We start from the raw sequence: 72,089 nt of genomic DNA, 5'->3' as shown, positions 1-72,089 counted from the left end.
GGGGCCATTTTACACTGGATATTTAACAACAACAGCAATAAAAATGGAAAGAATTTGGGAAGATATCAGCCAGGGTCTATTTAGTAGGTACCATCCCGGTATTTGCCTGGTAGGACTGAGGAAAACCCTAGTTAGGATGGTCGGCAGAGGGAATTGAACCCTAGGCCTCCCGAATGCGAAGCCAACGCTCTCTCACTTGAGCTACTTCGCATCTTTTGTGACTAGTAGGAGTATAAATTTCGAAATAGGGAAAATAATGGACTGGAATTGCAAACATTGATATATCTGCTATTATCAATGTTTGTTTGATTTGATCTGATTTATTATTCATTTTATACACCATATTACATGTATATCTGACTATTGAGTCTTCTTTATTTCGATGTTGCAACATATGGCCTAATCCTCGTTTCGCCTGACCAATTGTCTAACACTTTTATGATAGATAAAAGAAAGATTTATGTCCGCCATTTTAGGTGAAATAAAAATACTCGTTTGGCCTGATCCTCATTTTGCCTAAAATGACGGACTATAAAAAAACGTGAAGATGAAACTGGAGGGAAATTTTTCGAAAAAAAAAATATTCCCTACTATGTGAAGAACTGAGAAATACAAATTAGTTTTCCCATAACTAATTTGTAATAGGAATATTTGCTTTCGGAAAATTGTTTCGACAATTATACAGTTATTTTTCCGTTCTATTTTGAGAATATTAATGCCGTCACAGAGTGTAGGTATCAGGACATTTGCGGTACAATAAGAAAACCAGTGTTTTGGAGACATTTACGGTAGTGTTCAAAATTTTTCCTTAGACAGTGGGACATTTGCGTTACACACCGTGGGACGTATGTATATTCTAAAGATACATGATGAGACAAACTTCTTGCTTGGAGATGCCACCACGGAAGAAGGAAGAATGTTGATACTTTGCACTGCGAACGGAAGACAGTATGCAACTGAGCACACTATTTTTTTTATGGACGGAAGATTTAAGTGTTGTAGTCGGCAGTTTGCCCAATTATAAACAACACACGCAGACATTGGAAGTAACTTGGATTTAATATTCGACCTCTTACAAGCAGACGTGTCAGAGGTTTTTCAGTTTGGTAAACGCTGATATTAATGATTGGAATCCGAAATTAATCAAACTGGATTTCGAGCAAGCTGCAGCAACATTTCTAAGAACACTGATCCCGGAAAGACACATTAGTGGGTTAATTTCCATTTCAATCAGCGCTTCTGCAGGGATATTCAGAAATTAGGCCCCACAAATGATTATAAATCAGTTTCAGAAATGAGGCTCGACTGACAATGTGAGAATGTGATAATGTGTTCTGCTCTAGCATTTCTTCCTGCAGGTGATATCGATGTTGGTTGGCTTTCCATTATGGAAGATGCACCATATCACGAAAGAATTTAGAGGTTTCTAAATTATTTTGTAGAACAGTGCTTAAACAATCCCGGTATTGACATCTCCATGTGGAACTGCTCGAATCAACAGTGCAAAAAGAATAATGCTGTTAAAGAGTGAATCACAGACTCAAATCATTAATGTGTACTGATTGGACTCTTAATATGTACTGTTTGGTGAAGTATCTAAAAAAAAAAAAAAAAAAAAAAAAAAAAAAAAAAAAAGTCACTTAACCAGAGTCAACTCTTAATGTGTACTGTTTGGTGAAGTATCTAAAAAAAAAAGTGAGGCTGTGTACAACGACTACTATATGAAAGAAGAACTTTAAACATTGAAACGGACGACGTCAGCATATAAGATTGAACCAAAGAATATAAAATGTATTAGCTGAATACATAGCCTCAAAAGATGTCAAGAAATCCTTGAGGAAAATGGCATACATTCAAAAATTGGAGTAATTTCTTTTGTTTGTTCCAGAAGTATCTACTACTGTACTAACTGAACTTTATTATAAATGAGGGAAATGAACTAATAATTCATTGAAAGTTAATTTTGACTTTGTTTCTTGTACTAATTCCGAGCTAGATCTGACCAAAAGTTCCTATATATGCTCATAACAATTCACAACTGTGTCCCAAATGAGTGACTTGTGAGAAATCACTACACTGGCAAGTTGCTCTTTGGATAATCCTGTAATGCTTACGCATAATTACAAATATCTCAACATATTAAAAATGAAAAATAATATTTTATTTCAACTCTGAGTAACCATTGGCAAATAGTTATTGGAAAACTGTTAAGGAAAACTATAAAAGAAAACAAAAAAGATCAATATTTCTAGACGTTCCCTTTAAATATCATGGTCAGACGTTCGACTAATCAGAGATAAGAATTTATTTACATTATCCGGTTTTGGAAAATCACAAACAAGCATTTGTTTATATTTTTCAGATGTTTTTACCATGTATCCTAGTAACTGTTCTTTCACTTTTCTGTATAATTGATCATTATGTTTGAGTTTGCATGTTCTTGGGTGCCGCGAAAAAGGATTATATGTATGTATAGTGAGTTAATAACGATTTCATATTCTGAAAGAAGATTTTTGGTCTGCTTTTAGTATGTAAAAAGTCCGAATCCCCTAAAAACGTCATATTATTCCTCCCCCATCCCCCCAGAACAACTTTATGGCTACAACATTGCGATAAAACTTGGTCTTTGTGTGTAGCAGTTGATAATAAATATCTATCCTCTGACTGAACACCCGAAACATCCTCTCAGTTTGAAGAAGAAAAAGTTATTTTGAATAGTACCGCAAATGTCCCAGTATCACAAATGTCGATATTCGAAGTACTGCAAATGTCGATACCGCAAGTGTTGCGCTTTTCAGAGTGTATAGTGGCTATATTTGAGATGAGAGAAAAACAAGTTACACCTGTTATTAGTTTTATTTAAAGGTGAGAGCTGTTCAAAAGTAACTTTTAGTTTGCAGTTTGTTTCCAAATATCTGATATTGTCAAATGGTACTGCTAAGCGGCATGTTAAAGGAAATAATATAGTTTGAGTATTTCTTCTTATATGGATGCAAAAGTTATTTTATTGTAGGTTTGGCTGATCTTTCAGAGGTTTTCATTCCAGTTTCAATGTTTTTTTTTTGAAACTGTTAATGCATTATAATGGATCCTATTGTGATTCTATTGTAATTATAATTCGTATGAAATTTGAAAATATTTCGAGCTAGATCTGACAAAAGATCCCTAAATTTGCTCATAACTTAGGAATGGGCAACTGTGATCGAAATGAGTGATTTGTGACAAATCGCTCCGCTGGCAAATTGCTCTTTGTATAATTCCACAATCCAAACATCTGAATGTGTTACTAACGAAGAAAGAAGAAAAATATATTTCAATTCTTATTATTGCTTTTGAAATTACACTTTTGAGTTGAATTTCCACTCGTTTCACATACAATCGAGAATGTTCATAGCATAAGTCCCTGAGCTGTACAATGAGATTGAAATCCGGGCGTCTCGGTGGTTCTTTCAGCAGAAAGAAGTGGAATGCTCCTCCAAACAAATGGTGGCCAACCGGGATCTGTTACGAGGGTGGTTGGTGGTTGGTTGGTGATCTATCGGCGTGATGAGATTGAAATCGAGACTCATCGCACCATGCTACTCGTTTTTATGGTCCAGTCACGGCATTCGGTTGCCAGTGTAAGATATTAACCACAGCGACGTATAATGACAAGTGGTAACCTCGTGGGTTATCAGCTTCTGAAATCCATACAATCAAGCGAACGTTGTCTACTAACTATCCGGTTGAACCCCTTATTCAGTTGGGTTGCCGTCTGGGCTAAGGTTTACTGGTGTTCGGTGCAGTAAGCAAAGTTATCAAAACATTTATACCTTATTCTCTTACATGTGAGTTTCTTTTTACATTGTTAAATTACTGTAGATTTCCAAATTATGCAGATTCAATATTGAAACCGGAAATATATGTAAAACTTCCGGCAGCAGCAATAGAGTGATAATGTGAACATGCAACCTGTTTATCGGAAGCTGAACTCTCATCAAAAACGATTGTTCGTTATCTCTTACAATTTTTAATATTTAGTGATCAATATTGAAACCGGAAATTGTACTAGTTCTTACTACTCCTGACTTCAATAGAAGAATGAAGCTGAGATGAAACCTATTCTTAAGATTTGGAATCCATACCATAAATCGTTTGAATCGATGGAGAACGAGTTGATATATATACGATATATATACGATATATATATATATATATATATATATATTCGTATGTATACATGGTCATAGTAAATACAAAAAGGAGTTTTGGGAATCCTAACTCCTCGAAAATAGTTAAGAAAATATCAATCTATATATATTTTGCATTTCTTAATTCTTTATATACTAGGGAAATTTCCCTCTAGTTGAATTTCCACGATTTTTTTCTTATTTTTCGCCATTTTAGGCGTAACGAGGATTAGGCCAAACGAGGATCCTTTCTTCGCCTAAAATGGCGACACAAATCTTATCATTTATCTGTCATAAAAGTTTAAATAATTGGTTAGGCGAAACGAGGATTAGGCCAAATGTGGCGACACGCTTTATTTCGGTTCTTACTGATGGTTGTACTGATGTTTTAAATAGTAGCATTTTGTGAAAACATGTAAGGAGCCAATTAATCACAACAAGAATATGAACAAGTTTCTGAACATAGATTATTATTCTATCACTTTCGCAAATTATTTCCTAAGTTACTTGGGATCCCTCATTCGATCCTAATCAGATCAACTGGGCTTTGTGTTGCACAAACACCCTGTATGTCAATTTTCTCTGGGTTCCCTGTTTTTTTTCTCACTTTCTTCACCCCATCATTTCATTCATTATCAATCCTTTAGCCTACACGGTATAACTATGGGATGTAAATCTGACAGATTTATTTTATAAAAATTATTTATACAGCAATGAAAAATATTGATTAGAGATTAATTTCAAATTACTTAACTTAGTGGAATGGGAAGACATATTATAAATATTATAAATATTAAATCTATCAAAGTTTTTTGCATTGTTGGCATTAGACATACCTCCTGGTATTCCACCTTAGAATATCCTAATTTCATGGCTGAAAGCATGACTATACCAAAGAAATTATATATATAAAAAAAACTATTGCTTGAGAGAGAGAGAGACAGACACACAGACAGAAAGAGAGTCAATGCTGGACAGTTTTTGAGGCTGTGGACATTCTTAGAAACTGCACCAACGTGAGCACAAAATTAAAATACGATTTTTTTATATTTTTATAATTCATCTGTTTTAACCATAATGTATATTTAGGACCATGAATACCAGAAGGATTTTTCCCCGTCCGCAAGGGGAAAAGCAGTAGGACCGATAAACAAGCGAAATCGCTGATATACATACCGAGATGCAAACAATATTCTTCATGTAATACAATTATTATAGATATATTTCCCATAACTTTATTAACTACAGTAAATATATTATATACTGTAGTGAGTTAGTAAGGAAATCTAAAATGTTTGAACATCATTTCAAAAATCGAACCCCTATCGAAAACCCAGAGAGGGAATTGCTCTTACCCTTCGCTACTGGCGTCTATACTATACTATAAAACTACCGTAATGTATAATTTCGCGTCCCTCAATCAGGAAAGGACGGAATCTGTAGGTAAATAAACTATGACGAGCCCGCCTGCAGGTCAGAACTTGCTGGTTCTAAAGTTACATCGCTGCTCCATTTTATTTCTTTATTTATTTATTTGCACTACTACCCAAGATAAATATTAAAGGGATACATTATTTTTCTATCTTTTTCCGAGATAATGGTAGTATAGTGACAGAACATCGAAAATAGCTCCACTGTGAATGCAGATTTCAAAAGTGCTCAATTACAAATGAATTTTATGAGGCTGTATCCTATATGTGTAGTGGTAGTTCAGTTGCAAAGAGCGAAGGATCAGTGGTTTAATCTCAAGTTATGTGAATTTATAATGTACAGCATCTGATCTGTGAATTTCATGTGGTTTCTCTTTCCTTCCCTCATTACATATTACCAGTTCTTCCAACATTAACACTTACATTCATCATATATCTCCATTAGCCTGCAGGGCATTATCATGGAACTTTAAACTGAAGATTTTATTTTCGAGTTCTTATTTAAACACATATTCAGCAAAGTCATTATGACCAATGCTAAAAGCCACCGAAAAGTCTGATTGATTTTATAAACTCTAATATGATAATTTCTTGAAAAATTTCGAGTTATTGTAGAGATGACACGCGTTAAGGTTTTAGGGGTTAAGTAATTGTAGTTACGACGTAAGAGGTATTTGATATTCTAGAGTTAGCGCCTTTAACCTGTAGACAAATCATCTTTGTTACGCTAGCACAATTTGTGAAATATAGAGGAACATAGATTTTGTATAAATTCTGATGAGTCGAGTAAAAATATAATTTTTTCGCAATTTTGATACATCACGCCAAATTCATCAGAAGGTATTAAAATTATATATTCTGGTCATCGGAGATCAATACAGAATACATATCAAAATAGACAGAGAGAAATAACGTAAGTTTAAGAGAACAAAATAATCAGAGGTCATACGTGGATTATCATGCCGAATACCATCCTGTTGGCTCTAAATCTCAGTCCGTCTAAGTCATTTAAACTTATATTCATGAGAATTTCAATTTAACAAGATATTTTTTTTTTAAATATGTACACGTAGTGAGTGATCAGTTTGGAATCGTGGTAATATCAATCCTCAAAGTAAGACTATTATGAGTTCGTTCAAATTGTGCAATATTAGATCTTACTCGTGTGAATCGATTAAATTACTACTGAGATGTTTATGAACGTCAGGAATGAGAGTGAACTGGTTGAATGCAGATTGAGATATGAGCAGATCGAACGAACATAACGATAAATGCCATTTCTACTAAATTGAGTTACAAGATACAATGGGTTGGCATCGAAACACAAAACAGTATGAAGATAGTTTAATTTCGTAAATATAACTGCAACTGGCAGGGAGAGCTTCTTTGGTATGTGTCATTACCATTAGAATGTTGGATCTCCTTTTAAGTTGAAAATGAGACATACCGTTATGTTTTCCCGAGCGCTCACATGTCTAACTACGTATAAGCTCTATTTCTGAACTACTTCTCTGTAAATAATTTAATTTTAAATTTATTTTTAATCATTATACAATTATATGAATAATGATTATTAATTATATGATTATTAGTTGATTAAATTATCAATTAATTATTGATAATTTAATCATTATCAATTTATTACAATTATATGGAAGACTTATGCTACAACACGATATCAAGAAGCTATCCATACCCTGTCGAAATAAATTTTTACTCGTTCGTAGATAAAGTTAATTTAACTGATTATTGTAATAGATTTGTTCTACTTCACGTCATTAGTAGAAAACAACTGCAGTCATTTGAATACCAATAAAATGATTCAGTATGTACTTCAAAATATAATTATAGTTTTTTAAGTAACAATTACAATCTTTTCAGCGAATAAAGAATATGTCTTTTGACATTAATGGTTTCAAAAACTTTTCTTCCGTTCATGAATGAAGTGAATCAAAAACGAAATCTTTTTGATGATGAAAATATGCAGATTAATGTTGGTTAAATAGTTATTTTGTCCTTCTTTATGGAATTAACGCCATATTCTTTTGTTTCTCTTGTAACTTGGGAAAATACAAAGAGGAAAGAACGAAACAAAGCCAACAACTTCAGCATATTATTATATTTTTTTAACTCCAAAATATAACAACTCCTCCGAAAAAAAAAAGAATATTCCATTAACGAGAAGCTTTACCGCGGTCACATATATCACGCACGCCATATGGTAATTTTTGCATCCATACTCCAATTACGTTACATCCCTTGTTGTTGTTTCTTCCTTTTGTCTAGTAGCATGTGAATAAAAAAGGGCTCAAGGGCTCCCGAGTAGGAGAGGGAAAGGTTTCTGGAAACAAGAGAACTAATATTTCATTAATGCCTGTCTCCAATGCAAATGATGCTTGTGGTGTATGGATATAATAAGTATGTTTATATACACACACACACACACAATATATATATATATATATATATATATATATATATATATATATATATATATATATATGGGGTGCTTGTGTGTGCATTTTCTGATTACATTATCGAGTATTATACAGTTTATCAAAAAGCAAGCTACCTCACGCACTTTATCCGGATGAAATAGTGTAGCATAATCTTTTTACTCTCTATTCATATTTCTGACTTTTTCTTGGTATATCAACATTATTTCTAATTTTATATATATAACTTCTCATTTTTTAGGTTTGTTATCTGTAACGGCAATTTATTTTAGTTTATGTAAGTATTATGTTGATAATATATATTGAGTATTTTATTATACCCATTCTTCAAAGTACCCAACTCTTTAATTATTATTATTATTATTATTATTATTATTATTTTTTGGTAGATGAAATAATAGTGGAAAGAAATTATACATTTTGAAATTATAATCCTTTTGTACGAATGAAATAAAATGGACTAATAGTACACTATTAATGGGTTAATAGTATGCAATCTTGGCAAATCTGTGTCGTTCTCATGGTAATCACACTGCCGGTTTCTCCACGTGCCATGATGGAAATCTGGAAAATAATTCCATAACGGATGGCAGTTAAACAATTTAGGAATTGGAAATGAACCTAATCTGCCTCTAAAATTACTAAGAATGTCGCAGAATATATGTTATTTTAATTGCATATAACGCAGAATCAAATAATGTGTGTGTGTGTGTGTAAGACTACGATTGTGCCTTAAATTCTGTTTTCAATCAAAGTAATTTTTCATTAACCTTACAGTGCATGATTTTTTTTTTTTTGTTTGTTTTTAAGTGAAATAATGTACAGGCATTTGATAAGACATTCGTAATTAATATCCGAAAAGAAAAATGTCCTAAAGTAATTTTTCGTGCTAAAATATAAAAATACTTCGTATCATTTATGATACATTATGCATCAACATTTCATCAAATCTCTCTTGTACAAAATCAAATTATAGCATACGTAAAAACAATTAGGAAACTTCCTTCATGAACTTGAATTTTTTTGCAACTTCAAAACTATTCTTTGTCCTTCAGAGTAGACGACCCATAAACTGTAGTATTCTCACCTTCGCAAAGCACGCGCACAACTTCTTTCTTTCTGTGCTGAAGTAACATTTTATTGGCATCTACCGGATATATGGTGAAGTATGTGTTCAGGAGAAATATCAGATATCATACAATATGTATTTGTGATACAACTAACGACCTGAACACTGATACTAGTCATAATTTATTTTGTATCAAATATGATACAATATGCATTGTAGGGTTAATCTATGTCTCTTCTAATACGTAATACTCCATTAATTACAGAATAATTGAACCTAAACGTTTGATTTATATTAAACTACTAAAATAAATAAATTAGTTCTTTTGTTTGACAAATCAAATGTACACAATTTTACTGTACATTTTATGAGCACCATCTCATAGAACAGTCACAAGATTGTTCGTCAGGAAGATGGTTTGTTCCTGGTAGTTCTCAAATTTTCCCGTGCGAGTAATATAATATTGCTTCCAAGTATAGACACTATTTGTTCATAGTGAGTTTTCTTGTCGCTAAGCGGTTAGCGTATGCATCTTTTGCGTGGGAGATACGGGTTTGATTCTCTTCGGGAGCGCATGTTGTTCGGATTCCACGTGTCATAAACCCTCGCTGCTGAAAGAGATGCTAAACTAAATATCACATCAAATCAAACCCTTTCATAATGTTCTTTTATCTCAACTCCAAAGGATTAAAAGCGGTTATTGTTTTTTTTTAATGGCAGATCTCTCTCTCTCTGTATATATATATATATATATATATATATATATATATATATATATATATATATATATATATATTAAAGATCTTTAAGATTGGGGTATTCTTTTCTCTTTTTAAAACTTATTTCTTTGATCGTTTGCAAATATATTTTCAGTTTCTTTCTTAACTTCTCTAGTCTTTCTTAGAAATTTTAATGTCGAAAACAAAGTTAAGAAACAGAACAGTAGTAGGGCCTATATTACATGATGAGTATTGACGTTTGGTTATATTGGTCGTTTGATTTACTTGCAAGTTAGTGTAGATATAACACTTACTCTATATGTAGACACTGAAATAACTTAAAGTTTTTCCTAAATTTAAACAATTAATTTAAATTTCTGCTACGAAGAGAATAAAACAACGAAATACGAGTAGTAGAAGCAAGAACAAAGGAAACCTGTTTTATATTTCCTAAAGACAACATCTCTACTACTTGATTCATTAGAGAGTTAAAATCAAGAATAAATATTCTGTACGATATACGTTTTCAATGTTTGTTTTCACTTGCATGTTTCATAGAATGGCTCGTTTGATACTTTTGGTTGACTTTCTTTTAGATGTTTAGCTGCTATAAATGAATAAAATTGTATCTTGGTTATCTGTAGATAACTCTAAATAATGAATGCTCTGAAATTATGGTTCTCTTTTCTAATTAAATTAATAAGTCACATTTTTTATTGTTTCCATTTCATGAGTCAATGTCTAATCTGCTTATAAATTGAGATTTTTTTTCCAATATGATAGCTAGTAACATTGTCCGCATTTTCAGGCTACCAATAGAAAAATGATAAAATTGAATAAGATTGAATATATTGCTTAATAAAGTAAGTCAGTTTCCATATTAATATTATTTATTGTTTGTCATACGTACTTTATAACTATGCAAATAATGAACTTAAAGTAAATACCTTTAGGTCATTTACGTTGAGAAATTTTAACTGTGAATCTTAACTACTATATGAATGAATTGATAACTTCAATTAATATATATATTTGTTGTATATACAGATTTTGCTTTATTGATGAATCATAATTAATTTCATCAGCTCAATTGTTTTTGATCCTTTTTGATTATGTTGCTAGCATATGCTCCAGTGTGAGAGCGTGGGAGCTCCAATATTAACACATGTTGTTTTGATTCACAAGAAGAAGTCTACTACTAATATAGATGTTAAACTCTAAACTAACGAATCTACGCAGTTGTAGTAAGTGTGAAAGGCGCATGCTTCCGATTTATGAGCACAGGATACTGTGTCACATTATTAGATTTGATTTCGGAACTTCCGTAGTAGCAATGTTTGGATTGATTTTTACTAGTAATCTGTAACTGTTGATGAAGTATTTCCTTTGTTTTCTGAATTTTAAAATCTCCTTTTAAGACCAACTCACTATAAAACTTAGAACTCAAATTTGACAAAACATCTGAACTACATGTAATTCTACAGAGGATTGATCCTTTTTATTCTAAATCAATGGTGAACATGTTGACCATTATCATACAAAAGAGCTTAACACTACAATGGCCAACCTATTTTCCAAACATAAACAGCCAAGGTGAGTCCAATGGACTTACACTGATGATAACATATTATCAGACCTTACATTGTGTTGTAAAGTGTAGTTTCGTATAATATTTTTAAGTATTTCATACAGAACACGTAAGTATTACAACCACATATTTCTATGGTGTTTAAAAGTCGTCAGTGTTGCAATCTGGAGTAAAATTTTTCGCGGAAATTCAAATTATTATTTGCAAAGAGGAAGATAGTTTAATCCAAAATTTTAATAGGATACAACTTTTCAAACTACACGATTATTAAGAAACATCTTTCACAAAGTACTGTAAGATTTTAGAAACCATATAAGTAGCATAATTGCTGATTTGGAAAGTTCTCGTAATCTTCTTCATTTCACATGTTCGTTGATTTGCAATTTTTGCAGTAACATAGTTTCAGTAATCTCGAATTGATGAATGCATAATACACTTTGATACAGGACACGTTTCTTGGAGATTTCAGTCCCATCAACATCAAATTAAATAAATGAACCTAGAAGAGCAAAGAACACATTTACTGCTGCATTCTCCAGGTCTAATATTGTATACTGCCACATAAACGCTTGATTGGGCATGATGATGTAAGTTTAGGTGACAACACTATTTAAATACCGGAGATGATATAAGAGTGTGGTGTACAATGTCCAAATGGAAACTGATCGGTGATGATGTCTTACTATTGAATGTCGCCGATTATTTTGAATTCCACATTGTACTGTTCTGTGGTATCTAGGGTTAAGTGTCCTGGGTTATCCAGAGCGAATAGCATTAACACAATGCTACTTTGCTTTCGACATTAACCCTATTTTTCTTTGCCAGAAATTTCTCTGACAAACAAATTTGTGAGGTTAAATCCAACATTGATGTTCATTAACGAGGTCTATGAGCCATGTGTTCCGAACTGCATATTCTTATCACTTGAACCGGTATTGGAACGTGAAGCTCCCTTGGATTGGTACATTTCTTTGTTGTAAGGCTGCATGATTACATTTTTCTTTATTAGTGCATAAAACTTATTAATTCTGTACCTAGTTAGTTTAAAAGAAACTATTTGTTTAGAATAAAAACTCGTGCCTTCCAGTTCAGTCTTCTGGATTCACTCTAGAATATATAATTTAGATATGCCTAAAATATTAAAATAGGTGGAGATTGGCAGCTATACTAGTTAAGATAGTCTAAATTTATTGCTAATACCATTAATTACCTTCATTTTAAAACTAGAATAGAAAATCCAAGGCATTATTTGAATAATTTTCTGCAAAAAAGAAATAATACTATTCTACACATTTTAGCTGCACACCCATTTTTCTCCCCTTCACATGATGTATAAAAGGGGACAAATGCAAACGCAATTGCACCTAATGCAGTATTGCTATTCCGATTCGAATGGCTGTAATTTAGGTCAATAGCGGATTAGCTTCACATTAAAAATCAGTGGCACCCGTTAAGCATCGTCATATGCAGGGAGTCACAATCACGGATGATGATGAAAATAGTAATCCCTCCCTTCCACCAACCATCTGTCTCCCTCTTCCACACTTACATACACACGCACTCGGACGCTCTTGTATTTACATGTACGTATATACAGTATACCGTTCATATTTTTTGTTTCATTCCCACATACGTAGATAAATGAGCATACTTCATATTAGATGGTATAAAATTGTGGTATTGTTAATTACATTTTTAATATTCATGCTTGTTGAATACAATTAATTTATGAACCAAAGCGTAAGTATTAGAATAGGAATAAAAAAAGACAAGGGAAAGTGTAATCCGAAGGAAAGTTCTACGAGAGTTGAGTGTCACCAAAGGGATTCAATTTGTTTTATATTAGTGAAAGAGAGATCATATCATTAAGAACGGTGCTTAAGTGGAACATAAAATGTTAAGCATTGATTGATTGGAGTTTGACGTCTGCGTATGTGATTGATTGGAGTTTAACGTCTGTGTACGTGATTGATTGATTGAAGTTTAACTTCTCAAGACTGCCTTACTTGTTTAAAGTAGCATCTGAAACATTGTTTAGGTTTCGTATCCGCACTAAACGAACGAAATATCTTTGCGTTCGGAACCTGCCAGGTTACGAATTTTGGCGCAGGTACTCAAAACAGGCCTTTAAGCTACTTAGTTGTGAGGGGCACAGTTAATTGTATATGTTTTGCATTTGTATAATATTATTTTTCTTGCAGGTTTGAATCAGAAATTAGCATGTAAAGAAGTTTAGACAAAGGTACTTAAGAATGAACTAGTAAAACGTACGTGTAGTCGTGAAAAATGTGTTATTTAAAAAACGTTAAAAACCTGAAATTTTGTTTGGATTTTTGAATCTTAAGCTATATGTACTAGATCAAAGGTAAACCTAGTTACATACAAAAATGCTGATCTCGATCATTTAAAATAAAACAACGGATCTAAACATATAAATATATAAAGACAACAACGGAGTATTGTATTTTCACTTAAGTATGTCGTTTAGCAAATTTTCATCATTGCCTTACCTCGGGAAATTAGTTAAATTAAAGTTACAAGATTTGAAAACACGATTGAACAATTGAGTCGTCCAGTTCCGGAAGGACTCTTGTTCATAAAAACAAGTCCCACAAATCGTAGCAAAAATGTAGGATCTGCATGTTTTGTAGCACTGGGAATACTTCAGTGTGTTCATGCGAAAATCTTGAACATCCTAAAATATTTCCAGTTCTACAAAACACATCGATCCTACAGTTTTTCTCGGTTTTCTGGGGTCTTCTGTAAATGAACAAGAGCCATGTTGGAATTAGACGACTCAATTGTAAGTTAAAGAAAAGTATTAAGAATCATCCTTTGATTGATTATATTCTACGTAGAACTTAGGAACGAGATGTCTTCGTTATGCCATAAAAACAGGCTGAGACAACCATCATGTCAAGTTTGATCAAGATCGGATGAGTTTGACAACATATTGTGTCCCTATGATTATTTTCTCAGGGAAAATCAAATATAGATTAAAAATAACTTCCCAGAAAAGAAAGGTAATATTAGTTGGAACAAGATGAAACATGGCAATTAGAAAATTAGTCTTTTTTTTTTTTTAAATAAATAACAGTTTACTGGTTTCCTATATTTCACAGAGTCGTATTATATATAAAGATATGTAGTTCTAACAAGAAATAAGATCATATGTAAAACTGACAAATGAAGCAGTTAGAGAAAAAAATACTTTGTGGAACCTTAAGCGCAGAACTTTTTAAAAGGAAGTACGATAAAATATAGGAAGTACGTTTCATGATTATTCCCTTTATTAAACGCGTCTATACGTACAATAAACAGGACAGTGTACTATCATGTATTTACCATTTGTACTAAATTATTCACATTTTCCTTTCATATTTTCCCCACTCTTATTTAGTGCGCGTTATGCAACCACACATGGCACGTATAAAACTGTTCGCCATTTTGTGCTTGTGCGAGATATCGACTTAGTACAGACGCATTATTGCTAGCAGTTGGGACAGCTATTCATCCGTATCCTTTTCGACCCATCTTTCTTGACAGATTATCCGGGAATCCCTACGCTCCTTTGGGGAATCCCTTGTGCACGAATTGCACGATCTCGACCTAAGCATTTTTGAATACAGCAGCTTCGGTGTCGGTGCCCTGTATATTTGTACACATTCTTAACAAAATTACACTTGTTCAGTAAACGAATGATGTATCATAAAGATTGTATTTCACACGTCATCTGTGCTCTTTCCTTTCTTATAAAAACATCTATTGTAGTTCTATCACTTTCTATGATCATGCGAGATGGCAAACCTTGCACCCCGCCCAGCATAAATTTCTAGGTATGTGCCTAATCGTATATTATAAGAAAATACATCGATTATTCATACAATAGCAGAATTGAAGTATACGTAAATTTCTAAGTAATCAAGTTACGTTATATATAATTATTTATGAATAATTTAAATGAAATATAACTTTAGTTATTAGACAATTAAATATATTGTGCAAAAGCGACCATAGGTGCATTATAGCGGATTTTTTTGTCGGTATTATAACAGATTATATGTTTATTTAACTATTCGGTTAGGATTGAATTTACAGCAGTTACAGTAACCTTCACGGATAGATCAGGGTCCGAGCAATGAAATAAGTAGGGACTACTTCTGAAAGAAAAATAAAAATTGGATTGTCAAAACTAAGTACATAAAACGAAATTTACAATTAGCAAGGAAGTGAGGAGAGGATTGAGTTGCTTTCAGAAATCCTTTATTTATTTCGAGTTTCGCAAATGTCAGCAAAGTTTAGGAGGCTAAAGAATTTCGAGGGGGACCCTTTGTTTAGACAATTATTCCACAAAATTTATAGTGACCAAAGAAAACTTAAGGCAAGGGCTTCTCCCCTCAGCTAACCTTCGAGCTGCGTTCCACTGGTTTTCAAATGTGCCTGTGACAGTAGTTCAGAGCAAGAAGTAAGGATAGAAGTTGAAAACTTATATTCTCTTGGCCTTTCACGTGACACTCTGCAATGTAAACATGGATGGCATTACGAAAAAGCCTGCTCATTGAAACAAATGAAATTTAAGATGAAAATTCCAATTAGATAGCACAGAATTCCAATCCCTATAAGATACTTTTGTAAAGTTGTACCACAATTATAATCACATAAAGTATGTGGCATATAACGTAATAAACAAAGTTTCAAAATCTACAAAAAAATAAAATAAAATAAAAAATAAAAATAATAAATTTAAAAATGCAAAAATTGGTAATTCTCATGTTTTATGAGAGGTATGGATAGTGAATTCCATTTAGAATATGAATTGCAACAAAGGGTTTCCTGATGTTACCTCAGTAATACAAACATAAATAGAGCAACCCACATTATGCTTTATTTTTTGCTTAATTATGTTTTTTTTTTAAATCATGATTTATTATGCTTTATTGTTAATATCAATCATTGTTTTACATTAATCCTGTATAACGTATATTATTTACTATACATTAAATATTCTAAATATCTTGAATTATTTATTAATATTTTATGCAATCAGTGTCTTTCATATTTAACCCTGGAACGACACAATAGCATTGTAATGACACAAAGTACACCGTGGGGTAACATACGACCCATTACAAAATGTATACACCAGTCGAGTAAGAGTTGGTACCATGTGCTAATTTATTTTAGATTAGACTACAACATGTGTACTTCACCCTACACATGTGAAATTTCTCATAGTCGGATAACAGCATTGATTATTGAAAACAAATATTGGGTTAATAGTTTACTATTAAATTTTCGGTAATCTTCTAACTAGTGAGTTTCCGGCGTATATCTATAATCTAGCCTAACATGCATTTTTGCAACTGGTTTGGTTGGTTTAGGTTAGGTTAAGTTATTGTTATATGTAGCTAGGTAGGTCACCAGTTCGGAGAATACCAAATTTGCTGTTCATTAGTCATATTTCTTGAAAACTATATAAATGTTAATATTCTTTTCCCGTCCAAATTATTTGAAACAGCTACATAAGTTTTTAAAATTCTGATTTGCTCACAGCATTAGTGAATGTCACATCTTTACAGTAGCCACAAATTCCAAAGCGATGTTCAGCACATAAGCTGCGTAAGCAACACACACATATTGTTTGTCCCAGGGACAGAAAACACGCCGATCAGATCTTCCACTTGGCGATTCTTTCACAGTTTGGAGCTGATGTCTCCTCACTCAGTATTGCAGTTATTTTTCACAATGTGAGTCCCTTACTTATTGACGCTACGGTATGTTGCACTTCAGCCGTAAAGAGTTCGAAAGAAAAATAAAAAAAATATATAACAATGCTATTTTCGTAACACAAAGAACACCCTGGGGTCGTACCAGCTGCACAAAAGGAATACAAATAATGGGCAGAACTAACAATTAAATGTTCTAATTTTGACCACTAGTCAAGCACTGAAGGTAGACAAATCATTAACTATTTAGGTTATTTAGCGAAGACTTAGATACGTAAATCAACACGCGTGGGGTCGCCCTCAACCCCAGGGTGATTATCTAAGGTTAATGAACTTTCTACTTAGTGCGCTGTAAAGAGATATGCTTGACTCGAGTCAGTTTTTTATCACTTGTGTGAGCCTTAGAGGTGCACATACTATACAGAAAGGAAAAGTAAAAGATGCCACCAAAAGTACAGAAAGTGCTCAAGTTCAAGAGGTACACATAACAATATAGTGTAGAGTTCTTCTGTACTATTCATTATTGGCGAAGAGTTTTTTCTTCTTCTTTTTCTATCTTTATGTTCTGCACATCAAAGAATTACACCGAAAAGTTTACAGAAATAAAACTAAGCTTTTCATTGTTGCGTTGTTATGTTCTCAATGATTTTGCAATGTAAATACTGGTTTTAAAAATATTAATACAGTATGTTAAACTTGCAGTTGAACAGAATTTTCCAAGAATTGTGCTGTATATTTTAAATTATGCTTTATTGTTTTTAATTGTGCTTTATTATGCTTTTAAAAGTAGTTTTCTGAACCCTTAGACAATCGCATCCATGTTCAAGGTAGCAACCATACGTGTAAATTGCTGTTATGCTTTTTGTGCTTTTGGGTTGTTATATTTACAAATATTATTAGCTCCAATAGTTTCCGACTGGATTTCTCCTTTCATGTCACTGCATGCCACTCCACTAAGCTTTTCGTAATCATACACTTTCTCTTATATATTATGGGCTGCACTTTCTGACATTTTTCTAAACACTAATAAAAGTGTTAAATCAAGAAGCGAAAGTACTAGGGTCTTTCTGAAAGTACAATATTCCATCAATTTCTTTCATAGGATAGCTTCATTATAAATAGAAAAAATACAATGTCATAACAAAATACAATATTTTGGCTATTTTTCCACATAGTCGTCATCGGTGGTGATACATTTGTCATATTGTGAAACCAGCTTTAAAACACACTCCTGGTAGAAATCAGTGTTCATCGTTTTCAGGAAGTTCTTCACCCAACCTTTAGAACCTTTCCGTTGCTTCCAAAGTGATGCCCCGATTGTGTTACTTCAACTCAGAAAAAAATAGATTCCTAGTGAGATAAGATCAGGGCTGAGGTCAAGTTATTCAGTCTTTTCCATCCCAGCCGTCGAATGTTTTCTGCAGTGTCCGCTTTTGTGTGGGGTCTTGCAATATCGTCCAGAAGCAAAACCTCTCAAATCAAGAGCATTGAATTGCGAACATCAGTTTGATTGTTGTGTGGTAATAACGTGCCGTATTGAAGGTCCTCGAAGTGAGGGAATCAAGCAGTATGGTGTTCCAGAATAATATCAGCAAAATCTTCCCTGTGGACAGCGACTCTGAATATTTTTGTGACGGGTGAACTGAGGTGTTTCCTTGTCATTGATCCGACCTTGGCCTCGAGGGTATAATTATGTACGCAGATCTCATCGAGCATGATGATCCTGAACAGGAAGTCATTTCCCTTGTGTTTGTATCGCATAAGGTACTCGAACCTTATAGCTATTCGTACAGTCTTGTGATAAGGGATGATATCTCTCAACACCCAACTTGTCGATACCTTCCGATATCCCAATAAGTCGTGAATCATGTGGTAGACTTAAGCATGTCAACATCCAATCTGGATATGATATCAGACACAATTACGAGCCTGTTGGTTAACACCATTTCCTGTAATTTGTCGAAGTTTGTTGCAACTGTAGACATGAGGAGGGAGGACGCGAAATCGATCTTCATCTTCCATTCCGTTTTTCTCCATTGAACATTTGCACACTAATATTCAGATATTAACGGGATATGACGTCGTCTTTGTAGACTTTCTGTAAATGGCAACGAATATCTGAAACATTAGTTACCCACACAGATTCATATTGCACGACAGCATTTACTTTCATTTGTGACCACCACGTTTCCAGTACATATCCTTTTGCATTACTGATTTGTAGTCGACTCGGGTATGTCAGTCTTCTGCTTATCTCTATTCTTCAGCACTCGGAACGTGCGACATTTCTCCTCTGCTATCGTTCCTCCCGTCGTAACTTCAGGAAAGATTATCTTTTCTCATAGTAATGTGTTTTCTTTCACTTTGTAATACAGCATTTCTGTGAATAAAAGTTAACGAATATTATTTTCAGAATACCCTTCGTATTTATTTAACAAACTTTACCATTGCAAAAGTTAAAAGCAATGTAGATGAGACGTAATTAATTAGATAGATATTAAAGTGTCAGATGTGACATGTCGAAGTTTTTGAACTTGCATTCATGAACAGAAATAAAAACGTTCGATTATCACACATCTATTATAAAGAACATCTTAGTACAACTGTAGAACTCAAATTAATACATGTATCACAATTAGGGTATTCTATCCCTTTTGACATAGGAACGAAAGATTGATTAAATTTAATTAAACTTAGATCTTATGTAGAATTTATAACGAAGTATGCGGACATATATGTTAGGGATTGGCCACAAAGATAGGAAAACAATGACATATAAGAATTTATTGACACAAGTGAAATATAATGAAAATTAAGATACTGAAACGGCGGAGGGATGGAAGTACTTTAAAAAAGTGACGAATAATTAACAAAAGAAATTGCAACAGATAATCTAAGGACTTTCCGATCTTCCTCGTATCAAATGAACTGAAAACATCAAGAACTACTTGACAGTGACAAAAGAAAGAATCTCAAAATAGTCATTTCCATAGAATAAGGCGTAAAACGTTCATTTAGTAGAATTCTTGTTGATGCAAGTTCTTGTTGATAATCCTTACTGATTATAATCAGTAAGGGTGAAACTGTGAAACGAAGTACAATTATAAATTTGTATATAATAATTTAAAGGTTGTTCGAAAAATATGAATTAATGATAACGTGGTATATACGAGCCTCGTATCTATATCTATATCTATATCTATATCTATCTATCTATCTATCTATCTATCTATCTATCTATATATATATATATATATATATATATATATATATATATATAAAGCTATATTTATATATATAAAGCGTGTTAACATTCGCCATTTAATAATTCAGATTATAATGTCTTACATCAATCTATTTCAACCTTTTAGTGTTATGTACATAACCATAAAATAGTACAGAATTAGGAGTTGTTTTTACTGAACGCACATATGAGAAGGGTGATAATGTAGAAAATGTCTGGTATTGTGTTGTAAATGGAATGTACGTTACTGTCAGGTGATTATCTGTCCCTATTAGGAAAGTAAAAAATATAATTTACTACTTAACAGTATTGTTTTTACGTATACGGTACATAAACAAATAATATGATGCAGTAGATTAAAGACTGTCAGCCATTACTGGCAAGCAAAGACGAGCTTTTTTAGTGCCCACAAATCATATCATCATTCTCGATTTTTGAAAAATTCGCATGAATATTAAATCTCAAGTACGCATACCACTCTGTTGAGCACAAAGCCAATCTCTTTCGATTGATATATATAAAATCTTCGGAAAATAATATACTTAAATAAAAGCTAACATTTAAGAGTTAATTATAACTTTGAGGTATTTCTATTTAACCATACAGTAGAACAGTTATTTCCAACCTTTTTTAACTAACGGCACATTTTACTGTACGTCCAGGACATGGTGATACATTTTTTTGATATTTTTATTATAAATAATAGTAATATCTATTATAATAATGGTGAAACCAATTAGTTCTTATAATAACTATATAGCACGGAGCATTATTGCTACCGTTGGAGGTGTTGACTGCTACATTCTGGTTCGATTTTAACTAATTATTATTAAATTCTTCATGATTTTTAAATGCTCAAATTTCGCGACACACCTTGTGGAACTGCGTGACATACTAGTGTCGCGACATATCGGTTGAGAACCACTGCAGTAGACAATCGTCTTTTTAGTATTATAAAGAAAAGCATAATGAGTGTATATTTCATTTTATTAGATGGTGGGCTTATCTCAAAGTATTAATTATTTAGTCTTACAGAAAAAATAGTTCCTCTTCATTTTCTCCAAAACTAGTCATGATGCTTTATAATACCTCATGTTATTTTGTTCATCTCAATGAAATCTATGTTTTGGTGTGTTTCATCTTCAAATATTTCTCACGTAAACTTTAACAATATTGTAAAATTATTTTATTATTAATATTAATATTAAGTTTCAAGTGAATAATATTAGAAATAATTTGAAAGTTGTTTAAAACAAGATATTTTCAGTTCATCGTCTAAGCTATAGGTAAATGTGTTGGTATCCAATATTGATTCCACCTTGTCTATCTACCGTATTAACCTAGATAAATCTCCCATGGGAATAAAGTTAACTTTACCTAAGCATACAATAATTATAAATAATAATAAAAAATGTTGTACATGAAGCCAAAGTTATTTCCCTGCTCTCTACCCACACAATCTAGAATGTAAACCGCAGGGATTTTCTCCTTAAACAAGCACAAATGAGAGCTACCAAGCATGGTATGTTATTGATAAAACTTTCATAGTTGAAGTAATAGAATCACAAAGTTATGTAATCAGAAAGCGTGTATTAATATTTGTAAATTTTTTATTGTATTGCATAGTTAACGCATTTCTTTTGCATTTTTGGTGGACTCTACTAAGATAAACACTAAATATATTGTTCTTTCAATACTAATTATGTACCTGAGGTGTTAAATCTGAAATTTTAAAGTCAATATTTGTTCAATATTCAGTGATATTGCTACGCATACTAAAGAAATATGAGATTAACCACAAATCAAAGCTTGAATTATAAAAAATAAAAAAAAAACATGTTGTTTGTTTGGTTATAAGGAAACTATGTTTAAATGTCGTCTGAATTGCCTTTGGTATTATATAAGAAATTCTAATATCACTAACTGATTATTATAAAAATGGGGCCACATTCGCTCAGTGGAAGAGCTTTCGCTTCTGGTGGTTCGATCCGTAGTTCGATCCCAGTTCGCGCCAGGTGAAGTTTGTGCTGAACAAAGACCATATATGTGTGGGTTTTCTCCAGTTTCTCCCGTTTCCTCCCATTTTCTTCATGACACCAATTCATTCATTTCTCATCATCACAGTCTCCTTTAGCATAGCCGGCATAATCGTGGGGCGTAAAACTTGAAGATTATAGACGAATCGGTTGTGGTGGTTTGCATTACATTTAAAATTTCAGATAATCCATATCTTATATAATGATAGTGCTAAAATAGACTCTAACAAAGAAATAGAAACCAAACATGGACATAAAACACAACAACTACATGAACACACAAAATTACCTCCTCTAATTCATTAATAGCAACATAGTAACTTAAAATGTAGTGGTATTAAATCAATTTTTGGCTACGCACTGTACTGTTTAAGAGGCAGGCCTTGCCAATGATACAAAAACTTCTTCGAATGTCACCCGAAAAAAATAAAGGAAGCGTAATAATGTTCTTCTAAGATATTAAGGTTTGAAGAAAAAATTATATATTCGTGTGCAACCTGTACAAAGAAGAAATTTAAATATTGTGAAAATAATTTTGTAAATGATAAAGTCATGATAATTACAGTTCCCATTAAATTTTGATTTTTTATATATATATAGAGAAGACGGAAGTTCAATGGTAAGAGAAGACGGAGGAATCAATATATAAGCCGGAAAGTCACAGAGCGTCGAGTAGCGCATGACTTGCAAACAGCCTCTGCAGAACATTCACCATTGTAAAAGCTTTCACTATAACAACATGCTGTTCTGTCATGAAGTGCTCCATTCCTACCAGTCCAGAAAACAGATGACGATCATGCGCTATTCGGCGCTTCATCACTACTAACCAAAGACAACGGGGGAAAATCATGTAACGGTCAGTGGTTTCAACTAACTAGAACAGAAATGTCGAGCATTCCAAAAGGTGCGGTCTTTATGGTACACCCTTTAGATTATCACCAATCTTGTTTAGAAGTAGAGGTGTAAGTAAAGTTGGGATATATGCTTAGATAATGCTTACTCTTGGTGATCTGAATCAATGCCCAAAATACCTTTCTCGATAACTCTTAATATATATACATACATACATATATATATATATATATATATATATATATATATATATATATATATATATATATATATATATATATATATATATATATATATATTTGCTGTATGAAGATCAATATTGAAACCAGAAACTGTTGTAGATATTTATGACTTCCAGTTTTAGCAGAGAGAGAAAGTTGGAAATGGAACTTATTCTTGGTATCTGAATCCATTGTTAAATGAAGGCATCGTGATATCACCAATTTGTCTCTAGGATCATCTACGTTAACATCGAAGATTGTTCATTTCTTCCACTTCTGACCTGAATAGTCATATGGGAGGAGGTGGAAATTATATTGGCGGCACTGAAACCATATCAAGCATTTTTTTCTCCATTATCTGTCATTATTTTTTGCTCGGATACCTGTCGACACACAGACGAACGGACTTATCCCTTATATAAAAAAAATAATAAAAATGAAAAATGAAATGAAATCTTTCAGTTTAACGCCGTTTAGGCAAAGGGATACAACGATTAGAGAAGTAAATGATAATGGAAGAATTGGTGGAATGACAGTGTGGGAGAAAATGGGAGTACCCTGAGAAAACAGGCGGATAGGATGTTGTCCACCTCAAATTTAGTTGGCCACAATAGTTCCCTTCTATAAGAGTTTCCATTTGCATAGTATAGTTCAAAAGTATAATAATAATAATAATGATAATAATAATAATAATAATAATAATAATAATAATAATAATAATAATAATAATAATAATAATAATAATAATAATAATAATAATAATAATAATAATTCTCTCTAAGATTAGAACATCTATTGCGGGCTACATTACTTTCATCTCGATGAAGTCTTTATATTGATCTCCATTCGCCGCCATTTTATTGATTTTCTGAATGGGAGTTTGCTATCTTTTAGTTTGTGTAGTGTCCGAATTGCTTCATGGCACAACGTTAATTCTGTAGGCCTCGTATATTCAAATATACTATATGCGTAACAAAATCATGTGCTAAAAATTTGGCTTGACAGAAAGCTTAGAGTGTAATGCTACTTGAAAAGCTGTGCTCGTATTTCTGGTATAAGGAAGTAGCACTGCTAGGTGTACACCACATGAAGGAGTTTGGTATATTGTAATGTTTTTTTTTTTCGGAATTAATATTGAAACCGGAAGCGGAGCTTGCTTTCTATACTTCTGAAGTTAGTAGGAACATTCTTAGAACACATAATTGGCTGCAAAAAAATTGCTTCTCGCTAACTATTACAACTTTTACTATTTATTGAAAAATAACAATGGGAAGAAACAGTCAGTTTCACAAAGTTAGTTAATATTAATCTATAAATGCATAAAACAGCTATGTTAAAGCTAATATCTTTGAAAGCAGAAACGTAAAAGTTTAACGTAGACAACCCTTTGAGTAAATTTTTGAGTTTGACTTCTTTTTTCCCATTGCATACTTACACAACTTCGAGGTTATGGAGGACTGGATCTACTGTTAACGTCAAGTCCGAACCACTTTCCATCCATAAAATGTCTTATAAGGATTTTTTTAAGTCAAAGGAGAGACGTTAATAATAATAATAATAATAATAATAATAATAATAATAATAATAATAATAATAATAATAATAATAATAATAATAATAATAATAATAATAATAAACGATATAAAGGAAAGTGAATTTGAACACCATAAACGTTAAAACTTGCAACGAGCGACCAGCAGACACTTTTCGCTTGCATGCTTGGATGTCTGGAATTTCCGATATCGAAATTAGTGCCTGGAAGCGATCTTAAGAAGCAGTGGCGCCCGGAAATCTCGCTTCGCTATTTCTAGTATCAAAAATGTCTTAAAAGCTGAATGACTAATCTCCTTCTTGATTCTGAATACAAAGAAAATTATAATGTGAACAAGAGTTTCTTTTTTACTTTCCTTCTTTAACATTCAGTTCAGTAAGAGCCTACTTTCACAAAATTAGTTAATAAATTATAAGTTAATAAAATTATTACCAACTTAAGAAATAGGATATGAATTCCAAAAAGAAAAGGCAAAAATTTAACTCCAGATTCTTCCTTTGAGTGTGATCCTGATCAGCGGTATTAAATCCTTTAAAATACCTTTTGATGCTTCGTTCTTATTAGTTTTATCTATATGACCAGAGGCGTACTAAAAATAAGATCTGAGTTCAATTCCCTTCCTTTTGCTCTCAGAACTCATTTGCTTTAAAAAGTATATGGACTAAAATATTACGTGTACTGAAAATAATAGACATACAATTAACTAGTAGTATAGTAAACCCCATAAATTTCTTCAATTTTTATTTCATTCAAGCCATGTGAATTTTGGGAACAGCATCGTGTCTGTGGATTTACTGTAGGATCTCCCATACTCATTTTATATTTCATCAATTTATATTACCTTTTTCACTTTCGTTTTTAATTCCTCTTCTTTAGTCCACAGGGTATACTTGTGAAACGAAAAACTGAAAGATTTTATTTCATTTTCCTTCTCTTATATTTAAATTTCTGGTCATGTCTTACTTTGTTATATTTGTTTATCACGACACTTAGTGAAACAATGTAACACAGTACTCTACTTCTAGTTAAGTATACTACTCAATCTGACAGCCTAAAATGCCTGTTACAGTGTAAATATACACTATACTATAGAGGTTGATTCATTTCTATTGAACCGAAGTCAATGTGCAATTTTGCTACACATGTGCAACTTTCGATTTGAGACTGTCACAAGGCAAGCAACACTCTCGTTAATCACGTAGTAGAGCAGTGTGGTCGAGTGTAATCTGATGCCGCAGGATACATTGTGGTCACACAACACTAATTTTACGGCGTCGCGCATCGTAAAAATGTGACAAGTGCTTACTTTTCATGTAGGCCATGCCACTGTAAATTGTATTATACGGAGTTATACGGCACAGAGTCCTGGACTCACCACATCGACGTGAGTAGCTAGAAAAGAGCCTCCTTTGAAGAGGACTTCAGCGCTATTGCATGTGATACATCGTTTGGCGACCTCCAAAAATCCCACACACAGCGTGCGATGGTCAGCAAATTGTGCACATCGCAGGCTAAAATCACAGGTACTCGTGCTTTATGGTCATTCGTAATAGCAGTGTGCACGCCCGTGTCATGTAGCTGAGTGGAAAGGCACTGCACGACGCTAGATGAACGTCACCTCGTGTGAAATCGATAGAAGTTTGTTATTACGCTTGATGATTTTCCTCACAGATTGTGGTAAAGTACATGTCATTATATAAAGACCTATTGACGCCAAGGGACGAAGTACATTTTTCTACCAGTTCGCAGAGAGTTTCCGAAAAGTCTTCATGATTGTGGTTGGTTTCTCGTACAGGGTAAACTGCGTCTCCAAAAGGAGGAGCGAAAAGCCTAAAACCAATACTGCGTACTACCAGACTAATATCCTGACTGAAATTTAACCAGTTTGAAATTCCAGTAGTGTACGGACAAGTCGTGAACTAGGCTAAGCTGAACCAAGAAAAGCCTGGCGGCCACACACCGTTTGAATTCTATAGCTGTATTAAACAGGAAACTGGAATTTCAGCAATTCCTTTCTCTGGTATTCTTCTTCGGAGCAATTGTCAGCTCAATTGCTGTGTTGTTTTCGGACACTTCAAGTGACGCCTATTGTCGAGTCCGTACCGTCTTCGGTCTGCACAAAGCCTGTAAACAGAAGTGGGATTAATATCCATGATCCAGTTGCAATTCAGTCTCCTGCAATGGAAATTCTGATGCCGGCAATAATCAGTACAGGTGGTTTGCAGATCGAACATAACCAGTGGTAGAAATATGGCATTTTCTAGGTAATGTGACACATTAAATTTGGCTCCATATAAATGAATCAATGTCTGTATAGTATATTCAACATTTTTAGTTCAGTCTGTTTCAGATTATGTTCATTGATTTCGAAGTCCATTAAATTTTGGTCAGTGAAACTCAGAAATGAGTATAGTGTCATAAGAAAACAATTCAACGTCAGAAAGTACGTTTCAAGGATTCAAGGAATGAATATATATATATATATATATATATATATATATATATCAATCTTTCTCTTTTTTTTCTTCACTGCGTGGGCTAGCTTCAGATATGGTAATTACAAGTTATCGATCGCAGGACACGAGAGCACGCAAATTAGAGGCAAAGACGATAATCATTCCAGGGCCATAAAATATTTTATTTGTTTCATATCCTACTTTCTGCGCCATATATGTTAAAGAAAAAGGGAGAAATTAATTATTGTATTGTTTCAAGAATTGCTGCAGTTGGAACTCTTGAGAGGTTATTGCCAGCTTTTAGTTGGGTAATGCGTCTGGTCAACATATTTTCTTACAAGTAATATGGGCGTAAATATTATGGATATCACCGTTCGAAAAGAAATCAATCTGGTAGTTAACAATTTATTTTATTACATACATAGTTTATAAATAAATAACAATTTATTCCAGCAAAGCACATACTGTCAATTGCTATTGACAAATAACTACGTACTGTCTAGCGCCATGAAAGTTCGTTTTCCTCTCTCTCGAAAACTACACATGAGAATTCAATCTCAATCTTGTAATCTCGTTCTCCTCGATTTAGTCTATCGACTGAAAATATGTCTTATATTTGGATAATATTTTAGTTAAAAAGAAATTATAATTAGGGACAATTATAATTATAATTTAGGGACAATTTGAAGCTACATGTGTATCATATAAGCCCGTAAACGTACTGTATCTGCTATTGTGTTGCTAGTATCATAACGAAGAAATTAATGAGGTATATTTCAGTAATAGCTTTATCTGATTTTAGCGCGGCATCAATTATTAGATTTACAAGTTAATTCGTTTTCCTCCAATTTCTCAAACACTGCGCATGAACTTCTATTCGGTGCTTGAATTAATTCTTGCTATTGAGACACTAGACTTATATAGTGAAACTAGATTTATATAAAAGTACAACCAACAAGCTTCAATATAGACGTATGACGTTAGATTGGAGTGAAAAGAACACAATTACTTATTGGCTTGGAAATGTTAGGTTTTGTTCTCCTTCCACAAAAAAAGGAATTCGGGAAAAGTTGTACATTTTTCTCTGCTTTCTTTCAGCTTCTCAAGAAGTTATCGTTTGCTAATGGAGACGTATGAAGAACATGCTCAATCTTGCAGAGATTGGTTTGGTTCAAATACAACAAGTTTGACCTGAGTGACAAAGAGTGTCCTGGTGGTGTTGAAGATGGAGAATTAGAGGTATTGCTGGAAAAAAATTAATCTCAAATGCATACTGAGTTGTCTAAAATACTAAAGGTCGATTTGTCAACTGTTAGCAAATGTTGAAAAAGATAGAGAATGATCCAGGAATGAGGAAACTGGGTACCATATAAATTGACACAAAGGGACGTTGCGAAACTTTAACAACTTGTGAATTTCTGCTACAAAGACAAAAATGGAAGTCCTTTTGCATCAAATTGTCACTGGCGATGAAAGGTGGATTTGTTATGACAATCATAAGCGCAGAAAATCACGAGTGCATCCCGTCGAACCATCAAAATTAATGCAACAACAGGATACTTATGAAAAGGTCATTTCGTACATTTGGTGGGATCAAGTCTGTGTAGTCTATTATGAACTACTGCAACCGAGTCAGATAATTAACACTGAATATTACCAAACACATTTACTTAATTTGAATTGAGCTCATACAGGAAAATATCAACAATATGCCAAAAGACTTAACAAACTTACCGTTATCCATGTCGATGCCAGAACATATATTCAAAAGTTAGTGAAAAAGACTCTGGAGGCACTTCAATGGCATGTCTTACCCTACCTGCTCTATTTAGTAGACGACGCTCCTTCATATTGTTATTTGTTTCGGTCGAGGCAGCATGGCCTTTCTGAACAACACTTGGAATTCATATGTTGCACGAAAAGTTGTAAACAATTACAGCTTGTGAAGGACAATACTTTCAATAAAATATAGTGTACCGTTCTTTTGAAATAAGCATGAATTTTAGTTTCAATAATAATAATAATAATAATAATAATAATAATAATAATAATAATAATAATAATAATAATAATTCAAGGACCTAATACACCCGCACGAAACATTTTGGTCGCTCAATAAGATCTATTAGTTGTTACCTGCCTCATTTTTAAACAAAATTGTTTCTTCATTAAACGCTAATAACATTGCAATGTGTCTCCTAGGCCTGATTGTGCTACCTATTAACTTAGGTAACTCCTTAATTGCTTCATGCATAGCTCAGGGTTGATAAGAGAACACCAAAAAAATACTGTAGCCTCTGCCAAAAATTAAACCTGAAATCACAACCAGAAAACGCATATATGATCACCATACGATTGTAGAGTTAAATTTACGGTGATGAGATGATAAATACAATTTTATAATGCAGGCAGAAGATGAATCCGCAAATCTGATAATCAGCTTATGAATTTAGACCACTATGCTGTAGCAGTCAGCTAGAGAAAACTTGCTTACTATTTGGTTAGCTTTTAATGTATTATTGAGAACATTCAAAGACATCCTTGTTTATTACTTCCCTTCGAGGAAAAACAAACGATTTATTTGTGTGCAACTCATAATATGACAAACAAGTTAAATTTGAAGAAAATAATTTCTAAAATGATAAACTAACATTTATTCTGGTTTTCGCTACACACTGGTAATTTTATTGCTAGAACACGAGGTTTCAAAGGTAAGATATCCGTGAATATATATATATATATATATATATATATATATATATATATATATATATATATACGAGGATCATTCAATAAGTAAAGAGACAAAGTCTATATTTTTAACACTAATCATTTTTTTTTTTTGTTTCAGGGGTGTTAGCTGGCAACCTTGGGATATGCTCTGATCTGCTGTTTCGTAATTTTATGTCAACATAACTTCAAAAATATCAATTCATCATGGCAAGTCCTCTAGAAGATTGCACTTTAGAAGAACAGCGTTCAGTCATTAGGTTTTTAGTCGCAGAAGGTGTAAAACCAAGTGATTTTTTTTTCTCGAATGTTGAGACAGTACGGTAACAGTTGTATGAACCGTGAGAATGTGTACAAGTGGGTTGATCGGTTTAAAAGTGGCCGAACAAGTGTAGGTGATGAACCCCGATGTGGACGTCCAGTGGAAGTTTCTGGTTCTTCGTTGGAATCGACGATTGACGGACTTATTCGTGATAACAGAAGAATTACTGTTGAAATGATAGCTGAGGAAGTTCAAGTAAGTGTTGGAACTGTTCACAATGTCATTAGGAACATTTTAAAGTACAGAAGAACGTGTGCCAGATGGGTTCCCAGACAGCTTACTGACGCTCATAAAGAATCAAGGCTTTCCATTTGTCAAGCCTTAACGCAACGAAGTTTGATTGAAGGAGACGCTTTTTTTTTAAAGAATAGTGACTTGCGACGAGGCCTGGATCCATCACTACGACCCTGGGACCAAAACACAGAGTATGGAGTGGAAACACACTAGCTCTCCAGTTCGCAAAAAATTCAAGGTTCAACCATCCGCTGGTAAAGTGCTGCTGACCATCTTTTGGGACTCACAGGGTCCAATCTATTGCGATTTCCTGGAAGATCAGCGAACTATCAATAGCCTATACTATTCTGAGATGCTAGAATACAAAGTTAAACCAGCTATCAGGAGCAAACGCCGTGGACTCTTGTCAAAAGGAGTCATTCTTCAGCACGATAACGCCCGCCATCATACTGCCCAGCTGACCCGAGATAAGATTAAAGAATTGGGTTGGGAGGTCTTACCTCATCCTGCTTACAGCTCAGACCTCGCCCAATCTGATTTTTACCTGCTTGGACCACTCAAAGACGCCCTACGTGGAAAAAGATTTGCTAACAATCAGGAAGTTAAGGCAGCGGTGCAAAGGTGGCTTTGGGGTAAATCGAAAGATTTTTTCGCCAAGGGAATTAGGAAGCTGCAAGAAAGATGGGACAAATGCATAACTGTAAATGGTGATTATATTGAAAAATAGCCTTAGTTTTGAAAGATTGAAATAAATCTTTATTGAGCTATAGCAATTTGTCTCTTTACTTATTGAATGCCCCTCGTATATATATATATATATATATATATATATATATATATATATATATATATATATATATATATATATATATATATATATATATAGATAGATAGATAGATAGATAGATAGATAGATAGATAGATATGTCTGTATGTTTCGTTACTGTACGCAAGATTTTGGTAAGTTTGGTACGGATTGACCCCTATAGCATTTTGTTTTGTGTCTGTGTGGCTCATAGTAGTTCTTATTCTGAATCTAGAATAATGTAAGGTGAAAGTAGAAATAATGTATCCTTGGATAATCCATAACGATACTATGAAAATCTAGTGTTAATTTGATGCTTTAGGCTAAAGTAAAGTCTGCATTTTAAGTAAGTGCTGCTCTACAGTTGGAAATGTTATAGTTTAAATACGACTATTACACTTGAGCCTTGAATTTCATTCATTTTACTAGCTTTGCTTTAACCTGAAGGACAAGTCTAAACTACATTTGGAAGCCTTGAACTTCCGATACTTGGAATAGGTCAAATATAGATTTGAAGACCTCAAGTTTAAGACTTGTCACAAGTATGGTATTCTATCCTGTAAGCTTGGATCAAATGTATTTTCAAACTGCTGTGCTGTTTGGGAATAATGAAATAAATCGTTATTTCTACCTATGTTTCCCAAGCAAGATACTCGAAAGAAAAAGTATGAAAAGGGAAGGGAGTAAACGTACTGCACAAGAAAAAAATGTGAATTTTTCCTAGATGTATGACTTCTTTAGGTAGTAAATATACTATTTAGAACAAAATTCTAAGTTTTGGAACCTTGCATGTTTGTTGTTACGGAAATGATTAAATTAATCCACTTAGTAATCCATATTGACCAATCTATACCCGAAACAATAAAGATAATTAAAAAATCAGAAAGGAATATGTACCGTATTCTAAAATGAAATTGAATTCTTTTTAACGAAAGATAGAATTTATTGTCAACTTTCTATTACATTATGTAGACTCATGTATTTGTTACTAACTTTCAATATGTCAAAATTTACCTCCTTATGCTCCCTTGTTCTTGACTGATTTGCACCATCACAAGGCGAACGCCTATTAGAAAACCCTAAGAGAAAGTACATTTTAAGTTTAACTAAAATTGATAAATTTTAACAAGCTATCACCAAGCGGACAGACACATATACTAACATATGTCGTGTTAAATGGCAGAAGTTCGGTTACAATCACTTCAGAGAAACGAAATGATGGGAAATTTATGATTTGAGAGGATTTGGAAATGAATTATAGAAGAGAAATAAATCATGCCAATTGCAAGGAAGAAAGTACGTAAAACTTGTTTGCTGGAACAAGAATAAGATTGGAAGATAATGTTAAGAGTACCTTAAAGAGACGTTTTTTAATAATCATGTCTAGACTGTCAGGAAATTCGTGTTATTATTGAGTTCAAAAACTTTTGTCGTTGCAAATTTTATCAAGGAATTTAAATCTTAAAATGTATAAAACGATAATTATGCACGGTCGCTTATTCTAAGGGAAGAACGCAAACTGAAAGTATTCGAGAACAAAATCCTGAGGCAAATATTCGGACCCAAGAGGAAAGGGAATGGAGAATGGCGAATTCATAACTAAGAACTGCAAAATTTATACGGTTTACCAAACATTATTCAGGTCATCAAGTCTAGGGGCTCAAGTGTGCAGGTCATGTAGCGAGAATAGAAGAAAGTCGAAACGCTTTCGAAGTGTTAATCTAATCGGAAAACGACCATTAGGAAGACCTAGGCTCAGATGGGAAGTCAATATTAAGATGGACCTCGCATAAATAGGAACGCAAAGTAGAAATTGAATCCAATTGACTAAGGACAGAAGTCAATGAAAAAAAATTTGAACGCAGTATTGGACCTTCGGATTCCATAGATCATAGGATGAGAGAGAGAAAGAAAGTGACTGACACAAAAGAAGATACACTGTCTGGCTTTTCTGTATTATGACAATGAACATCCTGACTTTCAAAGTCTAAGAGTACAGATATAAATCAATTTCTTAGGTCAATAAATTCATTTTATTTCCTCTAGTCTAAATTAAATGAAATGTTTAGTGTTACTTGCCGCCGTTATGTACTACAAGCTAAACAGATCAATGATAAAATCAAGATAACCATTCCAAAACTAACCTGAATACTGGAATGTGACACACCAACTGAAGTAATGCCTGAGACCAGCTTGATAATTATTAAAGTTACTGAATATTTTGAGTTACTTTTGTTTTGATGGTTTTATTTGCTTAGTATATTGTTATCAAATTACTATACAAAAAGTAAAATACTTTTGCTCATTACTAGGGGCCGGATTTTAAGGTGGAAAAATGTGGTAGGAAAAAGGGAATAAAAGGGGCTGAAAAATCATTCAAAAAGGTGCAAAAGAGGTGATAATAGGATATCTTTACTAAGTGCTATAAAATACAGATAGATGGGCATTAATGATTCACTACACCTGCAAATTTTGTTAAAATCTTGGCTTTAAACATTTGACAAAAATTGCCAAATAGTTTTATTTAATCTCAAATTTGTATAACATTCAATATTCTTGTAATAAAATTGTGGTTAAAACTAGCTCGATATTTTTTTTAAAAATAGCAATATTTTGGCTTGAGGAACAGTTACATACTACTGAGTTTTCAAAAACTGGTTATACTTAATTATGCACAACATTTCTATGTTTTCGAATGTTAGTTTCTGTCGTTTGGAGCTCAGGAGATCCCTGTATGCGGAGAAACTTCTCTGGACATCAACGAAAGCCAGTGGTGCATACATACCTTGTAAGCACATGGAAAGGAAGTTCAGTTGACGTTGCAAAGGTTTCTACGTCCTGATTGTTCCGAAAATTCGATTAAAAGTTATCCCTATCAAATCCATCAAAATTGCGTCTAAATTTATGGAATATTATGTGTAAATCAGATTAAAAATAAAACATATTTTTCTGTCTAAATGAAAAAAAGAAAGATAAAAAGGAGCAATAAAGGTGCTGAAGACTAAAATAAGTAAAAATAAAGGGAAATTTTATTAACTTAGCAAAACGGTGCAACATTCACGAAAAAGGTTCAACAAAGTGCGTTCATTTCAGTTCGTTTTATGCCCGAAAATACATATTTTGAATTTTGGTTGTTATAACAACTTCATTTTTAGAAAAGGTGCTGCACCTTAAAATCCGCTCTCTGACCATTACAAATTTGTAAAAGAAAGTTTCAATAGTGACAGATAACATTTTTCTCTACTCTACGATGAAACAAATATGGAAAGCAAGAACTAGGAATGCATAGAGATAGTAAGCATTCTGCAGAAAGAAAGGATTATTTACAGGGAGGATGTTTTGACGGTGATAAGGAAAACATAATCAGAAATGTTGCTATTTTGAAATGAAGAACACAAAAATTGCAGGCTCTGGAAAGGACGCTGCGTATAATGCAATATCAACAGGAAGGAAAAGTAACGTGCTAAAGGAAGCAAATAAAAATAATTGTGGTTAGTAGGAAGGGAATAAGAAAAATGAAACTCGAATTTAGTTGCCTCTTAATATCCTATAAATATATATAATCAGTATTATTTTTTTCTCAGAAACACTATTTTCTGAGTTGGGTTAGCGCCGGGATAAAATACTACCAAAAATGTTACCAGTAGAAATTATAAATAGTCGTGCCATTAGAATTACAATTTTCAATTTCAACTACCCAATTGTATTGCCAAATCACCTTTCCAAATCTTCTTCAAATATGTATACCATCTCGGAAACGTTACAGATAAAATACATTATGCAACGCTAATAAGCTGAAAGCCTCACGCTCTTTGAAACAACCTATATACCGTAGATACGACACTTCACTGCTACACTATTATATTTATCTGTTTTTCAGATTATCCGCAATTTAATTAACCACTATTTAACCTCTTTATTCATATACCTAGCAAACCAACTTGTTACTAACAGACTCTTTCCAGGTACTCCATCACGTTTAGATTAAACCCATAAACCAAGTAATATTCTCATTTAACATAAACAATTGTTGTATTAACTAGAGATCATTTGTAATCACTTCGTCACCTGCAAATACGTCTTTCAGAATTCGCATTAATACAGGTGATTTCGGATTCGATTCCTGGTTGAGATGCTTCTTTCGAATAATGGTTTTAATTCCACTTTAAACAGAATGTCTTATTTCTATGAAGGAGTGTTAAACAATAGTCAATCAAGATTTCCTCCTTATAATTCTAATATACATAATAACTAACGGGTGCTAACTAACGACCAAAAATGCATGTATATATAGTGAAGTATTATTTAATATTTATGTTGTTAATGGCAGTATTCTAGGATAGTTTTAATTTTTATATTAAACAAATTCCATTGTATTAGAGTTCACGAAGTGATCTAGCCGGGCAGACACTTACTAAATGTACTTGTTGTTGGTTATCACGTATATACCTGAATCGGTATATACCTTATAGTTTTCTTAGTGAAAGTTCCCTACTTCCAAATCAAATTCTATATTCATATACTAAATGATTAGTTTTATTTCACTGTAATGAGTCTGTGCAACCCAAAATACAGGTATGAACAGGGGTCTTATAACCTGTAATCATCAACATAATTATTCTGCCATTATTGGCAGGTCACTTACGCAACCGATAAGTTTGTCTTATGCTTTACTGTCTTCAGCTAACTTCTTCGTCTCCACGTACGACTTTCTGTTTTGATATCATACTTCAACTGTAGCCTGTTTCGCCCCTTGGCTAAGAACATTGGCTAAGAAGGAAGTGTATCATGAGATATATGATAGCATATATCTCATATATCTCATGATACACTTCCCCTTTAGCATATCTCCCTTTAGCATATATCTCATGATACACTTCCTTCTTAGCCAATGTTCAGAAACAGTGTCTTTTCTTCTTTTCAATAATATCTAAAATTACGAGAATAATATGATATAATATCTAAAAAATAAAATTAATAATAATAGAATAAATAATAGAATGAAATAATATCTTTAAAAATCTCGTATTATTTTTCCCCCATCATTCCTAACAGTTTCTCACTCGTTTTCCTCTCGACCAGTTAATTCTTTTCATTCTTTTCCATGGGGCCGCGGTGGCTCAGTGGTAGAGCGTTCACCTCTGGTGCATCGGGTCCTTGGTTCGTTCTCAGCTCCCGCCAAGTGAGCTTTGTGGCTAATACACACCGTGTGGGTGGGTTTCCTCGGAGTTCTCCCGTTCCCTCCCAATTTCTTCATTCCACCATTCAATTCTTCTTCATTTCTCATCATTGCCGTCTCCTTTAGCTTAGCCGCCATAACCTTGGAACGTAAAACTTAAAGATTTCATTTCATTTTCTTTCATTCTTCTTCATTTCTAAAGTTTCCAGTAGTTTTTCATTACTTTTGCGTAAAGTCCATGTTTCTATTCTATACAGTACAACACTCCACCGAAACATTTTATGAGCCTTTCACTCAACTCTTTATTCAAGGTCCCAGAAAATATACCTTTCTTCCTCCTAAAAGTTTCTTTCGCCATTTCTATCCTTGCTTTTGCTTCAATATAACGTGTAAGGCATACTTAGATTACAGTGGACCATAAGGTTACGAATTTAATTCGTTCCGTAACCCTGTTTGTAAACCGAAACGTTCGTAAATCTCAATTAATTTTCCTATTGGAATTGATGTAAATTCAATTAACCTGTTCTGTTCAAACAAATATGGTTTTGCATGTATTTATTTGACATCTTAAGTGTTTTTGTGTGACGAAGAATATAAAATGAAAATAATATTATTCTTTTTAAAGATAAACAAGTAATACTAAATTAATCAAAACATGAGGATCAGAAAACCCAAAAAGTGGAAAAATGAACGCAAAATAGTTATTGACCACGGTATTCTGACAAATAATGTTTACGACGAACGCGCAAAATCACTCCTGTGTGTGTGGAATTGTCAGTAGACGCGTTAGAGGTCTCCACGGGCTCGGGCCCGGGCCGGGCTAGGGCCGTGAATTTTTAAATATACAATCATATTTCCCGGGCCTTTTCGGGCCTAACTTTGTAAATATACTGTACAACGATATATTTGCATCGTTCTTTTTGGAGAACTTTTAAAGCACAACAGTAAAATTAAACAATTAATTGTTGTAAAAAAAAATAAAATTTTGCGTTACTTGATAAGTTTCTGTAATTGTGGCTTTTTTCGGGCTCATTTGATTATCACACGAGCTCGGGCCGGGCTTGAGCTTAAATGTTAAACGTATTTCGGACTCGATTCGAGCCCCACATTGTAAATTCAAGGACTGGGGCCGGGCTAAAAATTCCGGCCCGTGCAGACCTCTAAAACGCGTGTGTGCTTTCGTATCTCGAAACACTGTTTTTAAGCTGAGGGAATAAAATTAATCACAAAACTTGTCCGTAAAACGAATTGTTTGCAAAACAAGGAAGTTTGTAGCTCGAATGGTCTATTGCATATTTATTAAGTCTTAACTGTTTAACCACACAAAGTATTTTTCTTTCGCTAAAACTAAGGGGGAATTCGGCTATTAACTCTTCATTTTTGCCGCAACGCTGAATCGATACGGAATATTATGTTCTCCATCTACTAGGAATCAATTTAAGTATACGAGCATCATGAAGGTAAATATCTCTTATTGTTTGATAACATACTAAACTTAAAAAAGATTTACTGATATTGCAGCTCACGAAGGGTATTGTCGCCCATATGGAACATGTTCAGTTGGGTAATATTTTGTCACATCAAATCAGAAGTGATATTATTTTTTTACTTTCCAGACCAGAGTTGGTACCTCTTAACGGAAATGCCTCGGGATGACGAGTGAGAATCGGAAACATTAACTCCTTCCGGGAGTAAAACCAGGAATAAAGCTTTGCAGATGTTGACACGTTAACATTTCCCGCACACAAAAGCCCACACATGAATCAGGAAAAACATGATGTTTTCCACTACTCTTAGTATTAGATATGGATCTCTTAAATATTACTTCGTTCATATCCGTGAAGATCTTCAGAAACATTGCGAGTATACCAACTTAACTAAATTGTAAATTCTGTTAATTTAGCAGCACGTTAGCCACTGTGGTCCATTACTAATGGGAATGTAAAATTGTACAAAGTACACAACAGAAGATCGTGGATTACGAATTTTCTTCATTGTTACATAATAGCATTAAAATAATCAAGATTTTGGTTCAGGTTATTCCACAATATCCAACCAAATTTTATGATAAAAGAAAGCAGTAAATTGATCACAAACATGTATACGTGTAATTAAATTTCAAAACTGGCGCTAAATGCATTTTTTCAAAGTTTAGATTTAGAAAAATCTCTCTCCCAAACATACGGAAATGGTACCAAATTCATTTAGACTTACAGTTGGCTACCATATAAGAGGTGAGGCTACCTATTCTCGAAGAGGTGTTTTGAAAGTGATATCTCGTTTTTGAAGTATATTTGTTTTTACTGGAAGAGTAATATGTCATCTTGTATTTTGACAGATAAACTCTGTCTCGTCCCATCTTCTTGGCTCTTGAGCATACTTAGTGTGACTTATTTGTGGTATAATTATCTGTATATTTGTGAGATACACTCTTCTAAAACCTTCTTCTCAAAATCGGTTTTAAAGTAGGTAACGTACTGTCAAAGTATTATTTTGGAGAAAAAATCATTGTATTCTACGGTTATTAAAAAAATGTATACATAAAAAGCACTTATTATAGTTTTCTTTTAAGTTTTGTGGCCCCAGAGTTTCTCTTTACGTTAAAGAAGACGAAGAAAAGTAAATGACGAAATATAAAAGGAAATAACGCAACCCCCATACTTGAGAGGAATTCGAGCGTTTTCTTCAGCAGTATAGCTAACATCTTCGGTGCGTTGAAATCCGGGCCCGACTTCCTCTGGGAGCTCGCATGATTCGGATTTTCCTTCGTTGGTCCATTTATTATATGACCACAATGGAGAAAAGGGCGTTAAATTCTAAACAAATAATCACGAACGGGGTTTGAACCCATGAGATCTCTCACTAGTAGGTTAGATGCTCGACCGCGTTAACTAAATTGTTTTAGAAATGCTCTAGAAAGGAGAAAAGAATTTCGATTTAGTAAGATATTACATACTATACACATACAGCCTGCTTGTACTTGCAATATATCGAAATGCATATCATAATAACTTAACAAATCGGTACTAGATATTAACCTTACGGATCACATCTTGTTTCAGTATTTTTACTTCTCATTTCTTATACGTAAAGAAGGAGGGTAGTTTACTAGTAAATGAAAATCGAAAATGCACTATTTGAAAAAAGTGGAAGAATTCTTATGTCCGATCGCTGATTATTTAATTTTCAGGTACTCAATATCGTATTCCGTTTTTTTCTTATTGTTTTCCCCTTTTGCACACACTTCCGTCATTTAGCAAATTCTTTCACAATCATTATTCCTATTCTTAAGTTTATAACAAGACGTAAAACGAAAATGTTCATTTAGTTTAAATTTAGAAACATATTAATCAATTTGTTCATATTTCGTAAATTAATATTCGTATAAAAGTTCACGTCTCGGAACATTTACATTTACAAAGAGTAGTTTAATTCTAAATGATGGAAAGATAATTGTATCAAAACAAATAATATGAAACTGGTAACTTATGCGATAGTTCTGTGAGAGAGTTAATACGATAATTTCATTTTGCATTATATATATATAATCAAATGCAAAATGAAGTTATCGTATTAACTCTCTCACAGAACTATCGCATAAGTTACCAGTTTCATATTATTTGTTTTGATACAATTATCTTTCCATCATTTAGAATTAAACTACTCTTTGTAAATGTAAATGTTCCGAGACGTGAACTTTTATACGAATATTACGAATATATAAAACTTCTCCATATATGAATAGGAGGTATGACGTTTGTAATTGCTCCAAACCCTTGAACAAAAATTATTGTTAATCGCAATATCACCTACCAATTCTTTCTTATTTTTGAGATAATATTTTTAAGAAAAAAAGGAGAAACAATATTAACAACTTACCTGTTATGACAACGTAGAAAAACAGATGTAGGAGGATGCACACTCTACATATGTGAAGCATTGTTCTCCACAAACTTACATGCGTTTGTTTCTCAGATTTCAAAATTAACGATGCCATTGTTTGTTATTAATATTATTAATTTCCTTTTTACGTTTACGTTTCTATATTAATTGAATTATAATCAAAAAGAAGGATATGTAAAATTTATACAATACTTTTTTTTTGGATCGAAACAATCACTCACGTTTATTATTATTATTATTTAGATATATATTTATTATATATACGAAAATTGACACAAATTTATATAATTTCTTTCACCACCACAAAACAATGAAACACACACTGACACACTTGCACTAGAAAAGACTTGAGTAATTAAGTCTGTCTTTTTTAAAAAAAATCTTTAGCAAGTTTCTGTGACTATGGTTTGAATTTCAGCAAATAATTAAATTACGGGAGATGAGTATATGTATACGATCTGGAAGGAAGCATTGTTTTTGTTTAGCGTCACTCTCATAGTTTCTAAAAAGTAGATTATTTCGATGCACTCTTATTGACCAAAAAAATCGTTGCTAATGTTTTCAATTTTTTCTTTCTCCCTCTTCAGAGCACTTTTTCTTTGGAAAAATTCTGTGCTAGTTAATAATCGAAGGTAAATCAAGCCTATTAGTTTCACACATTCGAAATATATTAGCAATGAAAATCAAGAGACCAATATATTTCTGAGTAAAAATGTCATATGCACAGAAGTGCCACTACAAAAATTTCTCACACTCTACTAAATGAGCAAACAATATTTTCGTATTATACGAATAGCAATAAAATTAATATATATTTGTTTGTTTATACGGTTGGTAAGAAATAGTAGTTCTTATTTGATTTTCCTCTTGTGATTACAATCGTTGTTCTGTCACTCAATGAGCGTATTTAGGCCTTTTTTTTCGGTTTTCTACGATTCGCTTTACTATTTGATGCCTTTGTTCAATATAGATACAGTGAGAACGAACGACAAACACGAAGTGTTGAAATATCAATGACAAAATCGCCGGGTTTTCCCCGAAAAAGAAAAGAATGATGGAGGGGAAAGTGACTTAAAATTGTATTAATTATAAATTTAACAAACAGAGACAAGTTATACACAGGTAATTTAACAGGTCTCTTATGACCTCTTTGCCCAACACGGTAGAAAACTCGAAACGAGAAATAGTTAAAATGCAAGACGAAGAAAGGAGTGAGGAAGGATGAACACGAAAATTAGAAGAAGGTAGTCGCAAGAAATTGATTTAAGAATATTATTTTTTTTCCTTCTTGTTTTATCCAACAATAAAGAAACACGAAATAGTAAACTGATTAAACCAGTTGCTAAAGTAAGTCACGAATACTTGTAATCAATGCAAAAAGAAATTGCAAAGATAAAAAGAACACGAAAGTATGTTTTAAATTAAAAGTTCGATGGATCCACTCTCTCTTGTATATTATTTCACTTTGTATATTCACACTATTCGACAATAAAACAAGTTTGTTTTTTTTAACAGTACACAGTTAGACAAACCATTTATGACAATAATAAATCATAAAGTTTGTAGTTATCGTTCCCATTCGAATCTCGGAATTAACGCGGCGACGAAAAAACACCCACAATCTCAATTTGAAATTCTTTCGTTTAATTCCAGTAGATGTATTTTAACTGCATGTGTATATATGAAACACAATAAATTGTTTTATTTTTTAAAGAAAAATGTCGAAAAATAGGCCAAAAAATAGAAAAAAAATAATGAATTCAATTTCTCAAATATTAATATAGTACGTGGAGAGAACGAGAGTAAAGTTTTATGTCAAGTCCCTTGGGAAGTATCGTTGAAAGACTTTTGCTGTCATTGTTATAGTAAAATGTACACATTTCACACACAAACAAACACACACAAAACACTGTTAAGACATGTGAGAATCGAGTGCAAGGTCGTTATCACCAAATAAAAAAAAAAAAAAAAGTCAATGCTTAAAGAGAAGAGGAAAAAATCGCTAACGCTTCGGACACCTCCGATGTTGAGTTTTGTGGTTCTTTTCTGTTGACGATTTTTTTTTCTTTTCTAAAGGACGTTTTTATGTTTTCTTGTTACTAGGTAAATAGGCGCAGCTGATTAGTATACAACCAGCAAGAACGACACAACACGCGGGAACAACCCGACTCCGAGTGACTGCCAGGAAACTCCGATTCACACTGCGCGTCCCGGCGCTCCGACCGCTAGCGCCGGGGATTCGTAGGAGGGGCAGAGAGACGAGAGAGGAGGCGTGTGGATGGAGGACAGAGACAGAGAGCAGATCTGGGAAAAAGAATTCAGAGCGCGGTGCGAGTTAGACAGGGAGTACCCCGAAGAATCTACACAGCAATGTAAGAATGGAACTAAGCTTAACTTCAAACTAGCTGTCTTTCTTTCTTTCTTTTTTTTAAAATAACTTATTCCTTATATATTCCTGTTCTAGTTTATATTGTACATATATTCTTATTTTTTTTTCTATCAACATGCTCTTGAATACGAGTAATACCGTTGTATTCTTTTCTGAGTTGGATTCCTTCCCACTTATGTCATGTACAGTACTATATGAAAACTAGGCCATATTTTTCACTATGCATATTATGCAATTACCCAATCAGTATCAAAAAAGTTATATCCGAATTATTCGAAATGCAAGTATATAAAAGGGTAATGCAAGGTGGTTTAGTGCTAGAGCACTTACCTCTGATGCGTGAGGTCCTTAGCTCAATTTCCAGTCAAGTACACTCAGAAAAAAACACGTATGTGGCGTATGTAAAAACGTAGGTTACATTTGTAAATCCTGTAGTTTCTAGACTTAACGTACGGCAAACGTATAACTGAAAAAAGTATATTTTATACATACGTTCCGTATAAGTGTTCCGAATAAGCGTACTTTCCATACGAACGTAAGAACTGTATATAGGCGGTCAGGATCTAACATAAAGATGGACGTATGTAACATATAGTTGACGTATGTAACATATGTATATGTATGTAATATATGGAAGACTTTTAGATGTCATACGTCCTGCAATGGCATGATGTAACATCTAACAAGGGAAGAGAGGGAGATTATGTATCGAAGTGGAAGATGTTTTATACACCAATCGAAAGCGCTAATGATGCCTATTAAGAAACTGTAATAAAAATTTTCCGAACGCATATACTGTGCGAGTTATATGAATATACAGGGTGTCCAGAAAATCCTTTTCCGTCTTCAGAAATCGCAAACGAGGAGACAGATACCAAAACAGGGAAACATGTGTTTGTTCATTTTAAAAGTACAACGTATCAAAGCAAAAAGTGTTGTCCCAGGGCCACCCGTAGGGTCTCAGGCGAGGTCTGACTCAAAAATTGCAAATGGTAAGGGGGTTAAGTAGTATATCGTTGGAAACCTGTTGGGAAATGAAAGAAGACGGAACTAGCTTCGACTCTAATATTATCCTGTGCAAAATATCAAAATATCAGCAAAAACGTCACTGTAAAGTTTATGACCACCCCTATAAATCTGATACAATGTGACAGATGACAAAAGAGGAAAATACGTGTATCATCATTTCAAAAGTGCAATGATAGAAAGTGAAAATATTTGTCCCATTGTCCTCCAAAGGATCCCCGACGGGTTCTACTCTAAATTTTCAAATGGCAAGCGGAGTCAAATAGCATATCGTTTGAAAGCTGTTGTTAAAAGAAAGTATATGAAACAAGTCTGGATGGCCTACGATAACCTGTACAAACATCTTACGTTTTAGTTATTCTTTTTGTAATCGGGTCTTTGTTTTCACTTTGTATCTCACAATGACAATAAATGCCGAATGCAAAATGGAGAGCGAATACGCTCGGAAAATCGAAATCGGGATTTTGACCCTCCGTCATTCTGCACAGGGTAATTTTAGGAAGTCGAGACATGTTCTGTCTTCTTTCATTTCTCAACAGCTTTCCAACGATATGGTACTTAACCTCCTTACCATTTACAAATTTTTTAGTTGAACCCCACCTGGGACCCTGAGGGTGGCCCTGGGACAACACTTTTTGCTTTGATACGTTGTACTTTTAAAATGATCAAATACATGTTTCCCTGTTTTGGTATCTGTCTTATTGTTTGCGATTTCTAGAGATGGAAACGAATTTCCTGGACACCCTGTATATTCGTATAACCCACACAGTATATGCATTCGGAAATTTTTTATTACAGTTTCATAATTGGCCTCATTAGTGCTTCCGATTGGTGTATAAACCATCTTCCACTTCGATATATAATCACCCTCTCTTCACTTGTAAGCCAGAAAAAGGGCAATATGTATGTAGCATATGGATAACGTATGGTCCGTGCTCATTTCTGTAGTAAACATAAGGATTCCTTACGTTTGTATAATATACCGCTGTACGGGTAACGGATTTTTCTCAGTGTAAGCTTGCGGTGGATAACATCGTGCTGTGGGTTTTCTCGAGGTACTCCCGTTTCCTCCCACTTTCTTAACCAGGTAATTCTTCCATCCTCATTCGCTTGATTTAATCATCGTCTCTCTTAACCTAAAGGATATAATTCTGTGACGTTAAATTCACAGATTTCATTTGCAAGTATACAAGAGACCATGATATATCGAAGGAGATTTGAACAAAGGAAAATTCTCGTTAGGATCCTACATTTTTGAAATTTAGTCAATAAATTCAAACAATAAAAATATATTAGAAACGTAAAAAATAGGCCAGGTTTATTTATGAAATTCTATTAAATACACTAGTAACAACTGTTTCTATAAGTTTTCTTCTAGACCAGAAATTTGAGTGCCTAGTTTATGATGTAATAATAATTGTTGGACATTTACATTTAATTGGAATTTTGAAAATAATAATTAGTTAATGTAATTCCATTTGTTTATAGAGAATACTACAGGTAAAGATACTCATTTATGGTATTCATTACAACAGATAAACATGTAACTAGAAGGATAAGCATACAAGTGATAATTTTAATGACTGGTTAATCATCGATTCTGCCACTTAAAGAACTTACTGCTGTTTTAGAATTTAATAGAGGACATTCTGAATATATCAACACTCGGATCAACCACACAAAGTTTGTTGTGGAGGTCACACACATGCTCCAAATAGGCGAGCTCTTCATTATATTGGTTTTCAATGTTCTACTGTGAAATAAGCCAGCTTTTGAATGTCTCCGGACTTTGAGAAATTGAAATTTCAGAAGTTGAAGTAATTGCGACACTTGGGTGTTTTTGTTTATAATTTTGTGTAGAAGGCAGAGTAACCGAATTTTTCTTCTGCTGTCATGAGATACAATATTTAGTTGTTTAATTAAAGATCGGTATGTTTCAAATTTGGGACATATGCCTGTTTCCTTCAAAACTAAGTATCCTACTTTGCGAATTTTCATTGTGTCATTTCTATTTTGTGGATATGTTTTTCGTTTGCAGGTTTCCAGATGTCAGCAGCGTATTCAAGTTTCAAATTAACGACTGCATATATATTATTTTCAATTTGTCTTGTTTCTTGAAATTCCTTCCTGTTCTCATTATATACTGCAGGTTTCTGTAAGTTTTGCTCACATTGTTTTCCTATCTGACTAACTTGATAAATGTTTCATGTTCCTTGTTGCCTTTAAGTTATTTACTAAAATGCAAACGAAGTTGGGGAGGAGAAGTTAGTAAAAAGCCTTATCATGAACAAATAGCAATAATAATGTAGGATAAATAAAAGTGTTGTAAGTTAAGTGAATAACTATTCAGTACTTTTAGTGGTGATGTAGTTTAGAAAATTGAAAATGATAAGTGATTAGGAGTAATATACAACACGTGATTAGAATTTAACCAAACTTTACAAAATTGGTAATATAATCATAAGATTTGGGATGAATTTAAAAGGTTGCAAAAGTATGTGAGATTATATCTTGCATTGGTAAAGTACCATGTGAGCCCTTCGGGAAATCATAACTGTATGCCACATTACTAACTTTTGAGCTGGATAAACTGGGATTTGGAGAACTTGAATAAACTGGAAAAGAAGATTCAACATTTCAGGCAATCCAGTACAATGACAGAACAATGACATGCAGTACTCCTGCCATCTGCCGATACATTTCTAAAATTAAACTACCTGCATACTCTTCTGTATTTCGATGCCAACTCATTACACCTAAACATTCAATTTCACTGGCAATAGTGCTTAGAATTATGTTCGCCTGCACCGTCCATATAGCTCTGGTATTTCTCTGATGGTATTCTTTGTAGAATTTCTTCTTTGCCGTCAATCAACTCCAATTACCAGATCGAAAAGTTTTCTATTGACGACAGTCCTCTGCCACTGTGGCTGCTGTAACTGGTATCTAGTGCTTATGAACAGTTGGTTAAATATGAGAGATATGCTTACATATGTCATGACCTAACTTATCCTAACCATCTTCTTTGAAGTCTTCTACTGATAGTATATAAGTAATCTCCAGTGTCCTAGTCTTCCCTAATCTTGGTGTCATGGATATTTAAAAGGTAAATAACTGCTGATCTAATTATGAGCTGGCTTTTTTGAGCTTCTCCACGTTGAAACGTTCTTGTCAAGTTCAGGTGCTGCGGTAGTAAGAAGTACAAAATAGAGTTTTTTTTTTTTTTTAATGCACAAGAGTAAATTAAGCGGAGGAAATAAACATAAGTTGGAATAATTTCTGCAGATTTGTTGTAATTTTTGTTCTCCAATACAGAGTTTTGCAAGTAAGTAATTTCGTGAATGGATTGATATCCCATTGTAAGTAAGGGAAATGTTAGTTACTAGTTTACTTTCTTGTAAGCTGACCTGTCATGTCAATGTATTCGGTTGACAGGCCGTAAGTTCGATAGTGAGTAACACTCAATACTACACGAACATTATAATGTATGATTTAGAGCCATTTTATGAGGAGTGTTGTTTTTCGCAAAATACTTAACAAAGAAATTGTGAAATTTCTGGCCGTGAAAAATATAAAAAGTACATTGAAATTTGCTATTATAGGAATTCATTCTGCATTAAGTATAATAGTAAAATCACCAAGTTAAATCTTAAAAATTATAAAAAAGATTCTAAGTTCCTGAGAAATTTCAATACAATGAATTTGCATAATTTAAAATTCTTAACACAATGCCTTGAAGCTGTGATCTTTTACCAGTTTATTGACAATGTTTTCTTACAGAGCTATTCAAATAGAAGTTTTCCTACTTCTTACAAACATTAATACTAGAAAGCGGGCATTTTAATTTAATATAAATGCTAGTCTTTAACAAGCTCTTTTGACAATTAAGTGACAATTTATTAGAAATGTTTATTTTCAAGGTGTTCTTTTGGCAGTTAAGTAACAAACATTTGTCTCAAATTATTACGTGCATTAAAGTCTACACATTTTCAAAACTGTGTGCACTGAGAAAAAAAATGTAGATGGCGTACTTAAGAAGGTAGGTTACATGTATAATTCCTGTAGTTTTTGGACTTAAAGTACAGCAGGCGTATAACTGAAAACGCATATTTAAAATTCTTTCCGTATAAGTGTTCCATCTATACGTACTTTCCGTATGAAACAATATAGGCAGTCAGGATCTCACATACAACTGGACGTGTATAACGTATAACTGAGGAATGTAACATAAGTATATGCATGTGATATACGGAAAACTGTTAAATGCCAGACATCCTGCAACGGCATGATATAACATCTAAGGGCAGTGCGTATGTAGCATATGGATAACGTATGCTCCATACTGATTTCTGTAATAAGCAAGAGAATTCCGTATATTTATACAATATACAGCTGTCCGGAGAAAGGATTGTTTTCAGTGTGTTTCAATGTCATGATAGTAAATTTTAAAGTACTTTCGAAAGTGTACATTAAAATCTATTATAAAACTTTCTTTTATTTTTATATTTTTCCTTCGTGTTTACAGACCATAAAGTGACTAATGATTAAAAAATGAAAAAAACTTTATAGTTAACGACAATAAAGTAATAAATTGTACAACAATATTCAAATTATAATATCATTATATTTAGATATAGTGTTGGGTACGAAAGAGGTTAAAATTTTTATAATATGTTTCGTTTTCAATTGTTTACATATTCAATTACAATTCTGCATTTTTAGAAAAATACATCCTTAAAGCGTCTGAGTGTAAATGGCATATTGATAACACAAATACATTACGAATCCTACAATTTTGAACTCTAACATATACTCCAATTAAGACATCACTTGCTTGTATTGAATTGGATTTGTAGTTTAGCGTCCCTTTCAGCAGCGAGGCTATATGAGACGTGGGCCTAGTGATTAACGTGCAATATGAACCACATGACCTCCAACTGAGAACCGAACCTGGGTTTTCTACGCCAGGAAAAACATCATTTGCATCGTAATCTGAATTTGTTTATTACACTTACACTACTTAACTACTTTTATTAATTAATGTTATATGTGTGTACATGTTTCATTAATATATTTATATTTCTAATCATTATATCATCCATTTACATATATTATAGAATTAAACGATAGTAATATTTTCATCTATGCATGAAATGAACATTTATAGTCTTAACTCATTAATATCAGGCGAAATTAAATTCTTGTGAACATGCATCTTAGTGTTTGAAATAATATCTGAACAAATATGAATAATAGTATACGTAACTTGCATGCAATCCAATAATAATATGAGCTTGAGCTTGTATATTAAATATGACATTCGTGTCCTACTAAACATATTGCGTCACATATACAAACTAGGGCAGGAAGTAAACAAGTTATAGCGTGCATTTTCCTGTATATGAAACAACGAATACGAGCTTGAATAAACTTGCATATAAATTAGGTATGATATGAGTATAAAATTAATCGTATAAGAAAATCGCATTCGCCTAAATGACATTACAACAGCAAGTTTCATCGTGGGTGATTGCTTGTGTATTCCTTTTTTGGATCAAAAGATATATATTTCAATGAAAAATTTCCTTGTAGGCCTTATTTTTGGAGAACTACATATACTGTAGCCAAACCCGAACTATCACTTAACTCAGTATGATGTTCTTACTCCGCAAAAAATACCAAAACTCGATTTAGGGGCCATTCAAAAATTTTGTGGCCCCTCATCCAAAAACTAATTATTGCCCAAGATCGCAATCTCTTGATCCATGTTTTGTTTTCCTAAAATTCGTGTTCTGTAAGAGATTGGGTGTCATTTACACGTAATCCATATTTCACGTAATTTATAAGAGCTCATGTAAAACAATTATGAAAAATGAATTTTGAACTTCAATCATTTGGGAACGAAAAGTTCTTATTGAAGAGGTTGCACATGCATTGCTGAATATGTTACTCATTCTCTAGAAATTATATTAACAAATTAAGTTTAATGAAGAAAGAAAGTTTAACAAAAGTAACTTGGAAATCTCATACAATTCTGAATATCTACAATTAAGGTATTCAGATAATTAGGTACACATATCATAAAAAATGGGATACAAAAAACTACCAACTTTGTCAATATAAATAACATATTTATCATAAAATTTAACAAGATAGCATATATAAACTTAATACTATATGAATGTAGCTATATATATATATATATATATATATATATATATATATATATATATATATATATATATATATATATACAGCAAGTCCGTAAATATACTATCATTATTTAAAATGGAATTACATCCCTTTGAATAATGGTATTTAAATGAAATTGGTCATATTTGAAAGAAAAACTCAAATATTTTTGTGCATGTCAACAATGCACAATAATGTCAATAACGGACGGCATCAAACAGTAAAAGTAAATTGACTCATGTTTACTTTATGATTAATTGATATAGGTTCATTGTTGTTTATTTAGCAGGCAGTTACTGTTTCTGCCAGAGGTCACTTGGAAAGCTTTTATGTTTCTGTATCGTTATTCCGTAATGTGCTGACGTAAATTTATTTCCTTTCGTTGTGTTGTGTTGTTATTAAAGAATAAGTTGTAAGGAGTTATGGCAACCCCACGAAAACGAAGTTAGTGTGATTTGGAATATTACGCAGCACGTCGCCGAGGCCGCCCGGCTTGACAGTCTATCATTTCTCTTTATGGAGTTACGTAAAGGACACTCATTTCCTCAAAACCTGCAAGAAGTGCAAGTTCGTATCAGTTCTGCCATCCAGTCTATTTCATCAAATATATTGGAGCGTGTTTGGCGTGAATGGGAATATCGACTTGATGTCTGCATCACCGCTCGTGGGGCCCACATTCAATGTCCGTGAGGTATAATAATAAACTTGAGTTTTTGAGTTTTTCATTCAAATGTGACCAATTTCATTTAAATACGATTATCCAAACCGACGTAATACCACTTTAAAGTATGCTAGTATTTTTATAGACACGCTATATATACAGTGTGTCACAAAAAGATCGGGAGGGTGGAATATCTCCAAAAATACAGGTCGTATCATGAAAGACAAAAAACATGTAGCCAATATATATTTTAAAACTCTATATCAGGATGGAACAATGAATTCAACCAGGTGCCCCCTAAGGGGGCAGAGGGGAAACTTAAAAAGTTTAAATGGGACCCCCCACTTGTTAGTGCAGATTCAGATGCTACATACAAAAATATGTAACTTTTATCTGCAACATATTTGTTTGTTTGCTCGATAGATGACACTGTAATTGAAAAATCTCTATTTTATCCAGCAACGCACCAGAAATGTCGGGACAGTGGAATATCTCGAGAAATGCGCATCTGTGCATGAAATTGAACACAAATATATATGGGTCTAATATTTTTGATCCCCAAAGGATATGTGTGCAAATGAATGAACTTGATCAACCCCTAGAGGGGGTGGATGGAGGGGGTCAATTTAAACTTTTAATTTGCCCCCTCTGCCCCCCTTAGAGTGCGCCAAGGAGCATTGATTTGCACACAGTTAAATAGAAATCAAGCAAATATTTGACACGTATTTTGTTTTTTCATGCTCCGATGTGTATTTCTCAAGATTTTCCTGTGTCGATGTTTCCGCTGCGTTACTCTCTAAAACAGATTTTTCGCGATTACAGCCATCTGTCAAGAATACACAGAAATGTTTTAAGTAAAAGTTACGTATTTTTGTATGTAGCATCTGAATCTGCACTAAAAACTGGGGATTCCATTTAAACTTTTCAAGTTTCCCCCCTCTGTTCCCCTTAGGGCACCCGGGTAAATTCGTTGTTCCACCCTCAAATAGAATTTAAAAGTATATTTGACACAATTTTTTTGTATTTCAAGATATAACTTGTATTTCTCGAGATATTCCACCGTCCCAACCTTTTCGTGACCCCTGTATCTTTAATATTATTAACTATACGACAATGGTCTTTAGGCGAAACAATTTACCTAGGATCCTTGCTAAAACTGGTACATTTTCAATCGATATTCAGGTAACATTTGTACCTATTTTCTAGTATAAATTTCTAACTTATTTAAACCTAAAAGCTAACGACTCATTCGTGGAAAATTCATTTGTACCTATTTGTACCTATTCGTAACATTTGTACCTATTTTCTAGTATAAATTTCTAACTTATTTAAACCTAAAAGCTAACGACTCATTCGTGGAAAATTCGAATTTTAATTACTTCTGCATTGTTTCTATATAACTTGCATACAATACATAAAAATTAACTATACTAACACGCTCCACGACATCCATATAGTTTGAGTTTTTTAACTCGATACTACTAAATATCTTGAGAATTAAGCATCAGATAAAAAAAAATGTTCGAAATAAAAAGTTAATATTTAGGAGGGTGAAATTTACTTGTGATAAAATTAATCCTGTATCCTGGGGGTGGTTTGAGGTAACTTTGAAAACCTATATGGGGGACATCTATTTCATTACAGATTCGAATCCTACATAAAAAAAATAAGTAAATTCTATTAGAAAACATTTCTTTTGATTAGTGACAGATAACGTTGTGATAAGTGAGAATTAGTTTCACTATGGTTTCTTCGATTGTTAGCCACCACATTTCATTCCAAAACAAATCTGCGATAAACAATAGACCCTACTAATCATCTATCTTAAACGTTTCCTAGACTCCTGATATGCAACGTGGAAGATTGCTCTGCATTTGGTGTAAATTCAAATTATTCGAATGTGACAGTGCAGTTAGCTACAGTATGTAGTTGTAGTTGTCTTCCAAGAATATTATCAGCTGATTCTCTCCAAGTCATTTAACTATACAAAACTACATAGATATTAATGAAAGAGGGAACAGCCGATTGTATTAACACACCATATCATATATAGATGTGAATTCAATAATAACGCACAAAGAGTGAGAAAATGACTCAATGGACCGGGACTCGAACCCAAGTGGACACAGGGATTGTCCAATGACAGCAGGGGGCTGTGGTACAACGTACGTGGTCTGAGTGGAGAGCACCGACCTCGAGAGTGAGAGGGTGGGTGGCTGTACTGGAGGACGGACTGGGTGGCATAATGGTTAACGTATCGACATGGTATGCCGGAGGTCCCGGGTTCGAGTCTTGGTCCAGCCAGTCACATTTTCACTTTTTGTGCGTTAGACAAAACCAGTTCCGAAACAAAGAAAGTGTGCAATTCGAAACAAATGAACTAATTCAACGAATGTATTAAAAATATCCAGTTGAGTGAGTAGTATCGAAAATATGAAGTATAGGCTAATACACTTCAAAAGAAATACAAGATAAATTTATGAATCTACTCATAAATGAACTTCTTGAACAATTAGATTAACATCTTTTTCGATTAAAGAAGTGACTATAGCACGAAGAGATACAGCCGCCGATAAAATACTTGGCAGCTATGGACGCACGCTGCACCTAATTACACTGCCATATTTGAATTCCCGTCGAATGCAGAGTAATCTTCCACGATATCTATCACGATTCAAGAAAACTTTTTTAAGACAAGAGATTGGTATTGTTTATCGCAAATGTATTCTGGAACGAAACGTGGTGGCTCGCGATTAACGGAAGGTAGTGAAATTAGTTTTTCATAGATTGCAGCGCTATCTCTCACGAATCAAATAAAATTTACTGTTTTTTTCATGAACAATCAGAAATTATAATAAAAAGCGGGAATCATCATTTAAGTTTCCAATGTTTCTCCCGTCCCACCTACGGGGGTCTGAGGGGGGTAGTTTTATCACAGGTGAATTTCCCCTTCGAAATATCATTTTCCTTTCGTCTCAAGTCTTAAGTTAAAAACTCATCCAAAATCAATCAATCTATCTATCTATCTATCTATCTATCGATCGATCGATCTATATACTACCTGAAATGCTCATTCGTCGTACAGGGAGGATAGATTTAAGAAAATATTTGAACCTCTTTCACCCTTAAAATATACCAGTTAATCAATATGATATGATAATAACTTTGAGTAGGAACTATGTTTCAAGATTCATTTCAAGCGGGTAAGCCGTTTTCCGTGATGCGATCACAAACGACAGGCAACGCCTTTACCAATGTACCGAAAAATATAGAAATTTCAGCTTCTCTCTCTTCAAAGCCAGAATTATGGTAAATGCTGCGTCATTTGTCCATTTGTTTGTAATGAGGAGTATATATTAGATTTTCGTCACCCTCGGAAAGGCTCATGAGGTGCTCTATTTTTCGCATTTATCCTAAACCCCATATTTCTTTAGTGCACGTTCTTTAATCAAACTGATGATTGAAACTTCGCTAGAGTTAGATATTAATTATGGTTCAAAATTCAATTTAAAATTTGCATCCATTTTGCTGTAATATGATCACAAACAACAGACAACATCGAATTCAAAATAGAGAGGAGAGTGATAGAAAATGAGTCTTTCCTCTTGGAACGGTAATTTTTAAAAAAACGAAACAGGTATCCACCTATGAGCCGAGTATAATCTCCCTAACTTCAAGGATTTATGAAGTACTCTATTCTGGGCAAAACACTTGAATCCCATTTACATCCTTTACCAAAAGTAATATTGTTTAAATAAAAACCTTCACTTATTTATCAATCACGTAACAAATGAAGTTTTCTGTATAAATTTCACGATTTTAGATGTATTGATATGGCATGAATTTTTAATGTACCATTTTTATTCCTCCATATAATCTCGTATATTGTCCCCCTTCCCGCCCCTTCCAGGAGGAATTTTGGAAAACACTGAAATACATGTCTCCCTTATTTTTATTAAGAGTTTCTATACCCTATTTGACGTCTCTAACTTAAGAAAATCTCTACATAAATAAAGCATTTTGTAAATAAAGAAGAGAAATTTCAATATTAGAGAAATACTCCTCTTTCTGTCTTAGGAACGAAATTTCCAAAGCTCTGAAATTCGTATTCTTTTATTTTCAGTTAAAAGTTAATAAATCGAGTAGACACCTCTAACTTAAGCGAATCCGCTCATAAACACTTTCTCAATAAATAAAATAAAACTTGGATGATATAAAATTGACCTCAAGTTTACTTCTTAGGAATGCGACTTCGAAAACTGAAATGTTTTCATTCATTTTGTATAAGACTTTATATATCGAATTAATCAAATTTTAATATTCGGCGCCTTGTGAATAAATAAAGGGGAAGGGTATAGATGGATAAGGGGGCAAAAGGTGCCCTTGCATGGATTGCTGTGATATTTATACCGAAAGTATCTCATATTCAGAGATAACTTTGATCAGAAAATGAACTTCAAATTCCTTAGAATTTCGAATTTATTATTGAAAATTTGAAAAGCAAAAATTGTTCATATCTCAGACTTCTTCCAGGAAATTGTTTTCTGTAAATCACAATTAAAAAGTTTTTACAGTGAGTGAGTGTTCATTGACTGGGAAATATCAGTCGACAAGTCTCCTGCGTGAGTTGACAGTTAAAACAAGAATAAGCATGATTCAGTAGCATTGATATAGCAAGCAGCAAGAGCAATGAGTACTTACGGACTTTATGTCAATGGTGCGTTCTGACTTTTCTCGCCTCCTGCTCATCAGCGGCATTCTTCACGAGTGCTTCTATGGGTGTGAGAAAACAGTGAGTCACAACTAGAGGAAAGAAACGAGCTTAAGAGCCTTGACTGGACTAACCATTCATCTTATTTTAACGAATTTCCAGTTGGATTTGTGAACAAAACACCTTCTAGAGTATGACGTCATTCCTCAATATTTTGACCCCTTCTGCCCCAAAACACAAAACGCGCTCTTGTGTGTGTTATGGTATACTAAATGAGTAATTATTCCCGAAGTTTCAGATTTTTAAATCCAGGTCCTTTTTAGATACTGGCCAGTGAAACATGCTGAATTGTTAAAATTTCCCAGTTTCACGATTGTTTTTCAGGCTTTTGGGAGCAGGTACATGACTGCAAATTTTTGAGTATAAACTTATGGCCCCAGACTATATGCATACACAAAGTCAGATCTCTACGTCAGTTGTTTCCTCTTTTCAAACATGTCTTCAATGTCCAAAAATGTTGCTAGTGTTGGCTCTGATTTCACCTCTCTCAAGTGGTTTTAGGCAAAAATGTTAAGAGGACAACGTTTTAGCTCTTCACATGTTGGAGACACCCAGTAATTTTCATTGAGGTAGGACCAACTCATGTGGAGGTATCGAATAATCCGTAAATGCCTCAAATCGGAAAAACGCAAAATAACGGCAGCCACTGCGTCGCTACGGTATGTTTAAAAAAGCAATGATTGTGGTTTTGAAGTACCCTGATATAGGATAAACATTCATGACAAAATTAGATTTTTGGAGATGGTCGAGCGGCACATGCTTAATCACTTAGAATGGATTGACTCGCCGGCCAAAATATTTATGGTGTAACGTGGGTTGCCTATCTTGCAAGCAAAATACAAAATCCCAACTTTGATTTTCCTCGTTTTACACCACGTTCCTCCTAATGATCTAAAATATATTACAGATGAGTTGGTGCTGCATCTATGATTGAAAATAGAAGGTGGTCACTAAAACATGAAACAAAAAGATTTGAATTTGAATATTTTTAACGCGGTTTTCGATACAAATTTGAAGAGCGAAATACATTGTTTCTTGTTTCCTGTAAGACTCAAGAGCAAAGTATATTCATATTTTGTTTCACCTTCGTAACTTACGTAATTTTCGAGATATGAAAGAAATTTTGATTTTCGAATTTTCAACAATACCTTCAAAATTTTGAGGAATTTGAAGTTGACTTTCTGGCTCGAGTTGACTTCGGATATGAGGTACCTTTCTTATAAATATCACAACAATCCGTGCAAGGGCCGTTTTCACCCCCTTTCAACATTATTAAAATTGCTCTTCGTTTCTCCTCTTAGGAGCAAATTTATAGAAGTAGTTCAAATATGTATTTTCTTATTTTCAGTTAAGACTTTATGTACGGAATTTCAGATCTCCAACTTTAGTGAATCCTCGTCGGGCATTTTGTAAAAAAATAAAGGGAAATTTCAATATGATTGAAGTTGGTCTCTTTCTCCATTTTGCAGTATAATTATCAGAAACGCTGAAATATGTGTTTCCTTACTTTTAATTAAAAGTGTGTATGGCAAATTTCAGATCGCCAATTTAAGCGAATCCTCACATTGGACACCTTCTAATCAACCTAAGGGAAATTTTTAGTGTTTTCTAAATGTTTCTTCTTACCCCTTTGGAGCAAAATTTTCGAAAACACTGAATCACATTTTGCCATATTTTAAACTAGGAGTATACCAGTTCTTCGCACGGGAAGAATACGTTTCAGTTTGGACATAAAGGGGTGAATTTGGACTTAAACAGCATCGGAAATGTCACTATTCGTCTCAGCGACCCCAAAAACTATGGATTTGACACTAATGTCAATCACTTTTGATTCTTTTTTAAATATCTCCTATCTGCCCCTACTCTAAGTCGCATTGTCAAAGTGAAATGATAAATACCATCCAAGGCCGGAACCTCATTTATGTAGTAAACTTGATTGATGTGGTACAAGCGTTATTAAGTTTTATATATATATATATATATATATATATATATATATATATATATATATATATATATATATATATATATATATATATATATATATATATATGTATGTATGTATATATCCCTCCCCTTCGTTGTACCGTCAAAGTGAATGATAAAAGCTATTCCAGGCCCATACCTTATCTGTGCTGAAAATTTGATGAGGATCGGTCGGGTTGTTCAAGAGGTGTGAAGTCACAAACGTAGTCACTTTCATTCATATATGTATATATATATATACGTAGAAGATAGATGAAGAGTTCGTATGCTGAATTGCATCTCTCTTACGCCTGGGGTTCATGAGATACTTCATTGAGGAAATTTTTGATCTCCTCTTAGGATGGGTATTTCCTGAAATCCTACTTCATCGCTTACCTTCGTGACGAAAGGAATATTCTTTAGATATTTCACGTTAGTTTCTACAGTAGTATGGCTTGGGCAATGATGACTCACTTACTTCTACTGTTTTATGGGAGACACTTGTTCGATTCTCGGCGGAGCACATGTGCTGCGGATTCCATGTTAATCAGTAGGTTCACGTCTCATATAGACTCGCTGCTGAACGGGAGCGTTAAACTCAAAATCAATAACTCTACTCTTTTATATAATAGTATGGACATATATTCATGTATTCATTTTATGAGAGTGTTCGTTTCGAAAGAATATAAGGACAATGATGTTGTTTTAAAAACTAGGCGTACCGTTATTTCAAATTTCCATGCAATTGAACAGTAGGAAAAATATTCAAACGAATAACTGTTGAATTTTGTAGCATTATAAAATAATAATACTATCAATAGAATATACCCTAAAAATCTTTATTTTTTAAATTTCTTTTCGCATGGTCAACTTTCTGAAACAAGTTTGTTGTAATAATACGTACTTAATCAGCGGTAATTGTCAGGCTATATGGTAGTGATCGCCATTCAGCTTCCGAACAAACTAACACTTCATCATCACAGGACACAGAGGGTTTAGAAACAAAACAAAACAAAACAAAAAAGGAGCAGGATATGCGTATCTCAATCTAGGGTTCCCGCTCTATTTTTCCCTTTTTGCGATCAACGTTTTGTAAATTTTTTATTGACATCCGGCCTTTGGGAGCAGTACGTTGTGTATGCTTTGGGAGGATCTGTGGTACATTGCGACGCCAACTGAATATAATTGGCATGTTTCATTTCAACATTACTCACATATTGAGAGTACAATTTGTCCATTCGGTGGCAGAATTACAATGAGATAATTCCACTATACCCTTGCACATTTCGCGCCTCATCCCTCTTTCATCTCCCTCCTGAAGGCCTCCAGGGCACAGCAAGAGTTATCCAACATCTGTTGCATGAATGGTGTCACAATTGTGGTGGGTTTAGACAAACACAAGGACGGAAAGAGAGGATATGTGTGGTACTGGGGATGTGCATAACGGCCATTTAATCAGAGTTTCTATGGCTCATCATAGTTGGAGCATAAACTGATGGAAACTTATTTCCCACCAAGCAGGTATTTATATAGGTTTATTCATGTCTCCAGTATGATCTGATACGAACAGTTCTGGTATATATGTATATCCAGATCGAGCTCTTCCCATCCCATTTCCTATAATTTATGTACTACACAAGTACATACTTCCACTTAATCTTGTTTAATTTATTAACACACGAATAGAAGTATACATATATATATATAGGTTGCTATATTATATATATTTATATACAGGGTGATGGAATAGGCTCTTGGCAATTTAATTCGAGCTCCATTAGTGTACTGTCCTTCAGTGAGGGAGATCTGGGTTCGATTAACAATAGAAACTTTTGTGGTGAGGATAATACAGGCCATGTATTTCCTGACCCGTAACCCGGAAGACTCAGAAGCAGCCAGACCCGAATCCCAATAGACTCGGTAAACCTCAGACCCGGTAAACCCTAGTCTACACAGAGGGAAACACCGGTCTCTTACGTAATTCCAACTAAAATGGTTTTAGTTTTTCCTTTTTTCTCACTCAATCTACTACATTATACTGTATCTTATTAGCTATGTGTTCCAAGATATAAGGGAGTATAAGCGAGTAAAGCGACAGAATATAAGACAACACAGTTTTCATATGAGGAATCTTAAAGTCTAAGAGAGCAAGTCTCTCAAACTACCGAAAGAACGTGGCTACGAGGAATACGAGTAATGCTGTTGAGTCCAAACTGGGTTTGATAATTTTCGCTTATATATACCTGTACTATCTGATCGAGACCATTATTTTTGAGAGTGGAAAGGCGAATGAGCATTTGAAATGTTCATTGGTTATGATGCTTATCTTGGTTATGATGCTTATGGAAATGTATAATATCATACGGGGAATAAAACACGTGAATATTGGAGCTCGGATAATGAATACTATTCACCTACTAAAAAAAAAATCTGTAATAACCCTGTGACTCAAGCTGTTTGTGGGTCACCGGGTTTGAGAATTATCATCCAGACCCGTGCAACCTGGAAAAAATCGTGATCTAAGTCACTCACGTGACCCGATAGTTCGTGACCATTACTGTCTTGAGGTTCGGATCCAATTGTCTTGAAGTTCGGATCCAATTGTCTTGAGATTCGGTTAAAGCGTAGGTCCATGGCACGTATAGGTTTCATGCTGAAAAGAGACAATAAGAGATTAAGAATTTCTTCTATAGAAATGTCTTGTACTTTTTATCTTTTCCTTTCCCTTATTTTAATCCAATATTGGTCTTTTTTCCTAACTTTTTCTACTACTGTATCATTGAGATTTGTCTTCATTTACCTATTTTCTCAATTATTCTTCATAATCATATTTTGAACCCTTCAGATCGTTTCTCATTTTTGTTTTGTAATATACAAGTTTCCTGCCATTTATACATAGAAAACATATACCTACCTATAACATTTTCGTATCTACTTAATAATAGGTACATTCCAGAAAATCTATATAATGAAAATTGATCTCTCTCTAAAATCATTTTAAATTAGATATTTTGCGAAATATATAATGTGCCACAGTTTGCAATAATATTATTTTTAAAATATTAATTAATTGTTGTCATTTGTCAGTTATATTTACGTTGGTAAACTGGCGCATCAACGCATTGATGATGTCTTGAAAAGAAGAGAAAGAAGATTACTAGGAAATGAAACGATATCAGAAATACACAATTACCTAGGCAATAATTTAATCTACCCAAACGTTGAAGATTTGAATTTAACAAGTTTAAGGTGATATAAATACAGAAGTACTGTCCTCACTTCTATAAGCACTTAACACTTATGCTGGTGAACTAATATGTAAACCGCATAATTCTTAACTTACCTTCAATTATTTAAGCTAAATAGTAGAAAATAAGTGTAGTCGAATTATTTGTGACGTCCTAATTATAATTTTTGGGAGATTAACGAGGCTACAGGATCGACGGTCCTGTGGACAACATAGCGATAAATTTGATATGCCCTATGGCATTTCGCTTTCTCACTTTTTGTGTCATCTTTTTATCTCTGACCGTTTGTCATTTATAAGCGTTTGCCTACAATAAAAGACAAATTCTGACCAAAGCATATATTAACTAACAAATAATAGCGTTACAGTTTCGGCAAATTAGCTTTGTCTTCATCACCCTGATTATACTTGTATTTATTAGTTAATATGTGCTTTGGTCAGAATTTGTATTTAATTATATATAAATGTTCCAAAGCTAAAGTCAGTGGTATTCAAGCATCTCATCTCTAATCTCTCAAGCATCTCATGGCGTTTCGTCTCTCTATATAAAAAAGTCCAGAATGTGTATCTAATCAATGCTCAGGGAAGATTGCTTAAGTTATAAACTTGAATTTGAACAATACACAGGTGCTACTAAGGACGTTTCTTCCGGAATTCAACAAGGAAGGAAGGTAATACGGGTGGAAATTATTACATTAAAATATCTACATCAACGAAGTTTTGAAGGTTAGAGATATATAATTAAATATTTAAACTTTTAATTTAAAATAATTAGATACATACATAAACGTTTCACCTTTAATTATATAAGAAGGGAAAATAGTGGGAAGTAAAATGAGGTGGAGACTAAACTTATTATAACAACTATTCGTAACTAAGAAATTTTGAAATTTAAAGACATGAAATTTGGTATTTGGACTGTCTCATTAAAAATAATGAGAAATGAAGAAATGGGATGGGAAGTGAAAAGAGGTGGGGATTGTAATTTTTCTAATAATATGTCCATATCTCCGAATCTTTTAAAGCTAGAGACATGAAATTCGGGACTGGAATTTTTCATTTAAATTAATGAGACAATCCTTTCAGCCAATATTTCATATTTGACCTAGAAGAGAAGAGAAGACATGGGAGAATGGGTAGGGAATAAAATCTATCTGTCCTATTATATAAAAGAGTAAAAGTAAATGACTCATCATTGCCCAGGTCATAATACTATAGAAACGTGAAATTTGGACATAGTACTTCTTTTGTCGTGAAAGCAAGTGATGAGGAACGGTTTTTGAAAATACAAATTCTGAGGAGTAAAGGGGATTATGCGTTAGCTAAGAATAGTGTATCTCACGAATCTGTAAAGTTAGACAAATGAAACTCGGCACATAAGCTTTTCCTTAAAAAGAATAGAAAAAGGGTTTCAGTATTTTTTTTTTAATTCCGCCCATAACGGCGAAATGAAATATTTCTAAATTACACCAATTTCCCTTTATGTAATCAGAAAGTGAAGAACGTGGGGATTCACTTAAGTAGATGATGTGAAGTTGACATACACTATAAACTATTAAATAAAAATAAAAGGATACATGTTTCATCGTTTCGAAAATTCCACCTCTAAAATAGGAAAAAAGAGTTCAGTTTTTATAAAATTGAAATTTTCCATAATTCATTCACAAAATACCAAATGTAAGGATTCGCTCAAGTTGGAGATACAATATTCAATATTTGAACCCTTAAATAAAAACAATGTTAAACGTGTTTCAGCATTTTCAAAAATCCTGCTCCTAAAAGAGAAAACTGTTATTTCTATAATATTCAAAGTTTTCTTTGTTATTCAGAAGCTGCCCAATGTGAGGAATTGCTTAAGTAGGAGATGTGAAGATCAAATTCTATAATATTAATATTTCTCGCTATTTATTCAGTAAGTGCTTAATACAAGGGTTCAGTTGAATTTTAGTTGCGAAAGTCGTTATATAATCTCTTAATATAGAAATAATAAAAACGGCTAACTCATTTGAAATAAACAATGAAACATAGTGGCTATCTCAAGGGATTTTTTCATATCACATAGATCAACTGGCGTATTAAAAGTTCAAATTTGGTGACAAACATATAGTATCTTGTGTGTTTTTGTAATCGCATTCGCATCCTATGTGGATTCAAGTATTTTTCCATAAACCTCTTCTGCCTGTGCAAAGAGCGGTCTTTTCACACACACACACACACACACACACACACACACACACACATATATATATATATATATATATATATATATATATATATATATATATATATATATATATATATATATATATATATAACCGAAATCCACTGTAAACAATTACGGTCACATTTACTGAACGATTACCCTCAAATTTACGGTATTGGTGTTGAAGTTATAGTTATAGGGCAAAAATGATACCGTAAATTTTAAAGTAATCAATTGACAGCCGCAATTGACGATAATCGGTCAGTAAACATGACCGTACAATTGTTTACAGTGCACGCATAATATATCACTTTCTATTCCATTCAATGCTATTAGTTGTGTCTGAAATTTCCTAAATAAACTTAAAAATCACCGTAAATATAGTTTATGTAAATATAAATACCATGTCTAAAGTGATGAAAAAGAAATCGTAACTTTTTCATAGTAGAGTGATTCATCTTCTACAATAACTCTAGTTCTTTATTGCAAGTAAATAGAATGAAACTCCAAGAACAATGAAAGTCTTATTTGGTTTTTGGAGATGTTTGAAAGGAATGAAAACACCAGTTGAAACATGGATTTATCTTGATAATCCGGAAAAAAAGAATCGCTATTACATTGAAGGGGCTCATATCTCTCCAAGGCTTAAGAAGCTAAGGGAGAAGTGAGCGAAAGAGACAGTCATAGTTGTAGTTTCTATGAGTGACAATACACAAAGGCATGATTCATATAGTGGGTGATTCAAACGTTCGTGACATCCATTTTGCCCGTGTTTAAGCCTTGGTAATGTGATGGTATATCTGACTTCACCTGTCTAAAACAATTATCGGTCATATGTTTCAGGGTACTTCCTAGTTCTCGGGTTTCCTAGGTCGGACATATAATAATCTTGTTACTGGATTAACGTCACACTTTGTAAATGTCAATGGTTCATGAAAGTCATCAAGTAACACGGAAATCTTCCCATTAAGGAACAAGTGTACTGATTCGAAAGTTATTTGGATGTAACTGTCTCTGTTTATTGCAGGTCACATACGACAGCCCTGACAATATACTGTTGACCATAAAAAGTATGGAAAGTACTTACCACGTCACTGTTCCTAACTTGAACAACATATTCTATGACAAAACTCCAATATCGCAAAGCACAGTCTCGTTTTTGGCTATTTTTTTTTTTAAGTCAGATAGTGCACAAACCCCGCGAGTGCACAAACCCCGCGAGTGCACATCCGAGAACAGCTGCATGGAAATATGTTAGCTAACATTCACTACGAACAGCCTAAAACAAATACACGACGTTTATATTCAAAATGTGCTGTCAGGAGATACGTCATACGCCAAATTCCTTTATAAATTTGTTGATCAAATATCATAATGACTTTGAAATATAGATATGAAGATAGAAACATTTTACACTAGTTAGTAAATGACTCAATCATTCCACCAGAATAGATCTCGGTTTTCGAACTAGGCAAACTTTAACATTAGTATTCCGTCTATCTGCAGGTTATAACTTAGAAAAGACACATTTCCGTCCTAGGTTTACGAGACACGTTTGTTTTGTTCAAGGTATCCTATATGAGAATCAACTCCGCTGTAGCAATTAGTTCAGCACTTAGTAATTAGTTACATCAACATAATTAATTACATAAGATACATCAATATATAAACATATACACAAGTGTATATATATATATATATATATATATATATATATATATATATATATATATATATATATATATATATATATATATATATATATATCTGAATAAAAGGTGCAAATTTAAAGTGTGAATATTCATAAAATACAGTACCAAAAATAATTACATCATATATAAGGACTAATAATCTTTGGTATTTACAAGTCTGTAAGTAAGTCCGAATAGACGATGCTGTTAAAACCAGAAGTCCAGAAAACTATTAATATCTACAACTACATATATATTATACGTACAGCTACAACTAACTTTAATTGAAATATTTTCAATATACTTTTTTTTTCATCCGAGCAATATGAAAATCGCCCAAGTGATTATCTGTATAATGGACATTTTGTAAAGCAGGATATATCTGGTGCAAAACGGATATCTGAAATTTTAGCTAATGACAAATTGTTTAGTACATGCTGGGTATAATGATAAAATATAGATTATCTGAAACAGTTACTAAGCTGTTGGAGTTGATTTACGTTTATCCTGTTCACGTCTATCTTGTTACACATACATGTAAAGCATAGCATTTTTACTGCAGATAACTTCAAGATAACGTTCCCCACGCTTTCTTAGTTTACACAAACCTCTCACGATTCTTTATATATATATATATATATATATATATATATATATATATATATATATATATATCTTGGAGAAAACCAGTACTGAAGATAGAACATGTGAGGCTGATATTCGACAGAAGAGGCAGTTTTTAGCAACAGGATGGTTGAAAAAGAGAGAGAAATAACAAGAGGGTGGTTGTTGTGAATATACGTAGACATGAAACGGAAAGGAAGGGAAAAAAGAAAGAAATAAGAAGTGAACGTATATGGGGAGCAAAGAATAGAAATATGGAGAGAAAAAGTTGAGAAAAATGTTTTGTTAGAAATTGCTGACTTGGCTTGACAGGAGACACATGGAAAGCATCTCTTTTGGAGACAGACGGATGCTAAAGACGTGTCCAGAATGATGACGACCTACCAGGACGATTTACTGTGTATTTTTGTGTGTTTGTCTTCTTGTGCTTTCTTTCTTCTTTCTCAGTTATCAACTATTTTCTTTACAGTCTATACACACATAGACACGTGTGATTCACAAGGGAATAAGTAAGTGGATATACTTAAGCGGTTAGCTTTTTTCTGCATCGTTATGTAGAAATTTCGGGTTCAAGTCTAGCGTTTGGGTGTATCTACTAAGTAAGGTATCTACAAAACTTTTGATGTACTTAAACACATTGCAACAAACAGAGTCTGTTTCAAAATTACGATTATTAACCATTATTATTAACTACCTTCACAACTACATCCAGACCTTAAATTGAAAACAAACTCTACAATGTTATTAACATTTACCGAAAAACAATGTAGAAAGATACCAAATAGATATCACAGAGCTAAACCAAATGATCCCAATGCATAGTTTTCGAGATATCAAACATTTTTTTTTTTTTTTTTTTTGTAGACCTAAAATTTCATTCTGAAACCGCCATCTTGTTTTGCGTTAGTGCTCGCTACCGCGTAGCAACGGCACATTCCAGTTTTCTATATTTCTTAAAACATTGTTTTAATAACAAATTTCTTGTTTATGTTTCAAATTTTAGATTACGTGCTATATCGGTTCAAAACAAATATGTACCTAAACTAAAATCTAATTGAATTAGTAGTTTTGATAAGGTCATGAGTCAGAAAAGTAAAGTTATGAGAAAAAAGAAAAATTGTTAATTTTTGAAACTGTGGAAGTGGCAAAAATTAATCACATCCGGTTTTAATGTTGATTCCTGTAATGAAACTTGTAATAAATTGAGAGAAGCAGTTTTTTTTTTTTTTTTTTTTTTTTTTTTTTTTTTTTTTTTGCAATTAATTAAGTGTCCCAAGAATGTATTCATCAGCATTATATTATCTCTATTTAAACCTGAAGTGATAGAAACCACTATAACTTCCGGCTTCAGTATTATGTTAGAAAATATCAAGTCATATAAGTCAATCTCCTTGACGTGGCATATACGTGACACTTTTGCTTGTTCAGTAGATATAACATTCAGATAGTAAAGTTAATATACTCCGATATAAATTCATATCCAATTGTTTAATTTTAGCAGGTGATACATGTTAGAACACACGTTTCAGTTAAAATCAGAGGCTTTCATTGTGTAGCTGAATGTCTTTGGCTATACTTTACGGCTACCATCCCTTCTGAATAATACAATAATACAATAGAAATATATTTATGTTATAAAAATGATAAATATCGATTGAATCGTCAGTAGAAAGGGATAACAACCAAAAACTAGCAATATGACTGTTGGTACTCAACAATATATTCTACAATATTTCCTAGCATCTTTCTACACGTGGGAGGTATAGTGTATAGTTTTTAAATTTTAGTACAAACTTGGAGGTTATTGAATGAATACTCTACTACTTATATATTCTTCTTCTTCTTCTTCTTCTTCTTCGATTTTTCAACATTTTTTTTTATTTGAACTTATTCCCTTCTTAAGCCTGATGATACAATTTTATTTTAAAAATATAAAGTTAATTGCAGGCAAGATGAAAATTGTCACTCGTTGTACCGTAAGTTCAAAAATCGTTAAAATTGAGTGTTTTAACCAGGGTGGATTAATTTAAATCAATCTGATTTAAATCACGATTTAAATCAAGATTTAAATTACTTGATTTTTTAAATAAAAATCGTTGATTTAAATCGAAATCCGAAATAAATTAATTTAGAGTGAAAATAAGTAAAATCCCGTTTCTGTTCTGTTATTTCGATTATGGAAGTTAATGATCATAATACAATGAGACTCAAATGTACAGTATAGTATAAAAACAAGTGTCCTGCAGAAGATGATTGGAGAAAATCCCGTTTTGAACAGGTAACGAAGCAATCCTGCTTTCTTCTTTTCGTAACATTGAGTTTGGGTTTTAAAATCGTTAACTATTGCAACGGGGAAATCACCATCGATATTTAACACAATTTTTTTTGTGCGTGTCTGTTTGTTTGTTCCCAGAAAATAGGGCGTATTTAGAGGGGTCCTATTCCCCCAAAAATATTTTTGTTAATTTTATAACTTTAGGCGAAATTTATGTATTTCCTGCCGCAAGCTAGTTGTGAGTTTTTAAAAATAGGCCCCTGCCAAATGTCAGTAACTTTTTTGAAAAAAAAAGTGTCATTTTGATAAACGTTGCTGTGCTCTTTCCTTAATACTTAACCTTTTAAATTATATAACCTATTCTTAGGTGATAGGGTAGAATATTCATTTTTCGATTAAAAAAGTACCAATAAGGCTTTTAACTTCGTTTTCTTCAAGACTAGAGGCATTTTAGATCACGTTACATATGCTTTCATGTATTTCTACGTTGATGCATAGTGTGTGATGACGTCATAAATTTTAAAAAATATTTTTTGTTATGCGTATTATTATTATTTTTTGGCGGGTTTCATTTTGCATTCAGAAGACTGAAATTTTGCATACTCGTTCAGAGCATCAAGTAATAATTTTCATACATTTTCAGATCTCTGCGTGGAAATAGCGGGGTCCAGAGGGGCAAAAATGTTTTAAAAAAGGATATTTTTAACAAAAATAGCTTTTTTCGTGATTTTCCGCCTCAAATGGAGACATATGAATGGTATCGTTTGAAAGGTTGTTCTATTCTGAAGAAAATGATGTACGTACTTTGCTAGGTTAAATAGGGAGTCTCAGTAAACTGTTACCTGAGATCCTGTTTTATACGGAAATCTGGGATATTTGGGGAACATTATTTTCCGCGGGGTTACTTTTGCACCTACAAGATTGAAATTTTGCACATTTACTCAGTGTACCCATTAGTATTTTTCAGATTTGTTTCAGATCTCTGCCTTAAAAGAAGGGGAGGAGTACATAGAGGTAATTTTTTTAAGAAAGAAATTTTAACAGAAAATTCCTTTTTTCATGATTTACCCGTCCCAGATACATAATAGAGACATTTGAAGGGTACCGTTTGAAAATTTGTTTTATTCTGAAGAGAATAATGTACAAATCATGATCCTAGGGTAAATAGGGATGTCTGTTGAAATTTTTGTATTACATCTGGGTCATCTGGGGTATTGTGGGAATGATATTAGCTCATTGTTAAATAGTTTCCTCACCCTTACTACTCAAGATAGAAGCTTGAAATTTTGTACATGCATTTAGTACACCCCTTAGTATTTCCCAGTTGATTTTGAGATCTGTGCGTTAACACAGGGGAATCCAGAGGGGATCAAAATTTTTAAAAAAAGTAAAAAAAAAAATCCGATTACTCTCAAAATTTCCCGCTTCAGGGACATGATAGGGAAATGTGAATATTACCGTTTCAAAAGTTGTTCTATTCTAAAGAGAGTGATGTATGTACCATAGGGTAAATAGGGATGATGCTGTAGCTGTTTGACTGAAAGTCTATAATTTACCTTTAAAAAGAGCCATAATTTAAAAGAGTTAAGAAACATTGTTTGCGATTGATATAGGTTAACGATTGGGAATAATTCAAAATTCAACCCCAATACTTTCACTTAAATGGTATAATGAGCATTTAATACTAATTCCTAATGCTTTTCTTCAGTTCGCGACTTGTATTATAGGAGGAGAAACATTTGATTTAAATAAAAAAATCTATTTAAATAAAAAATCAACATAAATGATTTTAAAAAATCATGATTTTTTCCACCTTGGTTTTAACACGCTTTAAGAAAGGAAAAGGGGAGGGATTTAAAACTGTTCCCAATTCTGTTTTTTTTTTTCATACTCCCTTTGGTCCCAGCACATGTTACTGAATTAGTTTCGTGAAAAAAAGTACTTAACCTTTGTTTGTTTTTAATGAGATAATTAAATTCAAGATCTTATATAAATACATTCTTATTACCGTACACACCCACCCACACACACACACACATACATACATACATACATACATATATATATATATATATATATATATATATATATATATATATATATATATACATACTTACGTAACTGCCAATTAACTGAAGTTAATTGTCAACATTTGTACAGCTTAGTTGACAGAAATTACGTGTACCCTTATCATGTGAGAAAACTATTATTATACAAGGAAAATTCCTTTAAAATAAACAATTGTCTGTTTCGTGCGCCAATCACTTTTTCTGACTCTGACAAACAGAACAGAAACATTAAACGAAAGAAAGAAAGGCGTATTTCCTTGACATACCAAACTAGTTATGTTGAGTGTCAGAAGAGTGTGATATGGCATATGGGCATATATGTAGAAGCAAAACAGCTCTAATGAACCTGTGAAAATTGATCAAAGATCTTTTACGTCTGTCAGCTATTCTTTTTTGTTAATTCTTTTGTGTGCTACAAAGAAGAAACATTTGTTTAATGAAGTCACACGTTAAAAATAAGAACACCATGCGAATTAGACACAAACAGACATACACATTCCCTTACATGTACATATTCATATATCCCTGTAAATTCATAATGATAAATAATTATAATAACATTAATTACTAACAAGTTAATATAGTTATAACCTGTGACGTATTGTTGGAATTTTTGGCAGATATGAGCTCGAGTTTTTTTTTTTTTTTTTTTCTAATATTGCTTAAGTTCTTCCTTACACCCTCCATTAGATTCCTCTTAAAGTGCGTACACGTTGAACTATATATATATATATATATATATATATATATATATATATATATATATATATATATATATATATATATATATATATAATAACTGCGTATACACCGTATACTCCCGTATGCTTTTCATTACATCTGTGATTGTAACAAAAAGAGTAGTTGCTGCCCAACATAAGTACCTGAATAATGTGTCATAAGTTAAGGGAATTCCATAAAACATGTATAATATTATAATAATATATTATAAGTATCATATGGTCATAAATAATTTCCGTAGTCCAACAGAATAAGAACCATTAACTGCATTAGACTGACAACGAATGTCATACTTTTTAACGTCACAAAAAATATTTTTGTCTTGAATTTCTCTTGAAACAAATGCGCAAAAGAATTTACTTTCATGCATGCCATTTTGTGCAGCTCGATATGATCTATCTAATAATGTGTCTTACCTTGGCGGAATGTTACACAAAATTACACAAAATTAGAAGTTCAAGAGTAAATCATAATTTTTGAATATGTTTCATTAACTATATTGAATATTGCAGTATTATTAAGGTCGTAATAATGACCTTCACTTACAAGGTATGATCAAAAAGTACGGTGAATGTAATTTCAGAGCGTCATCTTTCGATGTTGTATCCATTTCAACTAATAAGCCTAGTAGCCTAAGCGTTTGGTACAGTCAGTGTCGAGTTTGAAGAAGTTGTGACGTGTTAGTTGGCTTCCAAAGGCAGAAAAATCAGAACGTATTAAGAGTGTCTGTCACGAGCCAATATTAAGGTTTGTTCTAAGCTGTAAAAACGTTCCAAAGAAGATCACGAAACTTCAAAATCAATGTATGGCGTTGAAGCGGCGGCATTGAAGACTGCTTACAAGTGGTATGAGCAATTCTAAAGCGGCAAAGAGTCGGTTCAAAACGAGCGACAATCGAGAAGTCCATGGATATAAAAAAAACAAATGAAAACGTGTAAAAAGTTGCACATTTGATTTGCTCAAAGAGGAGAATGACTATTCGAGAGCTTTCTTAAAGAGCTTTCTGAAGACTTTTCGTATGAGTCGGTGTAAAGTATTTTAACAGCCGATTAAATGAGTAAATAGCTTCCTTCTTCACCACGAAACGTGCCGTGCCACACTTTGCTTTTGATCTGCGAGCTTTCGGCTGAAAAAAATATTCCTCTCTGTCCACATTCGCTGTACTCTCCAGATATAGTACAATGCGACTTCTGACTCTTCTCAAAAATTAAAACCGTGATTAAAGGGAAACGGTTTGACACTAATCCTAACATTGAGAGTTCCACGACAAAGCAGCTGAATGCCCTCCCAAAAGACGCTTTCTACAAATGCTTCCAGTCATGGGATAAATACATTGCTAGCCAAGGACAGTACTTTCAGAAATTACGTAAAAATTTCATCTAATCTTCTTACTTTCTTTCTAATGAAATTATTCATCGTATTTTTGATCACATCTCGAATACACTTCAGTATCATTTTCATCGTGATATGTAACGTGGTTATCGTACAGTATGTAATGTAAAGAAAATTAGTTCTGAATTTACTAGTTAATTTTTCTATTATAT

Source organism: Thermobia domestica, chromosome 2 (assembly GCF_964235325.1).
Source record: "Thermobia domestica chromosome 2, izTheDome1.hap1.1, whole genome shotgun sequence".
NCBI classification, from domain to species: Eukaryota; Metazoa; Arthropoda; class Insecta; order Zygentoma; family Lepismatidae; genus Thermobia; species Thermobia domestica.
Note: the sequence above shows the minus strand (reverse complement) of the source record.